Below are 72,089 nucleotides of genomic sequence, written 5' to 3'. Positions count from 1 at the left end.
CAAGTGAAACATAATTCTCAACTTTTAGGCTGTGAGTATTTATATTTTTAAATCCACAGTTATTACCCTTATCCAGTGGCCTATTAACATTGTCAATAACCAGTGTTTCTTTTAATTCTCATTGTCAGGGCCATTCATATGCATACAGTTTGAATACTAAGAATGCTAATATTCACTCATCTTTTACTCTTCAAAAGCATAAGTTGTGAATAGTTCAACTTAATATTTGAAAAAAATATTGTTTCACACTAAATAGCAGTGTGTAAAAATGGTCTATTGCTTCACTGAGCAGCTGGCATCCAAATTCTTCCTGCTGTTGCTTTAAGTCTGGCAGGTTCTGGAAAGCAAAACTCTATTTTCCAGATTCTTTAAAAGCTAGAACTTTAAGTGGTTTATTTTCTGCCAATGAGATCCTAAGATAAACTAAGAATTCAGCTAAGAATTCCAAGAATTCAACTGGGAACCAAGTCATGCAGAAAGAGAAAGGACAATCACCCAGCTTACTGGTATACATCTGGCAGGAGGGCATCTGTCTCAGCCAACTCTTCCATCACAGTTTCTGGAAACTTGGTTTGTGCTGAAGGTATTGTGTTCCTGCATCTAACCATGCTGTGCTGGATTCTTGATCAGTGAATCATGACTAAGATGGTTTTGTCCTGGTGTCAGCAGTCCCCTTTTCCTCCAGTCTCTTTACTGTACCCAAGAGAGAAAAGCCTAGGGCAGACCATTCCTTTCATAGTATTCTAAATCTCATTCCAGGAGGTAAGAGAGTACCTGAAACTCTTACCCCAACATATTTTTTTAATGTACTCTGCATAAAAATTAACTTTCTGCTTAACATATTGACTTTTGTTATCTTTAATTGAACTCTCAATTTATCCTAGTAGATTGGAATGAATTACCATGATAATGTAATCCTCAACAACATAGTTTTGGGTGTATTGTGACTAGCAATCACTGCTATCTTCATCATTTCATTGCCTGGCAGTGACATAAAACGGCTAAATTTATATGATTAAACGTTTTGAACCCACATAAAAGTGCAACGGCATATTTCATATACTTTAGAATCATACCTAAATTTTCTAGGCCCCAGAATCACTGATGATGATCATCTCTCTAAATTCAAATTATGAACTGAACATTTAATGCAGTGTAAGTGCTGCTTAGAATTTAGGCTCATTTTATCTAAATCACTAGATGCACCCCTTTTCAAACCTATTTTTTCCCTGAATAAGTGTCCTTAGAGGTGATGTAGCTGAGTAAAATGTTGCCATGTAATTATGGATGGGAGGGGATAAATTTATTCCTTTAGATACAGAAAAGTATTTAGATCCTCTGAAGTGGGAGGTAAGACTGAGTGATTGAAGGAAGGTCAGTGCAATGGAAATACATTGGACTGGGAAAGGGCCATTGGGCAGAGTAGAGACTGGACCCAAAATAAGGTCAGGGACTTTGAAATCTGCAATTTAATTTCAGACACTAACATTTAAACAACCAATAAACCAATATGATAGAGACTCAAGTGGTTCAGTTGTAAAGAATCCACCTGCCAATTCAGGAGATGCGGGTTCTATCCCTGGGTTGGAAAGATCTCCTGGAGAAGGAAATAGTACTCTAGTATTCTTGCCTGGAAAATTCCTTGGGCAGAGGAGGCTGGGGGACTATTGTTGTTGGGGTCACAAAGAGTCGGACACAACTGAGTAACTAGGCACACCTGCAAAACCAAATGATGAGGTGGTCACAAAATGAATCTGACAGATTCTAGAGATGAGAAAAAAACATAGTAATTGATGTCCTTGGGGTGAGCAGTGAGGTGCTCCAGAGTGAGAGGACCGGGGTATGTCAGCGGAGAGGGGAGGAGGGATGTTTTGGGCAGAGTCTGAGCAGATGAAAGCCCCATAACTGAGCAATGCCAATGCTGTAGCTGAGAAACAGAAAGCTTTGTAGCTATATGGTTTAGCACAGAGCGGCTCTAAATAAAACTACAAAATCAAAACCAGACCACGAGAAGCCCTGTAAGATATATAAGGTCAGGACAAATTTTTCACTAGAATTGCCTGTTGCTGCTGTGGAAACACAAAGAGTGTGCTGCAATAAGGTTGGAGAATTTAAGGCATAAGTATACCCCCAGAGACATTTATGCTAAATTTCAATAGTCTCTAGCTTTAAGGAGACCCAGCTTGTTGCGAAACGAAATGTGATGATAATTAAACTATCAGAAGGCCACAACACAGCATCTTGAACTATGGAAAGAATACAGGTTGCAGAAAGGAAACTCCCATTTGTACACTCACTGAAGGAGCTACCCTGTATTTCACCTCTTCTGTCAAATCCAAGAGACACACAAAACATATGCTTTCTATCTAGTTCCAAAGATATGCTAAGAAGACAAGCATCCCTTAGGGGCAAGAGGAAGAATGGATTTCAAACAACAGAGAAACATGGAATAAATATCATGCTTAAAAAAATGACTTTCTCCATCTGTCTTGTCATATGCAGCAAAAACTTTAGAGCAGCCTGCTGCTCTTTGTGGGAACATTTCTTTAAATTGCTCATGAAGGGTCTTTGAACATAGATTCTGTGAGTAGGTTATTCACATGTGAAAACTAATTACTAAAAGCTAGAAAATGAGGTTATATTTTTGTAGATATTAATTAAACTAACAGGGCTGTAGGGCTCTCTGTGTTATGCACAAATAATTTATTATTTCCAAAGATCTTGTGTCTGCTCATAGTTTAAGTAACAAATTCCATATGACGGGAAAGTCTTGCTATTATATAAAGAGTCTGACAAGTTGAGTGATGAACATACACAAACACACACACACACAGATGCATACATCTGTGTATACACACATGGGCTTCCCAGGTGACGTTAATTAGTAAAGAACCCTCCTGCCAATGCAGGAGACATAAAAGATGCGGGTTCAGTCCCTGGGTCGGGAGGATCCCCTGGAGGAGGGCATAGCAACCCACTCCAGTAATTTTTTTTTTTCCTGATGAACCCCATGGACAGAGGAGCCAGGCAGGCTACAGTCCATGGGGACAGAGGAGTCTGGAGGGCTATGGTTCACAGAGTAGCAAAGAGTCAGACACAATTGAAGCAGCTTGGTATGCAATCTCTAAAATAACAACGAGAGGTGGCTAGGTTGAAATGAAAGGAGACATATAATTTCTGGCATCAGAGGAACACAGAAGAGCATATTCTGTTCTCTCCAAATTCCAGAGGAAAAGAGGAAAGCACAACATAGCCTCTTTACTAATAATGACTTGAATTGATTTACCACACGATGGACATGGTTCAAACTATTTACAAAAACTGTATACGAATATAAACGCACATAACCTTTATAACTACCTTATGAGATATAATACTCTTCTTAGACCTATAGTATTCTGCATTATAGAAATAAAGAAATGATGTATGAGTGGTAAAATAAAATTTCCAAAGTCATACTACTAATAAATGGCTCAGTTCAGTTCAGTTCAGTTCAGTCGCTCAGTCGTGTCGGACTCTTTGTGACCCCATGAATTGCAGCATGCCAGGCCTCTCTGTCCATCACCAACTCCCGGAGTCTACCCAAACCCATGTCCATTGAGTCGGTGAAGCCATCCAACCATCTCATCCTCTGTCGTCCCCTTCTCCTCCTGCCCCCAATCCTACCCAGCATTAGGGTCTTTTCCAATGAGTCAACCCTTCGCATGAGGTGGCCAAAGTATTGGAGTTTCAGCTTCAACATCAGACCTTCCAATGAACACCTAGGATTGATCTCTTTTAGGATGGATTGATTGGATCTCCTTGCAGTCCAAGGGACTCTCAAGAGTCTTCTCCAACACCACAGTTCAAAAGCATCAATTCTTCGGAGCTCAGCTTTCTTCACCGTCCAACTCTCACATCCATACATGACCACTGGAAAAACCATAGCCTTGACTAGACGGACTTTTGTTGGCAAAGTAATGTCTCTGCTTTTAAATATGCTATCTAGGTTGACCATAACCTTCCTTCCAAGGAGTAAGCGTCTTTTAATTTCATGGTTGCAATCACCATCAGCAGTGATTCTGGAGCCTAAAAAAATAAAGTCTGACACTGTTTCTACTTTTTCCCCATCTATTTCCCATGAAGTGATGGGACCAGATGCCATGATCTCAGTTTTCTGAACATTGAGCCTTAAGCCAACTTTTTCACTCTCCTCTTTCACCTTCATCAAGAGGCTCTTTAGTTCTTCTTCACTTTCTAATAAATGGCTATCTGGATTCAAATATAGAGAATCTAGCAGAAAGTCTATGCCTTACCTTCTAGAATTTGATGTCAAATCGAAAACTTTGAACTACTGGAAGCAAACTATACAGGCAATGCTAAATGGCCCAATGGAGTAGACACGACTTTGTTAATCATTTAATGAATGATGCATTTCACATTTGAAGACATAAAAATTTGGACTTTGACTTTGAGTTGCATGCTCTGGGAAAATTGTTGAAACACAATGTATATTAATTTTGGCCTATGCCACATTATTATAATCTTTCCTTGGTAGTTTGAAATGTGTATGACTTTTTTTGTTTGTTTGTTTGACCCATGAACCACAAGCATGTCTCCATTTGCATGAGAATAAAATAGCATAAGAATCTAAGAAGGCTTAAAGACAAATTTATATTAGACCTAAATCAACTACATCTCCCCGTTATTCCAGCTGCATGATTAGCTATAAGAAGTAAGATTTGTGAGACAGCTATCTCTGCTAAGGGTGCTCTTACAAGGAATTGACACCAAGTAAGGCTGTAGGATCAGAAGATGCAGAAATCCCAAGGGTGCAATCAGAATAAAACAAAAAGCCATAAAGGAACTCATTGTGCTATGCTTAGTCACTCAGTCGTGTCCAGCTCTCTGTGGTCCGATGAACTGTAGCTCACCAGATTCCTCTGTCCATGGAACTTTCCAGGCAAGAATACTAGAGTTGGTTGTCATTTCCTAATCCAGGGGATCTTTCCAACCCAGGGACCAAGCCCACCTCTCTCTGCATTAGCAGGTGGATACTTTACTACTAGCACCGCTACAATGCAGGAGACCAGGGTTGGTTCAATTCCTGGGTCAGGAAGATACCCTTGAGAAGGGACTGGCAACCCATTCCAGTATTCTTGCTTGGTGAATTCCATGCACAGTGGAGTCTGGTGGGCTACAGTCCATGGGGTCGCAAAAAGTCAGGCACAACCAAGCGACTAACACTTTCACTTTCAAAGAAACTCAATTCTAAAAAAAAAATCAATGAAATTCAGTTTGCCAGAGTCTACAAATACAGAGGCTTCCCAGATGGCTCAGCAGATAAAGAATCAGCCTGCAACGCAGGAGACACAGGAGATGTGGGTTCAGTCCTTGAGTTTGGAAGATCCCCTGGAGTAGGAAATGACAAGCTACTCCAATATCCTTGCCTGGAATATTCCATATACAGAGGAGTCTGCTGGGTACAGTCCATGGAGTTGCAAAGAGTTCGACACAACTAAGCACAAACACACATACACAAAAACCCTACGCACAAAGATACAAGGAATGTTATCAAGAAATGTTGAAAGAGGATATTGACCACTGGATGTGAAACACTGGGCATCAGTGCCAGGCCACTAGAACTGCTTAAAGTGTTTTGATGACAACTTAATCACTTGGGTACTGTGAAGTCCCTAGAGAAGTCGGAGCATGACATTAGTGGAAATTAGTCAAGCAGCTCATATGGTTTGCCACGCTAAGTACCCAAGCTAAACACTGAGACTTTTGAAGAGTTGGAAGGAGTTATTCTGTGTCCTGATTATAAACTAATCATTTAGGTCCCTCAAATTTATTACAAATAAAAATTGTAATCTTCCCTATGTTCTCACCTTGCTCTGATCTTCTAAGAACTATATCTTTGTGAGATCCAAGGATATAACTCTCCTTTGAGATATCTCATAAGGTAATTCCATTACTAAGGCATATAGTAAATCAGTTTGAAAAGCCCTTGTACCTGCATCTACCTACATATACTACAAATGTACAGGTGTTACATTTTATCTACCTATATTTTCACCAAAGGCACTTATTAAACATTCAAATATTATATATTACTTAAGATTAGTTTTAGCCAAGGACCCCCTGTGATAAGAAGTTACCTGTCCTAATTATTCTTTTCATAGTACCATGAATTGCAAACATGGATTATATTTGCAGTATTATATGCCTCTGTTTTCAGAACTGATGTGACTTTTCTCATGCAAAACCCCATTTCCAGTTTAAAATTTGGCTAGGTCTAAAAATTTAAGCAGTTTGAGAAAATGTATATCAGGTTCTTTGGAATATTGCTCAGTCTTTCATCTCTCTCTCTGGGCTTGTATGTAAGATCGAAGGGGCTCATGTGATGGTGTAGAGTTGAGAGGAAAAAGAGCATCACAGAAGAGTGGTGAAGCTGCCTTCTGGGGCGACTGGCAACTGCTCAGGTGTGTTGTGTCTAGCTTCCCAGAGTTTACTTTTTTATATCTTGTTGATTTGCTTTCAGCTAATAAACATGATATCTTTTCTTCTCAGCTCAGTCAGGCCCTTCCCCTGTTAACCATGTTGCTTCAGCCTCATCCTTCTCCTGGAGCTGCAGGAGTGTCCACCTTGTACAAGCAGCTTCTCAAGAAACCAGAAACATTGAGCAAAAATCTAGTCTCAATCTTCCTCCTTCTAACACTTTGGTTACGGTATCCCAGTTACTGGGCTTCCCCAATGGCTCAGGGGTAAAGAATCCACTTGCAGTGCAGAAGCTGCAGGAGACATGGGCTCAATCCCTGGGTGGAGAAGATCCCATGGAGGAGGGCATGGCAACCCACCCCAGTATTCTTGCCTGGAGATCCCATGGAGAGGAGCCTGGCAGTCTACAGTCCATGGGGACACAGAGTTGGACATGACAGAAGTGACTTAGCACGCACACACTCATCGCAGGTTTCAGCTCCAATCACTGCACACATGTGTTAAGGCTCTCAACTTAAGTGAGTCACCCGGATTCTCGGACTATCCCTTTATAGGGGATCATCAATGCCTCAGCCAGAGGAGTCCCCATAAAAAATAAAATGCATCATGGCCCAGCTCTGATCAGGTCTATCAAAAGCCTTCTGGGCTCACTCAGAGTAAAAAGCAAAGCTCTTGGCTTGCCCTTGAGGCCCACCTTCTATCAGAGCTCACTTCCTGCATTCCTTCTCCACTCCCTCTAGAGCTTCCACCAGGCAGATTATCAGGAGTATCAAGTAGCTCCCACCTTGTCAGCCTCAGATGTGTGGTTGACTTTGAATGGTGTTCTTCAAACACATTCACGGTTACTTCAACATTTCTCTCAAGTTTCTCCAAATGTTATTTTATTGGTAAGATTTTCTCTTAAACATGTTTTTCAATATTTCAAGATACTATTTTCCCTTTGCTCTACAACACAGAAATTTCCTCCTTCACACTTCTCAGTTGATTTTCAGCATCACATTTCTCATTTTCTATAAGCTGATTAAAATGCACGATCAATCATCAATTTTACATATGACTTACACATTATATAGTTTGTTTCCTTGCATTCTTTTCACTAAAATGTAGGCACCAACGTGAGAAAATTTAATGATATCTTTCACAAATGTATATACTACTCAGAGATAGTTCTTGACACAAAGTAACATACAGATTGCTTTCAATACTATTATTAAGTAAATTAATCTGTGAATTGATAACTTATCTCCCCTCTGTACCAAGCACTGAATGCTCTATGTGAATTAGGGAGAACATTATTAAGGGAAAAATAAAGAGGAAAAGTGAACTAATCTTTATCTATACATCACCCACTTTACATATGTGTTGAAATATAAAAAATAATTTAAAAATATAATACATTCACTATATACTATATTTCCCCTCTATTCTTCCTATTCAATCATAATTTCAAAATAATTTGGATATGTAAACAGAGGTGCATATTTCCTGAGAAACCTGTATGCAGGTCAAGAAGCAACAGTTAGAACCAGACATGGAACAACAGACTGGTTTCAAATTGGGAAAGGTGTACGTCAAGGCTGTATATCGTCACCCTGCCTATTTAGCTTATATGCAGAGTACGTCAAGCAAAATGGTGGGCTGGATGAAGCCCAAGCTGAAATCAAGATTGCCAGGAGAATTATCAATAACCTCAGATATGCCGATGATACCACCCTTATGGCAGAAAGTGAAGAAGAGCTAAAGAGACTCTTGATGAAAGTGAAAGGGAAGAGTGAAAAAGTCGGCTTAAAACTCAACATTCAAAAAAATTAAGATCATGGCATCTGGTCCCATCACTTCATGGCAAATAGATAGGGAAAAAATGGAAACAGTGACAGAGTTTATTTTTGGGCTCCAAAATCACTGCAGATGGTGACTGCAGCCATGAAATTAAAAGATACTTGCTCCTTGGAAGAAAATCTATGACAAACCTAGACAGCATATTAAAAAGCAGAGACGTAACTTTGCTGACAAAATCTATTTAGTTAAAGCTATGGTTTTTCCAGTGGTCATGTATGGATGTGAGAGTTGGACTATAAAGAAAGCTGACAGCTGAAGAACCGATGCTTTTGAGCAGTGGAGTTGGAGAAGACTCTTGAGAGTCCCTTGGACTGCAAGGAGATCCAATCAATCAATCCTAAAAGAGATCAGTCCTGAATATTCATTGGAAGGACTGATGCTGAAAGCTGAAATTCTAATACTTTGACCACCTGATGTGAAGAACTGACTCTTTGGAAAAGACCCTGATGTTGGGAAAGATTGAAGACAGGAGGAGAAAGGGATGACAGAGGATGAGATGTTTGGATGGCATCACAGATGCGATGGACATAAATTTGAGTAAGGTCCAGGAGTTGGTGATGGACAGGGAAGCCTTGCGTGCTGCAGTCCATGTGGTTGCAAGGAGTTGGACACAACTGAACGACTGAACTGAACTGAAACAGAGATGCAAATGTTTGCACTTTTTAAATAGCGGCTTGTTTATAGCAAACCCAGGGTCCTATAATTTTATGACTTAAAAGAAGATGGTATGAAGTCAAACATGGTTAATCCTATTTTAGCATAAAAGTATACAATAAGTTTCTCCCAATGACTTATCATATTACTAGGTTTCGTTTACATGGCAAAGAAGCCTAGTTGAGTCTGGAAGTTCTATGCCCTCCTTGTCTTGAATTTGTCCTGGGAAACTCAGCACATATTTTTAGAAAACAGATAACAGAAAAACTAAATGCAATGGTACCCAACACAATGTGGGCTTCCCTAGCGGCTCAGCTGGTAAAGAATCCACCTGCAATTTTGAAGACCTGGGTTCCACCCCTGCGTTGAGAAAATCCCCTGGAGAAGGGAAAAGTTACCCAATCCAGTATTCTGGCCTGGAGAATTCCAGGCCAGTGGGGTATAGTCTGTGGGGTCGCAAAGAGCTGGGCACGACTGAGCAACTTTCACTTTTGCTTCATATCACACTTTGAACTAGTATACTATTATACTGACACCTGGAATGACAATAACTGGATGGGTTCAAAAATAGACTTAGCAGTTGAGCCAACTGACATTCAACATAGAATTCACGAGGAGGAGGATGAGTCGGAGATATGGCAATTGTGTTAGCATTCCACACACTCTGTAAGCTACAATGGCTCAGTTGGTAAAGAATCCGCCTGCAGTGCAGGAAACCTGGATTCAGTCCCTGGGTTGGGAAGATCCCCTGGAGAAGGGAAAGATGACCCACTTTAGTATACTGGCCTGAAGAATCCCATCAATAGTATATAGTCCATGGGGTCACAAAGAGTTGACACAACTGAGCTACTTTCACTAATCTGCACTAACAATACAATACAATAAAGTTATTTTATTCTAAAATCATTACACAGGCTTGTGTCATTCATGTATGTGGTACTTGATCACAATTCCAGAGGATGGAAAACTGGTAGCTAAAAAGATATTTGAACTAAATTAGAGTAATATACGGTTGTGTGCCAAATAGAAGGAAATTTTGTTATCCCAAGTATGGGGTATAGAAGAGAGTTCATCCAGGGCAGAAGTAGCCTAAATTGAAAGATCTGCTAGTTACTCCGGTTGTTTTCAAAGACTGTGTGGTTGTGGCTTTCCAAAAGGCCACATTCCAATATGAACACAAAATGCACTTCAAGCTGAATATAAATATAAATATATATATATGTATATATATATGTGTGTATGTATGTATATGTATATATATGTACATATGTATATGTATATATGTACGTATATGTGTATATATGTGTGTGTGTATATATATATATGCTGCTGCTGCTGCTAAGTCGCTTCAGTCGTGTCCGACTCTGTGTGACCCCACAGACGACGGCAGCCCACCAGGCTCCCCCATCCCTGGGATTCTCCAGGCAAGAACACTGGAGTGGGTTGTCATTTCCTTCTCCAATGCATGAAAGTGAAAAGTAAAAGTGAAGTCGCTCAGTCATGTCCCACTCTTCGCGACCCCATGGACTGCAGCCTACCGGGCTCCTCCGTCCATGGGATTTTCCAGGCAAGAGTACTGGAGCGGGGTGCCATGTGTATATATATATATATATATATATATATATATATATATATATATATATATACTTTAATTATCAGCCACCCTGGATTAGCAGCACTGTGCTGGGTTGTGCTTAGTCTTTCAGGCGTGTCCCACTCTTTGCGACCCCACAGACTGTAGTTCGCCAGGCTCCTCTGTCCATGGGATTCTCCAAGCAAGAATACTAGAGTGGGTTGCTATGCTCTCTTCCAGGGGATCTTCCCATCCTAGGGATCCAACTGGGGTCTCCTGCATTGCAGGCAGATTCTTTACCAGCTGAGCTACCAGGGAAGCCCAGTAGTGCTGTAGCTCCCCTTAACTAAAATAGATAATTAAGTATCGGCTACATTAAAATAATTATTGCCAAGGGATATTTGATATTAAACCAGGGAATCAGAAACTGGAATCTATTTGTATCTCCTTAATAGGTTCATAATTATCCTTGAAAAGTGATTTTATTATTCTCTTCCCTATCCTGGTGTTTTTATAAAATTGCCAAGTTCAGTTGTATCATGATCTTGATTTAAAAGAATACTGAGGAAATTAACAAATTAGTACTTTTCAAGAGCTTTAAAATTTGATTAAAGTTTCTATCTTCAACAAAAAATGAAAACTTTTACTGTGCACAGTTTGCTCATTTGCATCCAAAGGCCTTTGATTATAATAATTTTTCAAATATAAACAATTAGTAACAGGCCATTTGTTTACTAAATGTTATAGAAGACACCCAGCTGTCTTTATCTGCTTCATTTGACTATTCTAAAGTTACAATTTTCTCATGACATTTCTCTATTTATACATGTTTAACTACACATGAAGATCATTTGGGTCTGGATATTTTAATGTTGTTTTCCATATACTGTCAGAAAGAAGCATGTTTCAATCTAAGAAAATGATTAGCATTTCACGTAAGTTGACTCCACTTTTAATATACCCTCAAAATATATCTCATCAGTTACTCTATTTCAAATTATTTTGTTGTGGAAGGGACTTTTTTTTTCTTTAATCAACTTTAAAATTATGTTCTGCTGACTTGCAAATGGCAGGTCAATGCTAATTGAGAGAAGACTTAAAAACTCTGACATCTTTTATCCCTGCATAAAGACTGCCTGTTCTGCGTGTTCTAATCCTCTGCTTTCCAATATCGCCTTTACGAGGTTACGAAGATGAATGTTCATTGCTTTTAATCCTCACCGTGATTTATGAGGCTCTTGGTATCCTTTCCCCAGAGCAGCTACAACTGTGTGGTTGTTCCGCCTGCTGCTTAAATTACACAGACATCTGCAAAGTAAATTATGGATTGTTGTCCCATAGACCATAACCAAGCATTCTCTCTATCTCTCCTGCAAGACTGTTTTTGTTAGAACAAAGATTGTGTGCATTTTTACTTGCTGGGGTACTGAAGAAATTTTAAGTTAACCTGAATGATAGCACATTGACCTGAATTACGACCTGTCATAAAACATCAAAGCAGCATGACATATAAACAACAATACTTTAAGGCTAGAAAAAAACCCACCTCCTATTTATTTATACCTTTCTTGTTTATTTAGGAAATATCACCTTTAGGTTTTCACAAGAAATGTGACCTTTAAAATTAGCTTAAAATTTGTGCTAGAATAAAATGAATGCAAGTGACCTGAGTCTCCAACCACGCAAAAATTCAAGAGCATCCTGTGGTTGGTTCCTTAAAACCAAACATTGAGCAAACAAAGAGGAAATTATGTGAAGGAAAATCCATGGAAGATGGGTATATTTTTTTTCAGATTTTGTTTTTCTTACTGATATCACTGGTAGTAAACCTGTTTTAATATCCTGGAAGTATGCAGGAAATCATGAGTAATTGAAACAATTCTCTCTCCAGAATAAAAAGCCTAGCAGAGTCTAAGCTGAAATAGTCAACTTTCTTTGTATTCTCCTTTCTTTTCTCTGCTTGTGATTCTGTGTAGATGATGAACCATAATTCCCAATGACAAGTCCATTGTGCCGTCCTAACAGGCATGTTTCAAGTGTCTAATCTGACAATTACCCCAAATTAGAAATATTCCAGCATTTATTTTCTTTAGATGTGCTAATTGGAAACCAAACAATAACCCATCAGGGGAAAAATTACAGTAACAAAATTTTTTTTAATAATCTCTAGTAATGTCTTACACAGTGCATTTCTTTCTTAAACAGATGGCTAGGCAGTTCATTTTTGAACTCGATTGTCAACTCACTAAAACCAGATATGCTCAAATCCAGCCCCAGCTGAGCAGATCCGCTGCTCCTTCTGCGTTGACATCAGTTTCTGTTTCACCTCGTCACTGCTGAGGGGGTGTGCTCTTAATGTCAGGACCTGATATTCATACCAGTTCCCTAAAGACTTTATGTTTAAAGATAGATCCTTGATTTGTTTGCCTCTGTGTCTCTATTCATTTCTAACACTGTCCATTTGCTATCGCACTTCACCTCTTGGTCCTTCTGAAATGAAGTATTAAAGGAATCCTTAAGGATTAGATTTATTTAAAACTCTAAACTGCCCATTATACAGAGTGAAGTAAGCCAGAAAGAAAAACAACAATACAGTATACTAATGCATATATATGGAATTTGAAAGATGGTAACGATAACCCTATATGCAAGGCAGAATAAGAGACACAGATGCATGGAACAATTTTATGGACTCTGAGGGAGAAGGTGAGGGTGGGACGTTCTGGGAGAATGGCATTGAGACATGTGTATTGTCATATGTGAAACAGAGCACCACTCCATGTTCGATGCATGTGACAAGGGCTCAGGGCCGGGGCAATGGGATGATCCAGAAGGATGGGATGGGGAGGGAGGTGGGTGGGGGGTCCGGGAAGGGGAACACATGTAAACCCATGGCTGATTCATGTCAATGTATGGCAAAAACTATTACAATATTGTAAAGTAATTAGCCCCCAACTAAAATAAATAAATTTATTATTAAAAAAAAAAAAAACAAACAAACAAACAAAAAAAAACCTCTAAACTACTTAAATATACCTCCAAACTAACAAATGTCTTTTGAATAACGATTGCATACAAGTAACTGTCTTAGATATTCTAGGGAACAGACACAAATATAATGAAGTTGGTTCTTCCAAAAATTAGACATAAGGATATATGTATATATACATACACACACACACACACACATATATATACACACACATATATGTGACTACCATCCCCAAGTACATTACCAGCAATCACTTTCTTAAACACATAAACACACACACACACACACACACACACGATTAGGTCATTTCTCTACATTCAAAAATAAACTGTAAAAACAAATGGCTCCATGTTGCATGAAATGTAAAGCCCCCAGCGCAGACATGTTTTTATATTTCATCCAAGGTTCTTCTTTATCTGAGCCTACTCTTCTAGATTTACTCACCAGTTATCCTCAGATGTGATATGCATTCTATTCTCTAACATCCCAAATGTTATAAAATTCGCCACATATGAAATAATACATATCATCATGCCTTTTATAAATCTATACCCTCTTATTTCCATATCCGTAAGAACTTCTTTTTAAAACCAGCTCAAATGCCCTTCCCTTTCCACCAAAATGTGCAAAAAGAATCCCATTTGCAACTTATTCTCTGCAATAACAGCATTTTTCAAATTGAAACAAAGAAGGATTCTATAATCAAAGAGTTCTGTTTGATCATATGACAAATTCATGATTTACTTCTTTTTTATTTTGACATAATTTATAAAAAAAAAATCTAATTACTTGTTAGGCAATCATGGACATAAGTAAGGAGTGAGTAGAACAGAGAGTAAATTTTGTAAAATGTTAATGGAGAAACAGGCTGCTCATCTTTGTTCAGAAAAGCACTTACAAAAGGAGACACTGAGATTGCAAACAGAGTCCAGTGCATTAACATATTCAAAATTAAATTAATCGCAGACAAGTATTTTAATACTAAATTTGTTTGCCTTGACATCTATATCTTCAATATTCTTGGATATCACTTTTTTATTTTTTTGCCATACCACATGGCTTGTGGGATCTTAGTTCCCCAATCAGGGATTGAACCTGGGCCAGAGCAGTGAAAGCATCCGGTGCCAACCACTGGACAACCAGGCAATCCCCTCACTCTGTTTGATTATAGCATTCCACTGAGATTAATTTCAGGTCTACTTTCATATGTAAAATTTATGAAAATCCTTATAGTAAAAGGAAAACAATTTCAAGCCATTGTACTCAAATGTCTTTTGCATTAATTTGAACTCTCTCCTGGTTGAAAACAAGTGAACATTCTAATTCTTTAAAAGTTATTCATGCTCAAGTTATTATCTAAAAACTATTCTTATGTAAAATGATTATCGAGCTGATATGTTTGTTTTTATCTTTGGTTATAGCACAGAGAGAACCAAAGGACATTTAAGAAGAGTATGTTTCTCTTTTATTTGGATCTTTGGATATTTTAATGCTTCATTAAGCTTTAAAGTAAAAGACACAAAGTCTTGCATTAATAATTAGAATGGCATAGTATTAAATTTTTATTACTCATTCTTGGATGGCAAGTAATATTTAGCTTGATGAAATCATGGTTATGTAAGAAAGATAAGTTGCTGGTTACAGGAATAAAATTTGAAGGTCAAATAAAATTTGACCTCTTTTACCCTATCAATCCTTGAATAAGTTCTGGAATAACCCCCCCAGATATTATTTAAAATCAGATACTTAGGAAGTATTAAAATTTTCTATAAAATAGAAAATAAAAATTCTGCAAAGTAAAGAAAAAATATGTCCTGTAAAGTAGATATGAATATGATGGGAACAAATTGAAGGATAAATGAATGACAATAAGGATTAGGAATCAGTAGAATCTGAAATATAAAATGGTTAATAATTTTATTTCAAAGTTTTAATTCTGAAAATTTTTACCTAAAATTTGTATAGTTTTTATTCAAAATTGACAAATTGAAATCAGTTGATGTTACAAAGATAGATAGAGCAGAATTTTTTTGAGTGACTGTATTTCAAAAAAGGAAAGTTAAAAACAAAAAGAAAAGGCATAATTTTTCTATTTGTTAAATATGATCATGTAGAGCGAGCCTGAACAAACATCACAGCAAGATGCATAAAAGCCACATTAGCTTAATTACATGGTTGCCTTATCTCTTTAACCTTTTCTTTCTGAGCTATTATATCATGGTTAATCTTAATTGATCACTGATTGAGAATTGAGAGTAAGAAACTTGTTTTGACTGTGGCATAAAATAGGCACTACACTTACCAAGCAAGGAGCGTCAAGGCTGTGCTTTAATTATTGTCTTTAGAAGGTTAACTGTAAAAGTCTAAATCTCAGGGTTTATATTTCTCATCAGCAATGGAAAAACAGCCTACAATTGCCCTCCAAAGAGACAGTTGAACTAGATTCTGCCATATTAATATTAATATCGACAAAGAAATCTGTGACATTGTCTCTTTGTTTCCTGTGTCAGGGCTGTATCTGAGGTTTAGCTTTGAAATAAGATATATTCAATTTAACAAATGTAATAGCCACTAATTATGAGGGACTAGGCAAAGTGTCATAAAAAAGAATACAAAAGGAAGAAAATCAATTTACGTTCTTTAGGAAGTACATAGCCACTAGGTCTTCTCAAATCTGCATGTAAATTGAAACAGTGTGAGAAAAATGAAATGAAGTAGCTTAAAAATATAGAATTCTTGCTTAAAGAAATGGTTACTTAGGTTTCATGGTTCTACCATTCTCTGTCAACCACCTGAAATCATATAAACTGTTGAATATTCTATTTTCTAATGAAATATACTTTAAACAGTAAAGAAGTTTTAAAAATAAGGTGGATTTTAAAATATTTATTGAGGTATAAAGCACACATCTTGATGGTATTTAAATGTCACTTACCTTTAAGAAAGCGGACATCCTATAAAACTCGAAAGTGCTATCAAGTTCCAAATGGACTGTATTTCCAAACAGAATTGAATAGAGCTGGAAAGACAAACATGTACAGAATTGTCATGTCAAACATATTTCTTTCTAATACATATTTATTTTAGAATAGTTTACATTTACTTAAAGTTTCAAAGAGAGTTCAGAGTTCTTATATACCTTACATCTAATTTCTCCTATTGTTAGTATTTTACATATAATAACTTTATTGGTCACAACTTTTGGTACACTGTGATACATGAACTCAAACCAATATAGATACATTTTTCTGATTTCATTAGTTTTTCTCTTAATGTCCTTCTTCTGTTCCAGGTATGTTGAACTTAGTCTTTATGTCTCCTCAGCATCTTCTAAACAGTGATAGATCTCAGCTTCCCAGGCGGTGCAGTGGTAAATGCAATGCAGGAGATGCAAAAGACACAGGTTCGATCCCTGGGTCAAGAAGATTTCTTGGAGTAGGAAACGGCATCTTGCTCCAGTATTTTTGCCTGGAAAATTCTATGAACAGAGGAACCTGGCAGGTACAGTCAATGGGGTCACAGAAGTTAGACATGACTGAGCACACACGCTACCCACCACCAACATAGATCTCATTAGAAAGAAAAATCCTTGTAGGAATACTTTGTTTCTACTGTTATCTATTTTGAACTTTATCTGTATTTGTGACTTAATGGGCAATCAAATTGGAGAACTTGAATCGTTGATAGACATTAATATTTTTTATTTTAATATATAATGGTATTTTATCATATATATATTAATTGCATTTTTAAACTCATGTTTTTTGTTAGTCTCTTGGAAGTTCTGAGGTTTGCATATATAATGTTTAACATTTTGTTCTTTGAATGTGAGAAATAAAAAGTAGAAGCTATATTAAAATTTTGGAACCCATATTTAAGATCAGATTTTTGACAAACAGTGTAGATAAGACATGTAACATTCATCCTCAATCAATTTCCAGATGGATGGGAAATCTAGTTTATTTTATAGCATGCTACAAAGTGAGAGAGATTCTTCATGAATAAATAAGAATGTTAACTATGGCAATGGTGACTTATGCCATTGTGTAACTGTTTTACTAGCAATATTCATTGGTCACCTGGAGCAGAGGTCAGTCAAATTTTCTGTAATGAGCCGGATGTTAAGTATTTTAGAATTCACAAGCCATGGTCTCTGTCACAACTGTCACAGTATGAGACTCATTTGTATGATATATTCATCAAAATCTAAGCACATAAGACACAACCAAACTGACGGTCCTTCATGCAAAGAAAGACAGACTTTATAGTCTAGTATTGCTTATTAGGTTGGAAAGATCCCCTGGAGAAGAAAATGGCTATCCATTCTAATATTCTTGCCTGGAAAATCCCATGGACATAGGAGCCTTGTGGGCTACAGTCCAGGGGTTACAAAGAGTGGAACATGACTGAGCTACTAAGCACAGCCCAGCAGAGCACTGTTTATTAGTCACTATAACACAATAAATAATGTAGTATGCCACAGTCATCATGTACAGATGCGAGAGTTGAACCATAAAGAAGGCTGAGTGCCAAAGAATTGATGCCTTCAAGCTGTGGTGCTGGAGAGGGCTCTTGAAAGTCCCTTGGACTGCAAGGAGATCAAACCAGTCAATCCTAGAGGAAATCAACCATAAATATTCATTGGAAGGACTGATGCTGAGGCTGAAGCTCCAATACTTTGACCATGAAGAGCTGACTCATTGGAAAAGACCCTGATGCTGGGAAAGATTGAAGGCAAAAGGAGAAAAGGGTGATAGAGGATGAGATGGTTAGATAGTATCACCAATTCAGTGGACATGAATCTGAGCAAATTCTGGGAGATAGCAGAGGACAGAGGATCCTTGTGTGCTGAAGCCCATGGGTTCACAAATAGTTGGACATGACTTAGTGACAGAAAATAACAACAACAATATTGTGTGCCCTTAAGTGCATCAGGAAGGTACTACATTTCTCAAATGACTCCTGCTATCAACTGTCTTGAGCAAGAAAGCTCTCATAATGACAGAGCCATTGCTTTAGAGTTATGAATGCAAACTATTACCATTTGAAGATGAATATGTATTAGATAAGCACTGTAGTTTGTAGATCTTTTATGCACATTGCTTTGTGGTAATAAAACAACCACACTAGAGTAGAAGTATTATCCCCAGGTTACAGATTAAGAACTTGAAGCTCAGCATGAATGTATAAATTGACCAAGGTCACTCTAACAGTAAATTAAACTAGAGCACCAAATATTGATTTCAGATCTGTCCACCTCAAAAGCCCATGCTCTATTTTTACATACTACTCAACTACGTATGCTTTCTGCTACAGCTCTAATCTATTTAAGATTGGCTTGGGAAAATTACTCACTATTTGCAACTGCTGCAAATTTTGCTGAGCCCTCATCACCGGTCAGCTTGCTTTATATTTCATTCCTGCTGTCCTCCAAATTTAGATGTTCTCCACGCTCTTCTTAGTGAAGTGAAGCTGCCTTCTATTTATTGAACTGCAGGACCATCTTATAGAAGACTGTATTATACTAGTACTTATTACTTCTGATAGCACTGTAGTGTTTTATTTTTACCTCCTTTTGCTCTTTACCTCCTTTCTACTTTCCTAAGCTAGCCTAAGCAAACTTTGTGAGTCTGTCTTTCCCCACCAGAATTGTGCTTCACATATAACTGTTTCTCCTACTCTGCTGGTTTCTAAGTGAAGTGAAAGTTGCTCTGTTGTGTCTGACTCTTTGTGAAAGCTTGATTAGACAGTTCATGAAATTCTCCAGGCCAGAATACTGGAGTAGGTAGCCTTTCCCTTCTCCAGGGGATCTTCCCAATCTAGGGACTGAACCCAGGTCTCCTGCATTGCAGGCAGATTCTTTAGCAGCTGACCAACCAGGGAAGCCCAAGAATACTGGAGTGGGTAGCCTATCCCTTCTCCAGTGGATCTTTCTAACCCATGAATCAAACCAGGGTCCCTGCATTGCAGGTGGATTCTTCACTAAGTGAGCTATCAGGGAAACCCCTGGTTTCTAAACCTCAACTTAAAATCAGCCTGGTCCTAATCCTCCAATCCCTCAAATATTTTTCCATCGTTCTCCACTTATTTCACTGCAGAACTCTGAAAGAACAGTATATATCCTTGACAAAATTTGCCATCCACTTATACAATGGATGCCTGGGTACTCTAACCAACCCTTCTGTTCAGTTCAGTTCAGTTCAGTGGCTCAGTCATGTCTGACTCTTAGTGACCCCGTGAACTGCAGCACTCCAGGCTTCCCTGTCCATCACCAACACTCAGAGCTTACTCAAACTCATGTCCGTTCAGTCGGTGATGCCATCCAACCATCTCATCCTCTGTTATCTCCTTCTCCTCCTGCCTTCAATCTTTCCCAGCATCAGGGTCTTTGCCAATGAGTCACTTCTTCACATCAGGTGACCAAAGTATTGGAGTTTCAGATTCAGCATCAGTCCTTCCAATGAATATTCAGGACTGATTTCCTTTAAGATGGACTGGTTGGAGTTCCTTGCAGTATAAGAGAATCTCAAGAGTCTTCTCCAACACCACTGCTAAAAGCATCAATTCTTTGGTGCTCAGCTTCTTTATAGTCCAACTCTCACATTCATACATGACTACTGGAAAAAACATAGCTTTGACTAGATGGACCTTTGTCGGCAAAGTAATGTCTCTGGTTTTAAAAATGCTGTCTAGGTTCGTCATAAATTTTCTTCCAAGGAGCAAGCATTGTTTAATTTCATGGCTGCAGTCACAATCTGCAGTGATTTTGGAGCCCCCAAAAATAAAGTCTCTCACTGTTTCCACTGTTTCCCCATCTATTTGCCATGAAGTGATGGGACCACATTCCATGATCTTAGTTTTCTGAATGTTGAGCTTTAAATAATTTTTTTCACTCTCCTGAGGCTCTTCTTCCTTTTCTCCCATAAGGGTGGTGTTATTTGCATATCTGAGGTTATTTCCCTTTCTCCCAGCAATCTTGACTCCAGCCTGTGCTTCATCCTGCCCAGCATTTCTGATGATGCACTCTGCATATAAGCTAAATAAGCAGGGTGACAATATACAGCCTTGATGTACTCCTTTCTCAAGTTGGAACCCCTCTGTTGTTCCATGTCCAGTTCTAACTGTTGATACTTGACCTGCATACAGCTTTCTCAGGAGGCAGGTCAGGTGGTCTGGTATTTCAATCCTTGAAGAATTTTCCACAGTTTGTTGTGATTCATATAGTCAAAGGCTTTGACATAGCCAATAAAGCAGAAGTAGACGTTTTTTCTGGAACTCTCTTGCTTTTTTGATGATCCAACAGATGTTGGCAATTTGATCTCTGGTTCCTCTGCCTGTTCTAAATCCAGCTTGAACACCTGTAAGTTTATGGTTCATGTACTGTTGAAGCCTGGCTTGGAGAATTTTTAGCATTACTTTACTAGCATGTGAGATGAGTGCAGTTGTGCAGTAGTTTGAGCATTCTTTAGAATTGCCTTTCTTTGGGACTGGAATGTAACAAAGACTTTTCCCAGTCCTGTCACCACTGCTGAGTTTTCCAAATTTGCTGGCATATTTAGTGAAGCACTTTCACAGAATCATCTTTCAGGATTTGAAATAGCTCAACTGGAATTCCATCACCTCCACTAGCTTTGTTCATAGTGATGCTTCCTAAGGCCCACTTGACGTTGCATTCCAGGATGTCTGGCTCTAGTCCAGTGATCACATCATCGTGATTATCTGGGTCGTGAAGATTTTTTCTGTATAGTTCTTCTGTGTATTCTTGCCACCTCTTCTTAATACTGTCTGCTTCTGTTAGGTCCATACCATTTCTGTCCTTTATTGTGCCCATCTTTGCATGAAATATTCCCTTGGTATCTCTAAATTTCCTGAAGAGATCTCTAGTCTTTCCCATTCTATTGTTTTCCTCTGTTTCTTTGCATTGATCACTGAGGAAGACTTTCTTATATCTTTGTGCTATTCTTTGGAACTTTGCATTCAAATTGGTATATCTTTCCTTTTCTTCTTAGTCTTTTGCATCTTTTCTTTTCACAGCTATTTGTAAGACCTCTTTAGACAACCATTTTGCCTTTCTGCATTTCTTTTTCTTGGGGTTGGTCTTTATCACTGCCTCCTGTACAACGTCACAAACATCTGTCCATAGTTCTTCAGGCACTCTGTCTATCAGACCTAATCCTTTGTATCTATTTCTGACTTCCACTGTATAATCGTACGGGATTTGATTTAGGTCATACCAGAATGGTCTAGTGCTTTTCCCTATTTTCTTCAATTTAAGTCTGAATTTGGCAATAAGGAGTTCATGATTTTGGCCACAGTCAGCTCCCAGTCTTGTTTTTGCTGACTGTATAGAGCTTCTCCATCTTTGGCTGTCAAGAATGTAATCAATCTGATTTTGGCATTGACCATCTAGTGATGTCCAGGTGTAGAGTCATCTCGTGTGTTGTTGGAAGAGGGTGTTTGTTATGACCAGTTCGTTCTCTTGGCAAAACTCCGTTAACCTTTGCCCTGCTTTGTTCTGTACTCCAAGGCCAAATTTACATGTTACTCCAGGTATCTCTTGACTTCCTACTTTTGCACTCCAGTCCTCTATAAAGAAAAAGACAACTCTTTTGGGTGTTAGTTCTAGAAGGTTTTTTAGGTCTTCATAGAACCATTCAACTTCAGCTTCTTAAGCATTAATGGTCAGGGCATAGACTAGGATTGCTGTGATATTGAATGGTTTGCCTTGGAAACAAACAGAGATCATTTTGTCATTTTTGAGACTGCATCCAAGTACTGCATTTCAGACCCTTTTGTTGACTATGAGGGCTACTCCATTTCTTCTAAGGGATTCTTGCCTACAGTAGTAGATATAATGGTCATCTGATTTAAATTACAGTCCATTTTAGTTCCTGATTCCTAAAATATCGATGCTCACTCTTGCCATCTCCTGTTTGACCACTTCCTATTTGCCTTGTTTCATGGACCTAACATTCCAGGTTCCTTTGCAATACTGCTCTTTACAGCAATGGGCTTTACTTCCATCACCAGTCACATCCACAACTGGATGTTGTTTTTACTTTGGCTCCGTCTCTTCCTTCTTTCTGGAGTTATTTCTCCACTGATCTCCAGTAGCATATTGGGCACCTACTGACCTGGGGGGTTCATCTTTCACTGTGCTATCTTTTTGCCTTTTCATACTGTTCATGAGGTTCTCAAGGCAAAAATACTGAAATGGTTTGCCATTCCCTTCTCCAGTGGACTATGTTTTTTCAGAACTCTCCAATATGACCTGCCCATCTTCGTTGGCCCTACACAGCATGGCTCATAATTTCATTGAGTTAAGACAAGGCTGTGGTCCATGGGATCAGACTGGTTAGTATTCTGTGACTGTGGTTTTCATTCTGTCTGCCCTCTGATGGAGAAGGATAAGAAGCTTATGGAAACTTCTTGATGGGAGAGACTGACTGAGGGAGAAACTGGGTCTTGTTCTAATGAGTGGGGCCATGCTCTGTAAATCTTTAATCCAATTTTCTGTTGATGGACCTGGTTGTGTTCAACCTTACTTAGCTGAAATTGACCACTCAAGGGTTTCTGGACATTCTGGGGAAAATCCCTCTTGATTGGCCTTAGAGCTAGATACCAGCATCTCTCAGTGGCAATTCATGCTGTTAATCTCCCTCCTGACTTTGAAAACTTTTTCTTCATTTGTCTTTTTGCTTGTTCTTTCCCTGGATTCCTTCAGTAAGTGCCTCCTTTTAATTTCTGTTTTTCTTAAAGAAAGTGCCAGTGCTAAATTGATAGCATATTTTCTCTCTCTTCATATTCCTCCCCATAGTAATTTCACCTACTTTCATATATTGAAATATTATGTCAAACAGATTATATATCTATATCTGCTCCTTAAACTCTGGATTATTTCCTTTCCATTTTCTATAGACTGTCTGATATCTCTCCATGAACATACCATTTATTAACCATTGAAATGTAATAGACAGTAAAGAATATGCCTGCAATGCAGGAAACCTGGGTTCAATCCCTGAGCTGGAAAGATACCTTGGAGAAGGGAATGGCAACTTATTGCAGTATTCTTTCCTGGAGGAGTCCTTGGACAGAGAGGATCCTGGCAGGCTATATAGTTCAGGGGATCGCAAAGAGTTGGGCATGACTAAGCAACTAACACAAAAGGTAATATGGCTAAAACAAATTCACCCCATGCATATTCATACAAGAAATCAGTATTTCTTTATCATCTATTGCTCAAATCTCAGAGTTGTCTTGAACTATTCCTCTTACTTATTTCTCTCTTATAATTTAGTTCCCCAGATATCAAAACTGTCATATTCTATCTGAAATATGGCTTATATTCAATGTCTCTTTCCTATCACTGCTGCAGATCAGTATTTACACTTCATTTTATGAATCGCTTTATAATTTTACAACTCCTAACTTTACTCACCACCTCAGGCCTTCATCTGATTGAATCAGGACCACCTATAGTAGGGAGGGCAATCTGCTTTATTCAATCTACAGATTCAAATATTAATTTCACCGAGACACTCCCTCACAGACAGGCTCTGAACAATATTTGACCCACTACTGGGACACTCCTGGGCATAATCAAGTTTACTGCGACAAAATTAATCATCACAATCCCCTTTTGACCAGGGCAAGACATTAGAGACATTGGCCATCTTCACCCCGTGCCAGCAGGGAGGAAATTTCACTTTCTACTGCAAAAAGATTATTCTATTCCAGGATCTAAAAACAGAGGTTGGGAAGAAAGGGCTCTCTTCAGACCCATAGATTGCTGACTGCCAAGCCTGTTCCTTGAAGAAAGTTCTGGACAGCAGCACACTGGGTTACAACAAAGATAAAACAAAACCCTAAAAGATTGAAATTAAATTGTTAGGATTCAAGTTCTCCATCTACCATAATAACTGACTATTTTGATTAAGACTGTTGTCATTCCTGCTTCAAATTGTTAGCTATTAAGTTAGAGATGTCAGTTTTACGCAAAATTCAAACCACCAAGCAATAAGCAACTTCTTTCTGAGAAACACATCTTGCAGGAATGGGATCCTTTATGAAACTGCACTTTGAAAATAACTCATCTTTATTCCAGGAAATGGAATTGTGGGAAGAGGTAGCATTAAGAAAATAATTGTAAGAGCATATATATTTTTTTCATTTTGTCCTGATTCTGGTTTTTCATATATTTAACTTCCACATTAACCTAGATGAATTTTATATGGAGTCATTTGAAAGAAAAAAACAAAAAATATCTTTAAAGAACATTAAAATATACTGGCTTTAGATGTTTTTAGAAGGGCAGAGTTTAAAGATGTCTAACATTTTGCTAAAAGCATAGACGTGTTCTTTCTTTGAAGGAACTTGACCCAATAGAAACACCTGCCTCATTAAAATGCTCAGTTTGCTAAGTTTGAACTTTAAAGTGCAATTTCTTTTCGATTGAAAAAAAAATGGCCATATTTAATGCTTTAAATTGAACTTTTCCAAAAATGACAGAATGGATTTCTTAAACTAACAATCATGAAAGTAAAAATACACTTTAAAATTCAAAGTTGTATCACCAGTAAAAGATAACCTTGGGATAACTATACATTTTAAATAATATTTATACTTATGCAAATGAAGTAGTAAATTGCTTTTTTCAAATTTTAATTACTCTCTGTGTTAATTCATAGGTATATTAATTATTAAAGTGTCAAAGCAATTTTTATATGTTTTTACTTCTGAACAGCTGTTATAAATCTCAGTTAATTTTTTTGAAAATTATATTCTTTATTAGAGAACTTTAATATTTCTTCTGAAGTCTTTAGTACATGTATCAACACATTCATCTCATAAATGTTTTTGTGTTTGTGTGTGTTTTGGAAACTTTCGCAAAATAGTTAAATACTCCCTGCTCTATCATTTTTTGCTGCCCACTTCCTACCTCCAAAAGTACTGAACATAATGTGCTAAAGACTACTAGTACAATTAAATTTTATTTTCCTTTCTAATCACAAAATGCTCTGCAAAATCATTTTTGGAATGTCAGGTTTTTTAGTTGCTAAGAATTGGTTACAGTTACAGATGCAATGATGCCATCTTAGTGTTTATCTCTTCTTTAACTCTTTTCATTATGTTTCATCTTACCTTCTTATAATCAAATGACATATTAGAAATAGCCTAGAAAGTATGGTTGAGTCCATTCACTGCTCACCTGAAACTGGAACATTGTTAATACTGCTACTGCTACTGCTAAGTCGCTTCAGTCGTGTCCGACTCTGTGCGACCCCATAGACGGCAGCCCACCAGGCTCCGCCATCCCTGGGATTCTCCAGGCAAGAACACTGGAGTGGGTTGCCATTTCCTTCTCCAGTGCATGAAAGGGAAAAGTGGAAGTGAAGTCGCTCAGTCGTGTCCGACTCCTAGCGACCCCATGGACTGTAGCCTACCAGGCTCCTCCGTCCATGGGATTTTCCAAGCAAGAGTACTGGAGTGGGGTGCCATCGCCTTCTCCGACATTGTTAATAAGCTATACCCTAATACAAACTGTTTTTGGTGTTAAAAAAATCAAAATTAAATTAAAAAAGGACATTAATTTTTTTTAATTAAATAAAAATGAAGAGGGAAACATTAATTTTTTTAAAAAAGAAACATCCTAGAAAACTACAATGGAAGATAAATGAATTGCACTCTTTATTTTTCAATACTTTGAACTTGAATGCCTGTTGTAGCTATCATATTTATTAACCTGATCTACTGAATATTTGCCCTTTAATCCTCAGTGTATTCATCTGTAAAACATGGGATGTACCTGGTGGGAGGTGAATATCATTTTGTGTTTAGAATATTATATCCCAGATAGCACTAGTGGTAAAGAATCCACTTGCCTATGCACAGGATGTAAGAGATGTGGGTTCACTCCCTGGGTCAGGAAGATCCCCTGGAGAAGGGCATGGCAACCCACTCCAGTATTCTTGCCTGGAGAATCCCATGGACGGAGGAGCCTGGCGGACTACAGTCCATAGGGTCGCAAAGAGTTGGACATGACTGAAGCCATGCAACACACATGTGTGCACCAAAGAATTCGTGAAAGATTCAGAAATGAAGGCTAGGGTACTTGTGAATGTAAGAAGACACATAAAGATAAAAATAAGAAGATTGGCTGAAAGTCTGTATGAAAAGCAGCTAGACTCCAAATTCCCTGGGAGCTTCTGTGTGAACAGGAAACAGCTTCCCCCCATCGTGACTGACAGCATGAGACTTCACCACAGAGGTCTCTGGATTCAGGGCTACCAGGCAGGCCTGAGGATAAGGTTGCTCTCCCAAGAGTGGGGTTAGGAGACTCTCTGGAGTACTATGACATGTGCAAATGGGTGAGTAACTCAGGGACTATTAGGGATGAACCACATGGAGCTGTAAAATAAGATAGAGAAATTAAGAGGAGGCAGAAAAAGGAGAGAACACGTTAATTGTGATACGCTCAAACACATTTTGGCCAGACTTTTGACCCTCCAGTTGCGCCCAATCACATGTGTATATTCTCAAAACTTCTATGTTCATATTAAAAGAATTTTACCTGTGAGACCATGGCACATGTAGGAAGGCAGTTACAGTCTGATTAGTCATGTCTGACTCTTTGAACCACACAGACTCTAGTTCACCAGGCTCCTCTGTTTATGGGATTCTCCAGGCAAGAATACTGGAGTGGGTAGCCCTTTCCTTCTCCAGGGGATCTTCCTGACCCAGGGATCAAATCCAGGTCTCCCACATTACAGGCAGATTCTTTATCCTCTGAGCCACTGGGGAAGCCCCCTGATTCACTTTGGGATAATTCTGATGATCAAATGATAGATATCTCATATTTCATCATGCTATGCAATATTTTCAGAGTTCTTAATAAGAAAAAATCAACAATTTATGAAAAATCTGTTTTCAATCAATCTAGGATATACCAAATTAAAAAAAAAAAAGGTCTCCCAGAGCTTGGAAAGAACTTATTCAAGCTCTAATTCTGCTAATTTAAATTTCTCCTGAATTAAGGCTTGATTTAATTTCACCATGGGGAAGCACAGATCTAGCTTTGACTTTTAAATCTATGGTTTGCTAAGTTTTTCTTACACATAACTTTTTTGATGACTTCTGGTTTTACAGAGTCTCAGATGTGAATTGATATTAATATGGTATAACTAAAACGTGGAGCTGATCTCCAAAAGTGTTAGAATTGATGGAAATTGTAATAGTAATACTTAAAAGTTCTTGCACCATTGTTATATTGATTGCGACCTATTTGTAACGAATGAACAGTCAAAATTTTTAGAATATCAAATGATAAACATACCATAGTCATTGCATAGTACCACTATTTCATTCAATAATAAAAACAACTAAGGCAAATAACATTTGCCAGGTCTTGTGCATTGCAGGCTGATTCTTTACCATCTCAGCCACCAAGCAAGCCCTTGTCAAAATACACCTGTTTTAATGAAGAAAGCACTGTGGTTTTGAAGAGAAAAACTTCAAAGTCAAGAGACTGTTTTTGTAAATTTCTTATAGACTTGCTCCTTGACCTTGAATAAATCATTAAATCTATCATGAAATGTGCTTCTCCAAGTACAAGTGGTGTGGTTAGATTTTATCCACGCTTTTTACTTAAGTAATTAATTCATTAAATAAACCCCATGTGGAAAGTCCAACAAATAAAACAGATCAAAGCATATAACCCTCCCACTGAAATGAGGTTTGATTAAGAATTCAAGTATAATAGCCCCTGTAGTTATTCCAAGGGTGTCTTGAGCAGATTTGAAAACTTCTGTATTATTACGATATTTCAAGAATTTTGAGAAAGAATAAAAACTCAATAAAGTCTATGGGTTAAATATAAAGGAATTTTGGATGCTCATTTGTTAGGATATCATATATTTTCATGTATGTATATAAATTTCAAAAATATACACACATATGATATATGACATATATATTTTAGAATGATTACCTGATCAAGATAATTAGCACATCCATCACCTAACATAGTTAACTTCCCTTTCCTTTCTTTTTTTATTTTATGTGGTGAGAATGATTAAGATTTTAGCATCTCACCACCTCACAGATGTGTGGAGAGAGTAACATGGAATCTTATAATACCATATGTAAAACAGATAGCCAATAGGAATTTGCTGTATGACTCAGGGAACTTAAACAGGGGCTCTGTGGCAATCAGAAGGGTGGGATGAGGAGGAAGATGGGAGGGAGGAGATATGGATGTACCTATGGTTGATTCTTGTTGATGTATGGCAGAAAACCACAAAATTCTGTAAAGCAAGCATCCTTCAATTTAAAAATATATATATATATTTCTGCATCTCTCAAGGACAGGTTTCTCCCATAATCCAAAAATCAAGCATTCCTATGAAACCATTCATCAGCCAAAGTAGAGTAAAGTGAACAGGCAATTATCTTAGGACTCATCATCCTAACAGACCACAAAAGAAATCAGAATAAAACACAGAGGTTCACGGACACAGTTCAAAGTCATGGCAGCTTGATGTCGAGATGCTGAGTGTGGTTCCCAGAGAAGCAGCTTGGTGATGCCGTTCTTGCGGCTCTGAGTGCAACTATTTTTACTTTTCAACCTTTATCCCCAAAGCAGAAATCCTCTTCAGATTTATTTTGGTTAGCCAAAACAAGTACCAACATAGATAGTTCATAAAAGTGAAATGATCTAAACAGAACTTTTATAAAGTAGGGGATAGTCTATGGGGTTGGAAAGAGTCAGACATGACTGAGTGAGTGAACTGAACTGAAACTGTATATAATATTGTATTATACACTGGAGTCACTATGCTGTACATTAGATTATTTTTAATTAATTAATTAAATTAATTTATTTATTTTTGGGTGCACTGCATCTTCATTGCTGCACACAGGCTTTCTCTAATTGCGGTGAGTGGGGGCTACTCACTCTCGCAGTGTGTGGGCCTCTCATTGCAGTGGCTTCCCTGATTGTGGACCACAGGCTCTAAAACATATGCTCAGGAGTTGTGGCACATGGGCTTAGTTGCCCCATGGCATTTGGAATCTTTCTGGACCAGAGGTCAAACCTGTGTCCACTGCATTCGGCAGATTCTTAACCACTGGACCACCAGGGAAGCCCCATTAGATTCTTAAAAGATATTCTTATAAATGAAAATGTGTACCCTTTGACTGACGTCACCTATATTCTCATTTTCCCCAGCCTAGGAATCAGAAGACTCAATAAAGCACATTGACTTTTTTTAATACTGGTGGGCACTATCCAATCCATTGAGTGTCTAAATAGAGGAAAAGACAATGGAAGAAAGAATTCACCCCCTTCTCTGCCTGACTGAATGAGCTGAGACGTGGGTCATCTCCTGACCTCAGGCTGAGACTTATAGCATTACCTCCCCTGTTCTTAGGCTTTCAGACCGGGACTGGAAGACACCGATGACTTTCCTGACACTCGAGTTTACAAATGGCAGAATGTGGGATGTCTCAGTCTCCAAAATCATAAGCCAACGCCTAATAAATCTCTTTTTATGTATATAAAAATTCTATCAGTTCAGTTTCTTTGAACAACACTAAGACATCTGCCCATTAAGAAACAAAGGTCCATCTAGTCAAGGCTATGGTTTTTTCAGTGGTCATGTACGGATGTGAGAGTTGGACTATAAAGAAAGCTGAGCACCGAAGAATTGATGCTTTTGAACTGTGGTGTTGGAGAAAACTCTTGAGAGTCCCTTGGACTGCAAGGAGATCCAACTAGTCCATTCTAAAGGACATCAGTCCTGGGTGTTCATTGGAAGGACTGATGTTGAAGCTGAAACACCAATACTTTGGCCACCTGATGCGAAGAGCTGACTCATTTGAAAAGACCCTGATGTTGGGAAAGATTGAGGGCAGGAGGAGAAGGGGACAACAGAGGATGAGATGGCTGGATGGCATCATCGACTCAATGGACATGGGTTTGGGTGGGCTCTGGAAGTTGGTGATGGACAGAGAGGCCTGGCGTGCTGCGGTTAATAGGGTCGCAAAGAGTCGGAGATGACTGAGTGACTGAACTGAACTGAACTGAATGTATTTAGATGTTGTCACATGTCTTCAAGGTTGAAGAGGGTGCAAAATCACACCCATGTGAGAAACACTGGTTCAGATCAGTACTTCTCAAACTACTTTTGTTGAAAGACCAGGGTTTTTTTTTTTTCTTTTAATTCCAATCTCCTTGAGACTTATTATTTTATAAAAACATATATGCAACACTGATGCTCAGTTTATGTCTAGTATTTTCACATATCAAAATGTTTGAGGAGTATCCCTGGTACATGTACGTTAAAATGGAGCATCACGGATCTCTAGTCAGGAGCTGTACTAATCCATTATATAACAGTGTATGCAGCAGCGTTAATAATATTACAACACAGAAGTAGAGATCCATATGCAGGTCTAAGCAGAGCTTGCACATAAGATGTCAAAGAGTTCTTTAGAAGAGCTAGGAATGCTTGTGCATACTGATAACCTGTCTAATAGCAGAGCAGTGCCCGTTATATATTCACACATGTATTTCTTGAATGCACGGGTGAAAGAAAAGGTCACTTAGAAACTTTCCTCCTTAAATCTATGAAAGTACCTGACTTCACTGCAAGATACTTTACCAAAGTAGGACTTTATAAGAGCCGAGAGCATATCTGCACATTACCAAGAATGATGTTGAGCACACAGTGACTGCTCAATAAACATGTACCAAGTTAGTATCTTATTAATTTCCTTTTGTCTGTGTTGCCAGTTAATAAATGAATGAATGATTGAATAAAGGACTAATTACATACGAGATTTTCATGAAAATGGTGGTAAAAAAGCTTCCTGGCACAGGTGGCACAGCAGACAAACTCTGTTGCTTGTCCACAAGGTTTACACCATCAAGATGATGTATTGTGGGACTTCCCTAGTGGTCAGGTGGTTAAGACTCCACACTCCCAATGCAGAGGGCCCAAGTTTGATCTCTAGTCAGGGAACTAGGTCTCACATGCCACAATTCAATATCTTGCATGCCACAGCAAAGATTGAACATCCTGTGTGCTGCAATTAATACCTGGTACAACCAAATAAATACATATATTTTTTAAAGATGATGTATTGTATGAAAATACACATGAGAAGTTTGCATAAATATGTGATATTTATACATCAAGATACAGATAAATGGCCAAGTAAATGGAGAGATGCCAACATTCAACTGTAGGAAGAATTTTCCCATTTGGCCTTGAGGGTATACATTAAAGTATGGATGAGCGAGTGAGTGGGCTGTGTGTATGCAATCTGTATAGAAGTCCTACTTTCAAAGCTTCAAGTTGTACTGTTTAATCAAAGTAGCAAGGTTATAAAAAGTGTGTATCTTAAACAGAAACGAATCTTGGTTTCAAATGATTTTATGATGCCAGCTCAACAACTTGATCATATTGCTTGCCTTGTAAAATGTTAAGGCAGCTATAAGACTGTTTTTAATTTATTCTCTTGGCCTGGATCCACTGTAGTTCTTGTAGCATTCTGTCAGCACTATTTTCCTATTGAATGTCAATGAGATGTTCTACTGTGATTTCTTGTTTTTAATCCAATACTTCAAGTAAACAACAAAACATGTGCATTCTGATTGACAAATTATTTATTTTGCTACCAAAGAGCAATTTTATATTTTAATTATCATAATATCACACAATAAAGCCTCAGGTTGACTATGTCCCAAAATACATGTATATCTGTGTATATTATACATATATATATATGTGCTATGCATATATTATGTATATAATGTATATATTATGAATGAAGAGAGAGTAGGGGAGAATTTCTACATTACTTCATTAATTAAATATTATATTTAAGGGGATATTACACCAAATTGTTGAAATGATGATTTGTAATTAACTCCAAATATGCCATTTTAAAAGGGCTTTATTTTTTTTTTTTGGCAATTTAAACTTTTCCATAGCATTATTAAATTTTTAAAATAGAAGACAGAAAAGGAAAAATATATCACATTTTGAAAGCAAATGTCTTCACATTTAGTACTTGCATGTTATAAAGAACATCTGATCTATTTTTTTTCACATAAATTACTATACAGTTTTAAAAAAGAAAGTAGTTTGTAAAATTCCAAGCCTATCATACTTTAGAAGTGTTTATATGCATTAAAAGTGCAGTGAGTCACATAGAATTACTTTTAGTAACCTGCTATTCTGTGAAATTAAAATATGAGTCCACCTACATTCAAATTCAAAGAATATATTTATTGTACAATGCCAAGTTCACTCCTACAACCCTGGCATCTACTCACCACCTTTTTCAAAAAAACTAACTTAATAGAAGGACTCAATTTTTTTTTTTTTAAGTGAAAGTGATAGTCGCCCAGTTGTGTCCAACACTTTGTGCACCCATGGGCTGTAGCCTGCCAGACTCCTCTGTCCATGAAATTCTCCAGGCAAGAATACTGGAGTGGGTTACCATCCCCTCCTCCAGGGCATCTTCCTCACCCAGGGATCAAACCCAGGTCTCCTGTATTTTTAGGCAGGTTCTTTATCACCTGTACCATCAGAGAAGTGTTAATTCTGTGAAGCAAAATTATCATAGGTTGAGTGACATCAGTTATGTATGGATACAGGCACATACATTTATATATATGGCGATTATATTCAAAGCTTTAATGAATTATCCACATCTGTGCCTCATGATTTTCAGTCTCTAGATTTTTAAATACTTCTTGGTTGAGATGTAAAAATGAGCTCACTCTAACTGGCAGGATTACCTCGGTAAGGAAGCAAGGTTCAGTCTCCTGGTTTCCATGGGAAGTCATTTGTTTCCTGGCATTTAGGTTTGTATTTTTAGAAGTGACTAATACCTCCTGGGTAAAAGCCATTTCTGCCAGGAGGATTAATTGTAGCTCTCATGCCCACTAAGCCATCAAATGTCCCACCTCCTGCTGTGAGAAGACAATGGTGTCAGACACTTGAGTGACACTTCCCTTGTCAAAGCCCCATAAAGTCCCACCTGGATATGCAGCTGCTGCAGAGCTTTGGCAGTCTGCCAAACCCTTCATTTCAGGCTTCTGCCTCTTAACTTGCACATGAAGTGTAAGATAAAGTGCTCAAAGGTGGGCAAAATGATGTAAAGCCGCAATATCTAAAATAGATGTGATTTTAGGATTGGCAAGCTGGATGGTGTGAGATACAATGATTTTCCTGAAATTCCAAGATCTCCACTGTAGTGCATAATCATGTTAAGATTCCTCAAAGTCTGGGAATCTTTCAAAACCCACTTACCTTCAAAGGTAAAATGAGAGGTTGGAAACACAGACCTTAGAGAGAATCCTGGCTTCTAAAGTGACATTTCGGTGAAATTAGAATCTAAGCTTTGGGACTTTTCCAAAGACACATACCTGCCAAAATTAGGACTAGAATGAGTATTTTTTCTGACTCTTCCAGGACTTGAATCCAGCATCAACACCTTGTAACTCATGGATATATTTCTTTTTTTTTTTTTCTGTACATTGATTCATGGCCATTTCCTTTTATTTTCTTCATTAAGCTGCAAAGCCACTAACAATGTCGTTCATTGCCCTTGAGCGCTTAGTCTCAGTCGTGTCCAACTCTTTCAGACCCCATGGACTGTAGCCCACCAGGCTTCTCTGTCAATGGGATTTTCCAGGCAAGAATACTGGAGTGGGTTGCAATTGCCTCCTCCAGGGGATCTACCTGACCCAGGGATCAAAGGTGTGTCCTCTGTGTCTACTGTAATACAGGTGTATTTTTACCACTGAACCACCAAGGAAGCTCCTTATTGCTCTTGGGTTTACTTTATAGAACACTTTGCTAAGTTGTGAAAGAAGTGCACACATTAGAAGAAAGACCACATTGCTTTTAAGAGAGAGTAGTTTTCTGATCATACTTTTAATTTCTAATGTTTAATCAGTGTTAACAACTGCAAAAACATTTTTATCTTCAAGTTAGAATAAGAAAAAGATATTCATATCTCTCTTAATACAAGATCTGGTGATATACAACTTCTTATATGTGACTCTTCCCGGGCTTCTCAGGAGGCACTAGTGGTAAAGAACCTGCCTGTCAATACAGGAGATGTAAGAGACTTGGGTTTTATCCCTGGGTTGGGAAGATCCCCTGGAGGAGGGCACAGTCACCCACTCCAGTACTCTTGCCTGGAGAATCCCATGGACAGAGTAGCCTAGCGGGCTACATTTCATGGGGTCACAAAGAGTCAGACACGACTAAAGTGACTTAGAATGCACATACATGAACTCTACCTTGTTTACAAGAGAGTGTTAGTCACTCAGTCATCCCCTACTCTTTGCAACCTCATGGACTGTAGCCTGCCAGGCTCCTCTGTCCATGGGATTCCCCAGAGAAGAATACCGGAGTGGGTTGCCATTTCCTTCTCCAAGGGATCTTGCTGACCAGGGATTCAACCCAGGTCTCCTGAACTGCAGGATGACTCTTTACCTTCTGAGCCACCAGGAAAGTAAAATTATTTTCTATTTTAGTAGATAATTATACAGATTGCCACTGAAATCCCACCAGTAGCTTCCTGTACAATAACTGGCAGAAAGTAAGTGTGTAAAGAAGAGAAAGTAATTCAGATTGCCACATGGCTGCTCAATCAAGATTTCTATTAAGTTATTTTAAAGTATATTAGTGCAGTTGTAACTAATTTCAGTGATTTATATTGCCAGGAGAATCCCCAGAAGTGGTCCTGAAATTAATGCTTGGCTTTTATTTAAAATAACCACCTTAGTGGTTTTTTCTAAATGGAACTTCCTGAAAAGTAACAACACTTTGACTTAATTACTGAGACAGTTCATGTTTATCACCCTTGGCTGCAGTGGGAAATTTTAAAAAGAATTAACATAAATGTGGATCTTTTTTCTTTTTCTCCTCATGAGGTGTAAGAACAACGGAGCAATGTAAGACATGAAGAAAATTCTAAAAATAGTAACACTTGTCAACAGAATCTAGGACATTGAACTTAATTGCTTAAGTTAATGATGCCTGTGATACAGATTACAGCACTATCTGCAAAAGTGTGTGTGGCATTCACAGATGCTTGGCTTCAGTTTTATGTTTATCAGCATTGATGACTTTTGACAGTAGCATTTAAATGGGCAAATAGCAATCAAAATGATTTGTTCACAAGACATTTTCCTATGCGTGTCTCCTCAAATAGAAAAAAAAAATTACTATTAATTTATTTAATAAGGTCAAAGAAAACTCTGACTGTAAGTTCCTACAATTCTTCAATTAAGGGAAAGAACAATAAAATCAGAGCCAAGGAGATTATATTCACTCTCCATCTCTACATCTAGCATACTATGAGACTTAAGGCAAATGCATTACCTTTCAGCCATTGTTTCTTAAGTACCAAGCAGATTAAAAACACCTACACTGTATATAATACAGGGTTTATAGGAGGGTAATGCATATAAAACCTGTAAATTACCAGCCAGTATGTTAATGCCATTCACAGAAAAAGAAAACAGATTTATGCACCTTTGATTATAGTAAAAACTAGGTTATTGTTCCAGTAAGGTAGCATGTGTATTCTCGTCTCATGTATATACATTATTATAATTTTTTTTAAATTGTATTTAAAAAATGCTGCAATGTATTTTGTTTACTATTTATTACTGACTAAAAAGTCCATCAGAAAATCTGGCAAATTGAGATATTAAATTTATATGATTGAGACAGTGAGAGTTGAAAAATTTCTAGTCAATGTTCTCCAATTAATGATCAACATATTAATGTAGTTAATATGAAAACTATACACAAGCAGAAATGTTGTGGTTTTCTTCATTTCTGTCAACCTATAGTGTAGAAAGAAACTATTGAAAGAAGCACAGAAAATCTAGGCTCTGCAATTTTACTACAAACTAGCTTTCATCATGTTAAGCACACTTAATAGACTAGACCTTAGAAGTCTTATATCTAAAATGATGATGCTGAATTTCACAGTTTCCAAGCTTAGTTATAGTTCTAGTTCAAATCTTTGGTTCTAAAATACTTTCTCTATGAACCAATGTCAATACTTGTAAACATATTTGAAACCTCATGCCCGTTTTTTTTTTTTTTTTTTTAATTAAGCACAACTAATACCCTTAATTTTTATTTTTTACCAGCAGTTCCAGGCATCCCTCAGAGACTTTGGTGCTCCAGGACAAGTCAACAATCTAAACTTCCCTCTCAATTCTGGTACCAGTGTAAATTGGTAAAACCATTATGGCAAACAAATATGAAGGTTTCTCAAATAATTAAATATATACCATATGATTAAGCAATTCCACTTGAAATGAAATCACCATCTCAAAGAGACATCTGCACCTCCATGTTCACTGCAGTACTACTTGCAATAGCTGAAATATGCAAACAACTTAAGTGTCCATTAATGAAAGAATTGGTAATAATTTTTGAGTATATGTATATATATATATCCATATACATATAAAGAAAAATCCTTAAAATATTAACACATAAGGTATATAATAATAATTATTGGGTTGGCCAAAAGGTTTATTTGGGTTTTCTATAAGATGCTGTGCAAAAACCCAAGTGAACTTTTTGCCCAACCCATTGCATGCACATATGACATAGAAAAAAACATATAAATATAAAAAAAGGCTCTATATAATCTCATCTACAGTGAGATCTAAAAAAATGAAAAAAAACTCAAAGAAATAGAGAACAGTTGGGTGGTTGTCAGAGGTAGGGAGTGGAGGGTGGGAAGAAATAGATGAAGATGGTCAAAAGATACAAGCTTCCAGTTATAAACTAAGGAAGTCTTGGGGTTAGAGTGTAAGACATGGTGACTATAGTAAGCAGTGCTGAATTGTATATTTCAAAGTTACCAAAGAAATAGATTTTCAAAGTTCACACCACACACACACAAATTCTATATGAGGTGATGGATGTGTTAACTAGTTTTACTGTGGTGATCATTTTGCAGTATATGCTTATATCAAATAATTTCACTGTACTCCTTAAGCTCACACAATGCTACACGTCAATTATTTTTCAATACATTAGAAAAAAAATCAAGACTTCTCTCTTTCCCTTCACCCAAAAATTAAAGAATTGAAAAAAAAAGATACGCTCATGTATTGAAAAAAGACAATAATGAGGCAAAAATTGGTTCAATTTTCTCTTCTTTATTCTAGGTTATCTCCCAGTAATCACCATCACCTTCCATTGATGCAGAGCAGTGTGAAATTAGACAACGCTCACAAGTGGAAAATCCTGTTGTTTAATATCTGGTGAAAAATTAAACAGCCAAAAAATTGACAAGAGGATAACTGATGAGGATAGATCACTTTGTATATAATGAGATATGAATATCTGGTCACTGGAACTAATTCCATGGAAGAGTTCCAGACTCTCTCACTCAATTACAAGACCAGATCTTTTCCTATAAGCTCAAGAACTGTCACAATCTGTACAAAGATTTAAAAAAGTACCCATAATATTGTAATCTCAGATCATCCATTCTTGGGTGAGTTACTGCATTAAAAATCTTCTGCAGTATAGTTCAGTTCAGTTCAGTTCAGTCGCTCAGTCGTGTCCGACTCTTTGCGACCCCATGAATTGCAGCACGCCAGGCCTCTCTGTCCATCACCAACTCCTGGAGTCTACCCAAACCCATGTCCATCGAGTCGGTGATGCCATCCAACCATCTCATCCTCTGTCGTCCCCTTCTCCTCCCGCCCCCAATCCTACCCAGCATTAGGGTCTTTTCCAATGAGTCAACCCTTCGCATGAGGTGGCCAAAGTATTGGAGTTTCAGCTTCAACATCAGACCTTCCAATGAACACCTAGGATTGATCTCTTTTAGGATGGATTGATTGGATCTCCTTGCAGTCCAAGGGACTCTCAAGAGTCTCCTCCAACACCACAGTTCAAAAGCATCAATTCTTCGGAGCTCAGCTTTCTTCACCGTCCAACTCTCACATCCATATATGACCACTGGAAAAACCATAGTCTTGACTAGACGGACCTTTGCTGGCAAAGTAATGTCTCTGCTTTTAAATATGCTATCTAGGTTGGCCATAACCTTCCTTCCAAGGAGTAAGCGTCTTTTAATTTCATGGTTGCAATCACCATCAGCAGTGATTTTGGAGCCCAAAAGAATAAAGTCTGACACTGTTTCCACTGTTTCCCCATCTATTTCCCATGAAGTGATGGGACCAGATGCCATGATCTTAGTTTTCTGAACGTTGAGCTTTAAGCCAACTTTTTCACTCTCCTCTTTCACCTTCATCAAGAGGCTCTTTAGTTCTTCTTCACTTTCTGCCATAAGGGTGGTGTCATCTGCATATCTGAGGTTATTGATATTTCTCCCGGCAATCTTGATTCCAGCTTGTGTTTCTTCCAGCCCAGCGTTTCTCATGATGTACTCTGCATATAAGTTAAATAAGCAGGGTGACAATATACAGCCTTGACGTACTCCTTTTCCTATTTGGAACCAGTCTGTTGTTAACACATCATCAAATGTCAGAGAATCGTATGTGCCATGCTGAAGAAGTTACATGGCACCTTCCTTTTTGATTTATAGGAAGCTAAGATTTAACCATACTCTAGTGAGAAGTGGCAGTAATACTATAGCAGTCTACACACACACACACACACACACACATCATGAGTTTCCATTTACTTGTCTGCCATTGCAACAGGTGATTTTATGATGGGTTTTTACTTGGTGCTTCTGGCTAACTTTGAGGTGAATACATGTGCAAAGAGGGAAGACAGACTCCTAACCCTAAATTGATTAGGTCGCTGTGTGGAGACGCTTAGAGCAGTGCAGTTCAAAGAACTTAAAGAAGCCATCTCCCTGGCTGGCTTGATATCCATCAATGCAGGGGCCACTCTTCCTATAAAGAATGTTCTTGGGCTATCCTCATTATGTAGACAGAAAGCCACTGAAACAGCATTTAAATCAGCTAGAACTAGCTTTAGCTTCAGCAGTGGCAGGTCATATTTTTTCCACTTTGAGCCATGAAATTGTTTGAAATTGTGTGACAAGAATGAATATACTAACAGACATGTAGGGCAAGGTAAAGACAGATAAAACCTCTATGATATAGATCCCTAGATGATTCTAGATATGCTTGGGAAAAAAATAGCAAGATTATAACAAACTCTATATTAAGATTGAAAAAAGGTACAAGGAACCATAATTTGTAGTCTCAGACCATTATTTCAGACCAACAATCAGAAAGATAAGGATGACTTGTAGATAGAATATGTATAATCATTAATAATTATGTTTAGATCCATAGATGTATCCTTTTATATACTTACTGCTGTAAAAATAAATAATATGTAAAATATAATTATACTCATTCTATTTTTCTCAATTATTTGATATTTTGAACTTATATAAAATTGCTAAAGTACAGGGTAAATTTATCAGGACAACTGAGGAAAATGTTCATTGCCAAAATTATATGAAACATTTGTTTCATTAAATATGTATATGAGCTAAATAAATCAGTAAAACACCATCTAAATTTATTATCAGAAAACTGCAATGTACTATTTGTTTGAATATATGCAAGTTATTAATTCTATAGTAAATGAAATAAAGATGCATGTTTATAAGTATAATTATGAAAACAATAGCAGCAATGAGTAAAAAATGGGATATTTGTGAAAACTGTCATTTCAGATTATTTTATAGCATAAATTTCTGTGTATAAACAAAGTAATCATATATACTGTCTTCCATATATATTGTCAATTTAATTGAGATAATGTTAAGTGATGGTCGCGGTTTAGTCGCTAAGTCATGTCTGACCCTTTTGTGACTCCATGGACTGTAGCCCTCCAGGCTCCTCTATCCATGGTAAATCCCAGGAAAGAAGACTCGGCTGGGTTGCCATTTCCTTCTCCAGGGGATCTTCTTAAACTGGGGATTAAAACTGCATCTCCAGCATTGCAGGCAGACTCTTTACCCCTGAGACACCAGAGAAGCCCTTGATGTTAAGTGGTATCCCATATGTAAAATATTATGGGTCCTTGATTGCATACCTGGAGAAAAGATTGTCCTGGAAATTTTCAGCTAGCATTATGCTGAACTCTACCATAAATCACAGAACACATACATTAAGCAATGTTCTGTTATAGCCTGACATCTGAATTTAGTAAAGTGTGTCACTACTACATAGTCAAGTAAGAAGAAAGTTCAATGTGCCATTCTAGGAAAGATAGGAGGTGTACGGTCCAAATGTACACACATAATTAATGATGTACTGAAAGTCTTTTGAATATTTGTCATAGTAGATTTTCTAGCGCTCCACTCATAATCTTAACGTTTACATTTTTCACAATATTACAAAAGGCAAGCCTATTTGTCTTACTCTGATCTCAAACAAACACAAAACAAACATTGCTAATTTATTCAGTATTTCATCTGATATTAGATTGACATAATAAGTTTATAGATAGTAGATAGATATCTATTATCCATTCTATAGAGATATCTATTCTATCAACCAACCTATCTATACTTCTATCTATAAATATATATTCATTTTCAGGAATGAGATTGTCAATTGCTTCAGATGGTCCTGCATTAGGAGAAAACTTTTGCATTTTGAATCATGCTGACTCATTTTAAATGATGCATGTCCCATTGGGAATACGCATAAACAGCGTAAACAGAAAGTTTAGGGCTTTCCTGGGGGCTCAGTGGTAAAGAATCCACCTGCCAATGCAGGAGACATGTGTTCGATCCCACGGTCAAGAAGATCCCTTAGAGAAGGGAATGACGACTCATTCCAGGATTCTTGCCTAGAAAATCCCATTGGCAGAGGAGCCTGGAGGGATATAGTCCTTGGGGTTGAAAAAGAATAGGACATGATTTAGCGACAAAACAACAAAAGAAAGGTGACCTTAGAACTCCTGTAATTAAAAAGTTGAAACAGTCAGTCATGTAAAAAAACTGAATCAGCACAGTTAGTATGAAAGTTATTTTTAAAGGTTATCTGTGACTAGTGTGTTGTGTTCTAGATCTCCTTCTACAGAACTAGAGATTTGTCACATTGCTTCCTGTCCGCTTCGGAATTTAGGCCAGGGTGTAGCTATTATGAGAAGCTACAGGTGATTCAGAACGTGGGATAACAAAGGCCTGAAAGAGCTGGCAGCGTATTGTCTCCTTGAGGAAGACCAGATTTGTTTTTAAAAGAAAACGTCATCAGATTAATATACTACTCTTATATTGTCTAAACTATAGCATCCTTTCCTGATTAGATAAGCTTCTTAAACAGATCTTCCCTCTTCTATTGATGTCTCATTCTTAATTCGAGATAAAAATAAAATGTGTTGCAACATATTCCAAGGGCTGTTAATATAGCCTATCTGGGACAAAAGTATAAAAACATATTTTTATAAATAATATACTGGAAGTTCCCTGGTGGCCCAGTGGTTAGGATTCTGGGCTTTCACTGCTGTGGCCTGGATTCAATCCCTGGTTACTGAACTGAGCCGTGTGGCATGGCCAAGAATAAAAACAAGCGAATGAATAAAATAACGTGTCAATTAATACAACATATTTTGCCCAATATACATTTTAGTTTATTTTTATTGATTTATTTGGCTGCGCTGGGTCTTCCTTGCTGCACAGGGACTTTCTCTAGTTGCAGCAAGCGGGGGCCACTTGCTAGTTGCGGTGCACGGGCTTCTCACAGCAGTGGTTTCACATGGCAGAGCACAGGCTCTAGGCGCATGTACTCTGGTAGTTGCAGCACGTGGGCTCAGTACTTGTGACTTGCTGGCTTTAGGTGACAGGCTCAGTAGTTGTGGCACACAGGCTTAGTTGCTCCTTGGAATGTCGAATGTTCCCAGACTAGGGATTGAACCCATGTCCCCTGTATTGGCACATGTATTCTTATCCACTGCTCCACCAGGGGAGTCATGTTCAATATGTTTTTATGGCAGATTAATTAACATCAGTTGTAGTTTACTCAGTGTTGGAATAGGTAACTGGTCTGAATACATTACGGGGATTTTTAAAAACAAAGATTCAATAAATTAAACATATTTAGCAGAGAATTGCAATATTAAATAGTGTAGTGATTTGGAAATAAGTCTCTTGAGCACCATTTCTTCTCCTGAAAACCTTCCCCTCACAGCTCTATTAATGTTGTTGTGTTAAGTCACTCAGTCTGTGTTCAGTCCCTCAATCACACCTGACTCTGTGGCCCCATGGACTGTGCGCACCAGGCTCCACCTCAATTATTAACCTTGGGTAATCATAATGGGTTGTTTTCACAGGATTGAAATAATTTTGATTATTCTGTCAATCAATTTACATAATTAACTTGATCTTAAATTTGAACTTTCTTTAAGCCTGTTTAATAAATGCCATGGTACTTCCTGAATCTATAATTTAAAAAGAAATCAACATGAGGAGCCCATTTATTATTTTCCTTTTAACCTGCCATTTACTATGAAGTGAAGTGAAGTGAAGTCGCTCAGCCGTGTCCGACTCTTTGTACCCCACGGACTGTAGCCTACCAGGCTCCTCCATCCATGGAATTCTCCAGGCAAGAGTACTGTAGTCGGTAGCCATATCCTTCTCCAGGGGATCCTCCCAACCCAGGGATCGATCCTGGGTCTCCTGCATCGCAGGCAGACGCTTTACCCTCTGAGCCACCAGGGAAGCCATTTACTATACGCCTTTAATAACTTTGAAAACTTCAAGCACATACAAAATATGATTGACAAAAAATGCACTGACATGGAAGGAAATGACAACATAGGTGAGGCAGTTTATTCATGTATGTATGTACATATGTGTATATATATATACATATATATATATATACATACACACACATATGCATACACACTCACTTTTGTTCCCACTTTAAAAGCAATAAATGGAAGTGGGGAGTGTGGGGTATAGCATCTGAGCATAGCTGCTCTGATGCTCCTGCCACGCTCCTACATCTTGTTTAGCTTGTGCTTAGACACTTAGTCATGTCTGACTCTCTGTAGCCCCATGAACTGTATCCCACCAGGCTTCTCTGTCCATGGGATTTCCCCAGGCAAGAATACTGGAGTGGGTTGCCATTTCCTCCTCGAGGAGATCTTCTTGACCCAGGAATCCAACCTGAGACTCTTGCATCTTCTGCATTGGCAGGGGGGTTCTTTATCACTAGCACCACCTAGGAAGCCATTGTTTAGCTTGTATAGCATAAACCTCCACAGTGTATTTCTGTGTCTAGATAGCCTATGAAAGCAGTATATCCAGTGCTTCCTAATTTTAAAGTCTCTAAAAATTTAGAAAGGTTAATTTTGGTCTTTTTTTTCCTTAAAAGCCCACCATATAATGTGAGAGGTAGATGCGCTAGGTGGTTCTAACTGGTGTCTCTCCCTATCCCTGAGTCTTTTCTCTAGGCTGAATGCAGCTTCTTGGAAAAGATATGCTTCTATATCATATCTGAGCAGCAGTGGTTAGGGCAACCACTCAGAGGCAGGAGATAGTTAACAAATATTCCAGATTCCTCACCCCTCAGTGAGAAAATGCTGAGGCAAATCCCACTGTTTATCTTCGAGAACTGCCAGAGGGACTGAACCACACTTTCTCATAGTGGTAATTTGTACACTCTTTGCTTTTTACCATTCCCACTCCTGGTCTCACTTTCCCATCTTCTCATAGTGCTTTTTGGAATTGCCTTTCTTCAAAATTATTTGGCCTCAAATCCATTTCTCAAGATTTGCTTTTGTGAAGTCCAAACCTGGACACATACAGACACGCAGACAACCTGCATACACACACACACACTCACACACACACACACACGTTTATTTATTTTGGAGATGGGGGGATGAAGGACTCAAAGACGTACTTCTCAATCATTGGCTTTCCTAAATTTACTATTTGCTGTGTATTGAGTCTCAAACCCCATCTCAAACACACTACAGCCAAGACATGATGTTCTTTTATCAGCTGTTTTTTTTTTATTCTTTGAGACAGCTGATTTGTTTTAGAGTTAATTAACAAATCAGTGTTATATGGTCATCTATGCTGTATATAACCTGTCTGTCAGTGAAGAAGGCAATATTAAGATAGTGTCATAGTAGCAATTGGTCTAGAGGTGGTTATTCAGTCCTAAAAAAATGTAACTTTCTAATATATAGAACTATTCTTATGGTGTTATGGTTAATTTCCAACCAGAAATCCATTGTGAGATAATAGGTCATTGAACTGATACCAGATACTAATTAACAATCTCCAGATTTTTCAAAACAGTAAACACAGTTTAACTTAAAGGGAACATTCCCCAAAATTTCCCAATTGGTACTATCAAATGTAGATTTCTTACACAGAAAAACTCTGGGCAGTTTTCACTGTATTTGTTTCCCCTCCCTGTCTCTATCTATTCTTGTCCAAATTGCACTTAAGCCCAACGGCATTACTGAAATTGCCTCCAAAGCAATTCGTCGGCAGCTGTATCTCACCAAACACAATAGTCACTTCTTAGTTTTCCTTTTCTGCAACTTTCTCAGTAACACGTTACAAAATCATCACTTCTTGAAATCCTCCTATCCCTCAGAAACCATGACTCCGTCTCTCCTGACTCTGGTCATTTTTCAGTGGAGATGTATTTTTCCTCTGCTGGTTTCTCCTCCTCAGATCAACTCTGTAGAGTCAAATGTTCTTGGGCTGCATTCTTTTCCTGTCATCTGTTCTTCATTCTGTCCCTCAGTGATTCTACCTAGTGACAGAGTTTTAAACAGTCATTTGTATCTTGAGCTTTGATCTCATTTAGGAACTGGCATTCACGAGAGTCAATTTAGCAAATATAATGGTCTAGATAGCATCACTGACTCAATGGACATGAATTTGAGCAAAGTCCCGGAGATAGCAAAGGACAGGGAAGCCTGGGGTGCTGTAGTCCATGGGGTCACAAAGAGTTGAACTCAGCTTAGCAACTGAACAACAGGGAGCTTAAATTTACATATAGGATCCAAATCCTATTTTTCCACAAACTCTTCTCCATTTCTAAGGCTTCCCCTTCTCATTGAATGTCACTTAATCTCCCTAAGTGCTCAGCATATACCCCAAGTATCTCTATTAATTCCTCTCTTTCATGCATTCCATGTTGAAATCTACAGAGCAGATTCCAGATTCTAATTCCAAAGTATCTTGAGAATTGACTACCCTAGGTCTTTACTGTTACAGTCCAGATGTCCGTTATTTGTGTCTACATATTGCAAATTTAATGGTTTCTTGATATTATTTCTTCCCCAGAGAGATCACTCTCCAACCAGTATGCAGCAAATCATTTAAGTGCTTAAATCTGATTTTAAAATTGGCCTGTTTAAATTATTTATTGACTTTCCTTTGCAATCAAAATATCATAAAAATTCTTTGCCATCAGGTATGAAAGTCTGCATTTGGGCTCTGCCTCCTCCCTACTTCAATCCTTCTGCCCACTTTACCTTCACTATATTTTGTCCATGGAGAGCTTTTCTTCCGTGCCAATCAGCCAGGGGAACTGCATATATTCAATTGTATATATTGTATACATTCAACATATATTTGATAAAGGAAAGGGAGAACTTGAATAATCCATGTCTTACACACATTTTTTTGTAATGATGTGGGACTCTTTGCTTGATACCTTTTTTTTAAAGACTTTTTTGAGGTGGACCATTTTTAAAGTCTCTATTGAATTTGTTACAACATTGCTTCTGTTTTATATTTTGTATTTTTGGCCATGAGGCATGTGGGATCTTAGCTCTACAACCACCTCTACAGTCTGTACCCTGTGTATTGGATGGTGAAGTCTTAACCACTGGACTACCAGAGAAGTCCCAGTTGCTTGATATCTTGAAACCATAGTTTGTTATTTTACATACTAGCCATAATCTCCTCTATTTTGAATAGTTATTGTGAGAATTATGCTGATATATAAGCACCAATAATATGGGAGTCACTTATTAGTGGTGGTAATATTTGATATTATTAGAAAACCAGTAACATTGACCTAGTGACTCAAATGTTGGAAATCATCAACATGTCAAGTAATAAAGGCAAAGGCATGGCAACTCTGTTTATCTCTGGGAAACATGTAGCTAAAGTTTGGATGTATTAGATATTCTAAATTGTTTACGGATTATTGCACTGAAAAATATAAACCTATTATTTTAATAAAATGATGGTTGTGCAACACCCTAGCATGTAGTTTTTTGCAAGTTTGTTGAAATATTTTGTAGGCTTGGCTTCCTCATCTGAATATTACTGATAACAACAGGATAATCTTCCTGGATTGTTGTCAAGATTAACTTAAAAAACCCAGAAACTATTTTAGCATAGTTCCCATACATAGCAAACATCTCATTTAGTTGAGATGCTAATTGTTCCGACAACCAGTGGAACAAGTATTATTTAGTTTTCATCACTATTGCATGATATAAACATAAATCTGCTAAACATTACTGCTACACTCTCAGAGGATCTAGCTTAGGTTCAACCAAGTCTACAGATTTCCAAGACTACTGTAGCTCATATCAAGCATCAGTAGATTCAGAAGGTATAAAACTTGTCTGTACTAGTAACTCCTATGAATTGAATTATGTCCCCAACTCCCAATTTAATCTATCTAAGATCTGATCCCCAATGTGACTGTATTTGAAGATAGGGTCTTTGAGTTGGTAATTAAGGTTAAATAAGGTCATTTTTAAGTGTAGGGTCCTAACTCAACAGAACTAATGTCCTTATCTGGTGGGCTATACAGTCCATAGAGTCACAAAGAATTGGACATCACTGAAGCTACTAAGTACTCACAGAGATCTTATAAGGAAACTAAGAAATATCAGAAATCCCTCTCTCTGCATCTATGGAGAGAAAAGGCATGAGGGGGCATAAGAAGAGAGCCATCTACAAGCCTGTAAGAGAAGTCTCAGCAGAGAACAACATTGCTGGATGTCTTGATCTTGGACTTCTAGTCTTCAGAATGTGAGACAATAAATGTCTGTTGTTTAAGCCATCCAGACACTGGTATTTCATTATGACAGCCTGAGCAGACTAAGACAGTCAGGCAATTAGAAAATGGGCCAGTGACACCTCACCAAAGAAGATACATAAACGACAAATAAGTGTACAAAAATATGCTCTGTATCGTATGTCACAAGGGAAATGAAAATTATTAATAAAACAACAAGACACCACTACATACCTATTATATTGGTCAAAATATGCAACATTAACAATATCAAATGGTGAGAAAGATGTGGAACAATAGGAATTCCCATTCATTGCTGGTGAAAATGCAAAAGGGCACAGCCACTTTGGAAAATTGTTTGGTGGTTGCTTATAAAACTATACATACTCCTGTCACACTATATAGCAATCATGCTCTTGTACTTGAGGGAGTTGAAGGCTTTTGCACACCCAAAAGTGTTAATAAGATGATTACAGCTATTTTATTCATAATTGCCATAACTTGGAAGCAACTGAGCTGCCCCTTAGTAGGTAAATGGACAAATAGCCTATGTTACATCCAGTCAATAGAATATTATTAAACACTAAAAAGAGTGAGCTATTAAGCCTCAGAAAGACATGGAGGAAACTTACATGTATGTTACATACTATATATTTACTTGTATACTAAGTGAAAGAAGCCAGTAATAAAAACCTACATTATGTAGGATTCCAACTATATGACATTCTGGAGAAGGCAAAACTATAGACATAGTAAAAACATCAGTGGTTGCCAGGTGTTTGGGGTGAAGAAAGGATGAATAGACCAAGAATAGAAGATTCTTAGGGTGGTGAAACTGCTCTCTATGCAATTATAATGGCAGAAATATGACATAATGTATATTTGTCAAAACCACAGAAATTATAACACCAAAAGTACACTATAGTATAAACTATGGACTTCATGTAATTATGATGTGTCAGTGAAGATTCATCAGTTTTAACAAATGCACCACAATCTAGTGGGGGATACAAGTAATGGGGGAGGCTATGCATGTCTGATATACGGCATAAATAGGAGACTCTCTGTACCTTCCTCTCAGTTTTGCTATGAACCAAAAACTGTTCCAAGATTTAAGTCAATTTACTTATCACAAGGAGATCTAACCATTCCATCCTAAATGAAATCAGTCCTCAATGTTCATTGGAAGGACTGATGTTGAAGCTGAAACTACAATACTTTGGTCACTTGATGCGAAGAACTGACTCATTGGAAAAGACCCTGATGCTGGGAAAGATTCAAGGCAAGAGGAGAAGGGGATGACAGAGGATGAGATGGTTGGATGGCATCACCAACTCAATGGCATGAGTTTGAGTAAACTCCAGGAGTTGATGATGGACAGGGAGGCCTGGCATGTTGCAGTCCATGGGGTCGCAAAGAGTCAGACACGACTGAGCAACTGAACTGACAACACAAAAAAAGAGTATCTTGGGAATATTCGTTTGATGAATTAATTGTTAGCACAGAGATGACTAAGAATGAAGTTTATTTTAATGTCTAAAATGACCACTAGATAGATGAATTAATTAATACATAAATAAAACTACTACATAGTGGACATCTTAGTAAATGGAACACAGAATTCAACCAGCATATTCTTGTCTCAGAAAAGAATGCTCGCTATGTAAGAAGTTATTTAACTATGTAATAATGTCTGCTAACAGAATAAGGTACTATTGCTACTGCCTTCATTTAATTGCACGTAAATATTATTACCTTTTTCATTTTACCTGTTTGTGCTGTGATATGAGTCATTTACCATGGAGAAGAAATAAAAACAGAAATCAAACTAGAGCTTTTAAAGTCTACTTGAAATAAGTTAATTGACATGATCTAACTATTACTCTCTCAAGAACACTTAATCTTATTGATAGGGCACTATAATTAAAATTAAAAAAAAATATTGCTCACCGAAGAGTATTTTTATTCATACTTACTTTAAAAAAAATCTCATGTGGGTGGTATGTTACTTAATCTGGCACTAAATATTGTTAGATTAAGCAGACCACATAAAAAATTCCTAGCATAAATCACAGAAAGATCTTTTGTGATCCACCTCCTAGAGTAATGAAAATAAAAACAAGAATAAGCAAATGGAATCTAATTAAGCTTAAAAGCTTTAACACATCAAAGAAAATCACAAATAAAAAAACAACCCACAGAATAAGAAAAAAAATATTTGCAAACAAATCAGACATTAAGGGATTGAACTACAAAATATACAAATAACTCATGAACTCAATATGAAACAGACAACCCAATCAAGAAATGGGTGCAAGGTCTACATAGATGTTTCTCCAAAGAAGACATACAGATGGCCAACAGGCACATGAAAAGATGCTCAACATCACTAGTTACTAGAGAAATGCAAATCAAAACTGCAGTGAGGAATCACTTCACACCAATCAGAATGGACACTATCAAAAAATCTACAAACAATAAATGCTGGAGAGAGTTTGGAGGAAAAGAAATCTTCCTACACTGCTGGTACGAATGTAAATTGGTACAGCCACTATGGAGAATAGTATGGAGCTATCTTATAAAACCAAAAATAGAGCTACCATATGACCCTGCAATCCTGCTCCTGGACATATATCTTGACAAAAAAATAATTCAAAATGATACATGCATGTTCATTGCAGCACTATTAATAGTAGCCAGGACATGGAAGCAACTGAAATGGCCATTGAGAGAAGAATGGATAAAGATGACATGGTTCATATATACAATGGAATATTACTCAGCCATGAAATGAATGACATAATGCCATTTGTGACAACATAGATGGAGCTAGAGATTCATGCTGAGTGAAGTAAGTCAGACAAATATCATATGATATTGCTTAAATGTAGACACTAAAAAAAAAAGAAAAAGAAATGGCAGAAATGAAATTATTTACCAAAAAAATGGAGTCACAGATGTAGAAAACAAATTTATGGTTACCAAAGGGGAAAGTGGGAGGGAGAAGAAAATTGGGAGATTGGAATTAATAGATATACAATACTCTCTCTATATATACTATATATAATAATAATAATATATAAAATATTGATAATCAGTAAGAATCTACTATATAATATATATTGCATAGTATATACTGTATAGTACTGGGAACTCTTCTCAATACCCTGCAATGACCTACATGGAAAAATATTCTAAAAAAAAGAGTTGATTCAAGTTTATATACAATTGAGTCACTTTTTTGTACAGGAGAAAGTAGTACAATATTGAAAATCAACTAATCAACTAATACAATTAATTGTATTAATCCAATACAAATTACAAGAAAAATTACCACTGCCAGTGGGAAGATCCCCTAAAGGAGGTCACAGCAACCTACTCCTATATTCTTGCCAGAATATCTCATGGACAGAGCAGCCTGGTGGGCCACGGTCCATGGGGTTGCAAAGAGTCAGACATGACTAAAGCAACTTAGCATTCACCACTGCCAGTATGCTGAACTCAGAGTACTATTTTCTTCCTAAATACTCAGTTCAATCTTAAATGTATTTTCTTTTCTCTTTTCATAGAGTGAGAGGAGAAGGGAGAGGAAGAAGACAAAGGAAAGGGCAAGAGGGATGGCTAGGGCTAATTTTGTGCCTTTAAATTGATATAATAGAAATATTTCACATATTCTTTTATAAATTGCAAAATATGAAAAGCAAATAAGGCCACAAATTCTCTCACTGGAAAACAATCGAAGATGATTAAACCCAAGAGATTTAGATGGACTCTTTCCTTTATATCAGGCTTCCCTGGAGATTCAGAAGGTGAAGAATCTGCCTGCAATAATGCAGGAGACCTGGGTTTGATCTCTGGGTCAGGAAGAACAAACAAAATGGCAACGCACTCCAATGTTCTTGCCTAGAGAATCCTATGGATAGAGGAGCCTAGTGGGCTACAGTCAATGGGGTGTCAAAGAGTTGAACAGGACCGAGCAACTAATATTAACAGTCACAGTAAACCAAACACATAGTAAAAGTGGCCAATGGAAAATAAAATGCCAGTTCTTTAAAAAGATCCTCAAAGTGACTGATGTGTGGGATGAATATCCAACCTTTTTATTCTTCCAGAAGGACAAAGCATTGCAAAATATAGAAACTCCAAAGACACAATGTTTTCTTCATTGAAGTCTATTTTTAGAGCCATGGATTTTAAACATAAAATAATTAAGCCAGAGAAGCTGTTTTTTTCCCCAAAAACTTCAAAATTTGATTTGCAATATGGTCACCTTCAACAGATGATTTTTATAGACACTTAGTAGATGTGTATTTAAACTCACACCTTTACTTCCTTAAGGATTTAGTTATTTACTTAAGCATTTCCTTAAGTATCTATTTATTTAAGCATTCATTCCATTTATTAACTTTATATTTATACTTTACATATGAAAATTTTTCAGAAGTTTAATAAAGGAGCTACTTTAAAATATAAACCAAAAGTACAGACCAAGAAAGGCATGCATTACAATTGAAGATCAAGAAAATGTTAAAAAAAGAAAAAGAAAAGAGAAGACACACATATTCAGGATGTACAATTGTTAGAGGTCAGATCGTATTTTTTCAAAACTTTTGGCAGGTCAAAGCACAATAGAGAAACACAATCAGTCACATTCTTTTCATTATCTTCTTGGTAAATAGCTTTTTAAGGGAAGAAATATTTTTTTCACACTAAGTTCAAAAATAAGTTTTCACATGTGATGTAAAACAAGACATAGCAAGGGAAACAATGGATGAAATTGGCAAGGACATCATGTGCATGGCGGGGTCAGTCGCTCAGTCGTGTCTGACTCTTTGTGACCCCACGGACAGCAATCTGCCAGGCTCCTCGGTCCATGGAATTTTCCAGGCAAGAATACTGCAGTGGGTTGTGATTTCCTACTCCTGGGGGGTCTTCCTGACCCCCACAACTTGCCTTTGATGAGGCAAAAAGCACAGCCCATTAGCATTTACTCAAAGCGGTGCTATGAGAGGGTTGAAAGGTAGGCTGACTTATAAAACCCTTGCACTCTTCCAATAGCTCCCTCTAGCGTTTAAAACTCTCCTGCCTCTTGTTTTAATATCTCTTCCTGATTGCAATAACCGACTGAATTCTTTTTTTTTTTTTGGAATAAATTTTTTTCTCACTTGTTTAACTTCTCCAGTGCAATTTTTCTTTGACAATATACATGCAACACATATGCAACATAATTAACTCTTTAAATATATATATGTTTTCACATATCCTAAGAGGAAAGTACTAAGTTTAAAAACAGAAATCAATGATTTATATACATATTTCATCACTACAAATATTTATAGGCAAATTGAAACAAATATGGAAACTACAACAATGTAATTTCCATTGTAGGTCATGAGAGCAATGGATGAAGGACTCCTACTCTGCTCTGAGGGACCATGACTGTATTTCCTAGGAGGTCTTGCCTGAATGGAAAACTGAAAAATGGATGTAATTTTTACAGACGGCCAAGCTAAAAAAAAAAAAAAAAAGATATTTTCAAGCTTCTCTCTCAAGAAAATGTGCTTTGGAGGTGATCCTATAAAGTAATATAAAGAGGGTGTGTGAAAACAGAATCAAAAGCGTGAATAGAACAAAATCTATAAAAGCCAATTTTAGTGAGGCAATCTCAAACATATAGAGAACTCAAGTCAAGATCATTTTCTTTGAACCTAATCTGAACAGCCATAGTTAAGTGCACCATTATTGACAGTAATAAATCAATTTTTTTTGAGAATTAGAAATAAAATCAATAAACTGCCATAGTAAAAGTTTATGTTACATAGATTGACTATACATGAAGTAGGTAATTATTCTCAATCTTTTCTTTTAGGAAACAACAGGGCTGATAGTAACTTTAAGTGTGTAACTTTTTATTAGTCAGCTTGGAAAGTAAATATTTTTACTTTAATTACTTTGGTCCTAAAAAAAATGATGCCTCAAGTTTACAGTGGTAACATGGAGTTTTTTTTTCCCTCTCATTCCTGAGACCTAACTAAAACTACAATAAAGGAAACCATTGAATAAAATATATATATATATATATATATATATATATATATATAATGATAAGGAGCATGAGGATCCAGGGAGAAAATGTGCTCAGTCATGTCTGACTCTTTCAACCTTTTGGATTGTAGCCCCCCAGTCTCCTGTGTCTGACTCTTTGAAACCTTATGGACTGTAGCCCAAAAGGCATTTCTATCCATAGGATTCTCCAGGCAAGAATACTGGAGTGGGCTACTACTTCCTCCTCCCAGGGATCAAACCCATGCATCCTGTATTTCCTGCATTGCAGGCAGATTTTTTACCACTGAGCCAAGGAATCCCATGGAGCCAGGGGTGGGGCAGAGATTCCAAGTTTATGGAAGAGATGGAACAATTAGCCAAGGTCAAGATTATTACATATGCAAAGGACTAAAACAGAGGAAGCTTAGGTAGAACAGATAAGCTTCTAGACACAGAAAGACAACTGCATATGGAAGCTATAAAGGTCAAATGTATAGAATCAAAGAGTAGGATGATGGCTTCCAGAGGCTGGGGGGGTGGGATGGGGGTAAATGGGAAGGTGTTGGTCAAAGATTATAAACTTTCAGTGATAAGATTAAATTCTAGAGATCAAATATCAAACACAGTAGTTACAGTTAGTAATATTGTACTGTATACCTGAGATTTTTCAAGAGAGTAGATCTTTAAATGTTATCACCAAACACCAAAAAAATGTGAATATATGATGTGAAGGGATGGAGGTGTTATTTGACTTGATGTGTTATCATTTCCATTGTATATGTATATTAAATCCTTATGTTTTACACCTTTAAAAAATCACCTTGTAAAATTGAAATATATACAACTCTATTTTTTAAATCATACCTCAATAATAAGCAAACAACAAGAAAGTTCTTGAATGAGACTTACTAGTTTCAAGGAAATGGTGCTCATAGAAAGGAATTAATTGAAAGGGAATAATGGAATCCGTCTTGCTTCTCATCTGATATCCAAGAGCCTAACATTAACTTCAAAGGAACAGAAAGATTGGTAGGTATCCTGGGTTCTCACAGAATACAATAAAAGAAGTATTTGTAAAAAGGAAAAGTAGGTACTGTGTGTTAATCCATTTTCATCAGGCATTTGGAAAGACTCTCAAGGATATGAAGAGTTCCTGATCCAACCACGAAAAGAAGTCTGCAGGAAAAAATCCTTTGCTAGGACTTAGTCTCTGTGTGGCTTAATTCTTAAATATGAAGAGACAGCATAGGATAAACAGGGATTTGAGAAAATCTGCAATATGAAATACAAACACAAAAATAGGCAAAGACAAAAAAAATCTAGTGGTCAAGAAGATGGTAATATAGGATTCTGTAGAGAAACTTAAAATCTCATATTTTAAATTACGTAGAGAAACAATAAAGTAAGAACATGTAATTAAGATGTCAGAGGTTTGAAAAGAAGAAAGGGATGGTAAAGCATAGGGATGTTTATTTCCTTAATTTACAAAATGGCAGGGAGTTCCCTAGTGATTGATACAGTGGTTAGGACTCCCTACATTCTATTGCAAGGGGCATGGGTTCAATCCCTGGTCGGGGAACTAAGATCCCACATGCCATGTGGCATGCACAACACCCCTTCCGCCCCCCCCAAAAAAACTGGCTACTGGAAACTTGTTTTTAATAATGAAAGGAGGGAGGAAGAGGTGTAACTTAGATAAACCTTTCTCTGTATCATGGGAAATGAATGGACATACAAAGTGATAGAAACATTTTTTAAGGAAATGACATTTACTAACTGAAAAAGGACAAACCTAGACAGCATATTAAAAAGCAGGGACATCACTTTGCAAACAAAGATCCATACAGTCAAAGCTACGATATTTCCAGTAGTTATATACAGATATGAGAGTTGGACCATAAAGAAGGCTGAGTGCTGAAGAATTGATGCTTTCAAGTTGTGGTGCTGGAGAAGACTCTTGAGAGTTTCTTGGATAGCAAGATCAAACTAGTCAGTTCTAAAGGATATGAAATCTGAATATGCATTGGAAAGACTGATGCTGAAGCTGAAGTTCCAATACTTTGGTCACCTGAGTTCAACAGCCTCGACTCATTGGAAAAGACCTTGATGCTGGGAAAGATTGAGGGCAGAAAGAGAAGGAGGCAACAGAGGATGAAATGGTTGGATGGCATCATCAACTCAATGGACATGAATTTGAGCAAACTCCAGGAGATAGTGAAGGACAGGGAAGCCTGGTGTGCTAGAGTCCATGCAGTCGCAGAAGTGGACACGACTTAGCCACTGAACAACAACTGAAAGAGAGGCCATTCCTTGCTTGCTTGCTTGTTTTCTGGCTGCTTAAGTGATTGCTTTTAGCACGCTCTTTCTTCCCCTTTGCTTTTTACTACCCGCTTTCATACTCTTGAAAGTCCTAAAGTCCCGAGTACTGGGAAACAGGCTATAGATTGGTTGTTCAAATAAAAATAAATAGGTTATTCTTCTAGCTCTGATAGTGAAACAGGCAGATAAGTAACTTTATCCCATAAAATAATTTAAAGGTCATAGGCACCACTGACTAGGTTGTATAAAAATCCCAGTAAAATGGCAATGGAATAAGAAAAGAGAATACAATGGCAGAATAAAAATTCTTGATTTCATTGTATTCGATTTCATGTACATATATCAGAAAACCACCAAATGACACACATTTCCATTCAAAATTATATAAACTATTTTGGGATAGTTCTTTGAATCCTTCCTTCTATCTGATTCCAAAAAAAGAAGAAACAGTCAAATACCCAGAAAGGGGAGCCTTTTGGTGATGTTAGGTTTTACCTGTGCTTAATTGTTTGTAATGTTCAACATGGATAAATTTCCACGTTTTTCTCTCAGTGCTTCTGCACATTTCAACAGCAGGGACTGTTGAATTGAGACAGCTGTGCTTACTGTTACAAAAGAAACATTTAAGATAAGATAGGCTTGCCACTGATAACTAATTACTCTTTGTGGCAATGGTGTTTCTCAAGTAGTTCTGAACTTATGTAGCATCTCTAGGTTATGAATCAAAGTAGCTTTCATATTTCCATACACTGTATCATGTATGATGCAATCTATAAAGTTCTTTTAAATCCCAATCAAATATTTGTTTTGTTTCTGTTTGTTTTCTAAAGCAATGCCATTTAGTCGTACATTAAATAGATCGTTTGGGGTTTAACTCAGAAAGCTGATCTCAGAAGTACTATCCAGCACTCATGTATAGAATATTTACTATTCTCCAGGATCATTACCAGTGAAAAACTGTACTTTTCTGATAATTTATGGGGAGGAATATATCCTTAAACTGATGAAATCATCTTTAAGTTTACCTCAGTCTTCTCTATTTATATAGACTTAAATGGAACATGTCTCTAATCTGCTCACAATGTGACTAGTGAAATGTTGAAAACAAAAATAGTAACAGAAAAATTAATGTTGCAGTTAAAAATTATCCACCTGTGTGTGTGTGTGTGTGTGTGCACACTCTCAGTCACTTAGTCATGTTCGACTCTTTGCAACCCCATGGACTGTAGCCAGCTAGGCTCCTCTGCCCATGGGATTTTTCAGGCAAGAATACTGGAGTGATTGCCACTTTCTCTTTCAGGGCATCTTCCTAACTCAGGGGTCGAACCCACATCTCTTGCATGTCCTGCATTGGCTCTCAGATTCTTTACCACTGTGCCACCAATCTGAGAGGCAAATAAAATAAAATCAATTCCTCTGAGAATCATTCTCAAATAAACTGACAAAAGGATGTGATGTGTTACAAAGGTCAAGTTTTGACTTATCTCCCTTATAAGGATGTTTTACTTTTTGTTGGAATGGCTTAAGAAGCTGTTGATTTCTATAAATTTTAGAACAGTCTGGGTTTTCTAAGGGATAGGAAATTGCTTTTTTCAGTCTTATAGTGAAGTGAATTGTATGCTTCCTAGAGCAGAATGCTCTTTTGTGCATAACCACCAGCTTCTACCTAGTACACCGAAGGTGAGACTACTTAAATTCTACTGAAGCAAGAAACACAAAAGATGGTAACATTATATTTTTTGTTTATCACATCTGAAATCATTCTTTTGCATTTAAAAATGAAGAAAATACCAAATTGATGAAATTTTGTTTACTTTCTGTATTTAGGCATTTTTATTTGAAAAACAAAGGTTTTGAACACTGATATTTGTCAATATTTTTGTAACTTTTTAAACTTCAAAGTGTTTTTGGTAAAAGCTGTCATATTTGAAGACATTTACTATTCAAATATCGTGAAAAATTTTATATTTGGGTTAAGTTGCATAACAGTTACAGTTATGTTAAAAAACGACCACTCAGTTTAGAAAACTTGTTCTCCTTATACACATATATGCACAATCTCTATTATTCAAAAATCTCATTTCCCCTTCATCAAGTACGTGGGGAATACTTTAAGCTAATAAGCAATTGCAATTTAATATAATTAAATTAAATTGTATATATACATATATTTAAAATTAATTCCAACTAAAGGCAAAGCTAGGGCTTTAAAAAAGACAATTGATCTGTGATCATTTTTTTTAACCTCAGGGAGTTGGAAGTATTTCTTCATACTATTTCTTATCCTGGTGAAGATATTACATTACAGATGAAGGTTCCAAGAATATGAAGGCTATCTAATACAGATAGGCAAAAATTCACTTTCAACTTTGAGTTAAGTGAGTTATATAGAAAGACAAGAGTGGCTGTTTTTGCCAAAGGGAACTGAAGTCAAGAGGGAACTAAGTAGAATCTGGAATGCAGGATCTCTACATTGAATAAAGAGTGCAAATTCCAAGTTAGCTGTCTAACAATTACTGCATAAGAATCACATCTCTGTGAGTTCTTCTAAGATAAGAGCTGGTCCTTATTCATCTTTTAATCCTGATATATACTGTGAGGAGCATAAATATTAAAGAACAATAACTTTTTCTATTTATTAAATAGAAATGCCTTCAGATGAATGAAGACACGAACAGTAAAGAATCCTACTATAATGGAGGAGACCCAGGTTCGATCCCTATGTTAGGAAGATCCCCTGGAGAAGGGAGTGGCGACCCACTCCAATGTTCTTGCCTGGAGAATTACATGGACAGAGGAGCGTGGAGAGATATTGGCCATGGGGTCGCAAAGAGTCAAGCATGACTGAGCAACTTTCTTTCAGGAAAATGCAGGGTTCTACAATTCAAAAGACAGAACATGTAGTGTAAAAATGACATTCTTATCATTGTAACTTAAATGTACATTAGAGATGATAATGCAAAAACTAAAGATCTGGGAATTAAAATAAAAACAAGCTCTATTTATTGAGCTGAATATGACAAAATAGACAACAAAATGAAACTGACATAGTCCTTCTAATAACCAATAAAATATACAGACACTCACAAAAGAAGAACCGTGTATCAGCAAAGAAGTTGAAAGGTTGACAACTTTCTGGAATTAGAAGCAAAAGAGATTGATTTTTCTTTTTTATATGAAAGTGGTAAGTGGAGAAAAAGTCAGAATGTAGAAATCAAAGAGAGAAAGACTTCTACTTCCTCAGTGGAAGATTAGCCAGTCATGCAGCCTTTCTTGTGTGATGAATGAAAAATCAAAGAACATCAAAAAATGCCAATATGCACAAACCAAAACTTGACCCCAAAGGAAAGATATAATATAGGACACAGAAGATAAATATTTTTTTATCCATCATGTTAAAAGATATGGAGGAGAAATCTCATACATGGAATAGTTGTCTCTTAAAGGTTAAGTTTTGAAAATAATAAAAAGACTAAAGCAAAACATCCACCTAAATAGCAATGCCAAAGAACAGAGGCATTTCGAGGCCACGTTTGTGAAACCGAGATTCTGGAGAAGGAAATGTGTCCTTTCATATTCTTGGATATAAAACTGAACTATTCAAAAATTGAATAAGCAAGATTCTATAACCATACGCAATGCTTTTCTTTATTTACAGAATATCTCTGACAAAATGCATATGCACACACATTTTGTAAAGTTACAGAGACTACCAATAGAAGAATAGAACTGATATAAATATTAAACCTGTGTTGACTAGATCAAGAGATGGGTAGAAAAAATTAAATCTAATTTTTTTCATATACAAGGGTTAACATTATGTTGCATATTTATAAAAAAAGAAATGTAGGTATACATATATATATATTCAAAAGTTATTAATGTAATCACCATTAGATGTTTAAAAATTGTTTAAAATGAGAATGAACTCTTTATATATTTATTCTTTTTTATTAGCTCATTTACTTCAATGATGAATTGCAAGGCTTACCAATGTATAAGCAATACATTTCAAGAATTGGGTCCAAAATGTAAATGATAAACTTTCATTTGTTACTTACATCATGCAATTTTTTTTACTTTGGAAGAAAAAATAAAGAAAGAAAAGTCACATACAAAAAGGCCTTATTGTGTGCAAAACCCTTTTTCAGGGATCTGAGTATATCACTCCAAGTATTATGTTACCATGAGGTATTATATCAGAACTGACAACAGCCATGGCAAGACCAAGAAGTTAGTAGGAGGGGGGTGATCCACAGAGGTTAATGTGATCTATAGTCTTATACATGTCTGTACACTTCTTCAATATCTTTGGTGATGTGAGATGAACATTCTTTGTTAAGGTAGATATATTCTAAATTACAGTTCATTTTCCATCAAGGCACAAATACGACAACCACCTATGAAGCAACAAATATGAATTTTCTGTTGCTCAGTTACCCAGTCATGTCCAACTCTTTGAGACCGCAAGGACTGCAACATGTCAGACTTCCCTGTCCTTCACCATCTCCTGGAGCTTGCTCAAACTCATGTCCATTGAGTCGGTTATGCCATCCAACCATCTCTCCTCTGTCGTTCCCTTCTCCTCCTGCCTTAAATCTTGCCCAGCATCTGGCTCTTTTCTAATGAGTCAGCTCTTTACAACAGGTGGCCAAAGTACTGAAGCTTCAGCATCAGTCTTTCCAATATATATTCAGGATTGATTTCTTTTGGGATTGACTTGTTTGATCTCCTTGCAGTACAAAGAGTCTTCCCCCACATCAGAGTTCAAAAGCATCAGTTCTTCAGCTCTTGGCCTTCCTTATGGTCTAACTCTCACATCCATACACAACCACTGGAAAAATCATAGCTTTGACTATATGGACCTTTGTTGGCAAAGTAATGTCTCTGATTTTTAATATGCTGTCTAGGGTTGTCATAGAAATAAATATGAATTGAACTTAAAAAATACAAAATACACCAAAAAAGAAAAAAAAAAAGAAAGGTGAGATCTAAGATCTGGGTCATTATGAATAACTGTTTTGAAAAGTATTTTAAAACAAGACATTTACCCCCTATGGGATTCCCTGGTGGCTCAGACGGTAAAGTGTCTGCCTGCAATGTGGGAGACCTGGGTTTGATCCCTGGGTCAGGAAGATCCCCTGGAGAAGGAAATGACAACCCACTCCCGTACTTTTGCCTAGAAAATTCCACGGATAGAGGAGCCTGGTGAGCTACAGTCCATGGGGTCGCAAAGAGTTGGACACGACTGAGCGACTTCACTTTCACTGTAACCCCTATATGGTTTCACTTTTCCTATTTATAAATGGAGTGAGTTGGACTGATCTTTGAAGTGTTCTCCAACTTCCAGTCAATGAGGAAAAGAGATGACTGACAGTATTTGAAGGGGAAAACATTCGACTTCCCTGGCTGTGGTTAAGACTCTGCACTTCCAATACAGGGATTGAGGGTTTGACCTCCGGTTGGGAAACTAAGATTCCACATGCTACGTGGCATGGCCCACAACAATAAAATAATACAAGATAAAATTAGATTGTTATAAAGAAAAAAAAAGCCATCTTTTAACTAACGATTCTGTAACAAAAATGTGGCTGCGATTGTCATTAAAAATTGAAGTTTCCCAGCATATGTTTTCCTCCTTTTTTGGTAATCTTTTGACAAGCAACATGCGCCAGTTTCCAGAATCTAGACTTTACCTAGTACATTGAGAGGTTCTTATATCTCAAACTAATTAGGAAAAATTACCCAACAGTATAGACCTGAGGCTAGGAAAAAACAAAACAAAAACCACTGCTGAATAACCTGTTGCTGGGAATCTCAGTCTGTATTGGTTTGCCATTGTTGTGTTTTAATAGCACACTTGATAAAACAATGTATACAGACTATTGGACCACATGTTCTACTTTTTAAGGTTATTTTGTAAGTAAGAGAAGTTTCTGCATATGCTCTCTATAACTTTGTCCATTTTCCACCCCCTTAGTTTTTGGGCACACAAATCAACTGTGTTAAAGATAAATAAGGGATGACTAAGTAACCACATGAGGAGACTATAAAAGAGTTAATTCATATCATTAATAATGGTGCCTATGACCTAACTGCATTTTTAAATATAACTTCTGGTATTTTTTATATACTTGGTTTAATATTGAAGAATGATTATTTTCTTTTTTTTTTTTAAGAATGATTATTTTCAAGATGAATATAACAGCTATGTGTCAAAATATCTTCTCAAGGATGCCTCAGTTAGGATCATCATCGCAGGATTTTGAGTTGGCCATGCCATGTCAGATTCACTTTTAACTATTTTCCAGAAAATACACTAAAGAGCCACCAATTTGAAAATCCTAAAACTAGAAATACCCTCTCAGGTTTTCAAATCAGCGTTGTTTGTTCTAGCAAAGGCTGATTGTCATGGTCATATGTTCCTTATCAGGGGTCATTTTCCAAAGTCAGAGTATAAGGCAACCCATTATATTTAATCAGTAACTCCTAGTTTCTCCTATCTTTTCAGAACCACATATAGCTTAGGGCAATTTTTAAATGCATGCCCAAAAAATTATCAAAGTTGAGAAAATGATTTGATGAAGTAGTACTTTATGGAGAGATGATATTTTCTGCTACAATTCATTCTCATAAGTTGTAATAATCAAAGACAAACTGAACTGGTATAAGACAAATTTTTTGTTTTTCTTTTTTTTCTTTTCTAGCTTCCTCCACTCCAGTCCTTTTATCCCCTTTTCCTTCAAGTGCAGAGATGGAATCTGACAAAGTTTGTTTTGGCAGATACTAATGAAGCACATTCTATTTGCCAAAATGTGAATTAGGTGACAATTAGGAATTGATATGCAGATGACACCATCCTTATGGCAGAAAGTGAAGAGGAACTAAAAAGACTCTTGATGAAAGTGAAAGAGGAGAGTGAAAAGGTTGGCTTAAATCTCAACATTCAGAAAACTAAGATCATGTCATCCGGTTCCATCACTTCATGGGAAATGGATGGGTAAACAGTGGAAACAGTGTCAGACTTTATTTGGGGGGGCTCCAGAATCACTACAGATAGTGATTGCAGCCATGAAATTAGAAGACGCTTACTCCTTGGAAGGAAAGTTAACGACCAACCTAGACAGCATATTAAAAAGCAGACACATTACTTTGTCAACAAAGGTCCATCTAGTCAAGGCTATGGTTTTTCCAGTGGTCATGTATGGATGTGAGAGTGGGACTATAAAGAAAACTGAGTGCTGAAGAATTAATGCTTTTGAACTGTGGTGTTGGAGAAGACGCTTGAGAGTCCCTTGGACTGCAGGGAGATCCAACCAGTCCATCCTAAAGGAGATCAGTCCTGGGTGTTCATTGGAAGGACTGATGTTGAAGCTGAAACTCCAATCCTTGGCCACCTGATGGGAAGGGCTGACTCATTGGAAAAGACTCTGATTCTGGGAAAGATTGAGGGCAGGAGGAGAAGGGGATGACAGAGGATGAGATGGCTGGATGTCATCACCGACTCGATGGACATGAGTTTGTGTAAACTCCAGGAGTTGGTGATGGACAGGGAGGCCTGGCATGCTGTGATTCATAGGGTCGCAAAGAGTCAGACACGACTGAGCGACTGAACTGAGTTGGTGTTTGTGTATTTAAATAGATGCAGGCATAGTACCAGCATACTTTATGTATATTTAAGTTTCTTGACAGTCTTACTGTCATCAACTCCCTATGAACCTGTGTGGACCTTACAACAACCATATTCTAAATTCCTCAACTCAAATAAACCATCTCTGTTTAACTTCTTTGGTGTTTACAGTGTAAACGATTTTGCAAGACACTATTTCTAGCTAGTTTTGTATGCAAATATTAAAATAATAATTGAATGGCAAGAATTTGACTTACCATCAAGTATTGGGGGTAAAAATGGATTGTACTAATGATTATAATGGCTCTTGGAACTTTATGTTAATCCTTGCAGAACTTGAGACACCCAAGCACTGAAGAAATGAGCATTTGCCATCACAGTGATAGCATAATATTAAAAAAAATAATAATAAAGAAGCTTTTCACTTCAATTTTTCTTTTATGAACTATTTACCTTTTTTGATAACTTATTAAATTTGTTTGAGATACAGGCTATCCATTGCATGTCTGGTTATATGCTTATGTGCTTGCAAGAGTAACGTGTTTTTTTTTTTTTTTTTTAATAAAGATGTGAGCCTTGCAGACAAGTATGTTTATAGAGTAACCATGAGGACAGAATGAGACAGTGATTCTGTCTGGCCTTGACACTTCCTTGTCCTTAGAATTCAGCTAAGTCAGAAAGAAATTCAGAAAGTCAGTTGTATCTGACTCTTTGCGACCCCATGGACTATATAGTTCATGGAATTCTCCAGGCCAGAATACTTGAGTGGGTAGCCGTTCCCTTCTCCGGGGGATCTTCCCAACCCAGGGATCAAATCCAGGTCTCCCACATTGCAGGTGGATTCTTTAACAGCAGAGCCACAAGGGAAGCCCAAGAAAGACTTCAGCTCAAGTTGCTTCAAATACTTTGCAACCAATGAAGACAATCCCTCTCCACTCTGACATTTAATTTTGTGGTGTTATATAGTCAAAGTATTTTTAAGCAATGTAGGCAATGGAAAGCCATATAAAACCTCTTAAGATGAGTATTTTTAAAGAGGTTAAAGAGGAAGATTAAATGCTAAAAACACACTGGGTCCTAGTAACATAAAATAAAGAGGAAATACTTGGATCTCGAATAATTTATATCTGATTCATATCTCAGAGGAACTAATTCAAGGACACGCCATATATAATCCTATCATGTCCTACAACTCTAACTTGCTGAACAAAATCTAGTTGCTGAAGCATACTGGTACATATGATAAAATGACACCCCCCCCCTTAACATTTAATACTAAAATAACGACAGGTGGGAAAATACTTTTCTTCCTTGAAAATTTATTTGACAGAAACATACGAGTATTAAGCAATTAAACCAAAGGGACTGTCTCTCCTCATTATTTAAATATAAGAAAACCTCATACTTACTTCATTCCTTTCACAAAAGCATTTGGTGGAATGTAATTTTGCAAGCACTGTTCCTTCATTTTCTAATTCCTTTTTTTTCCCCAGATGGTAACAAGGTTTTCAAATTCTTACTCTAAACTCATTTTAAAACTGTGTAAAAAGCCATGCTTGTTATATCAGATTCGTAGACCCCTCAAGTTAACATCAATTCCATTTATAAATTAGAGGAAAAGATATACTCTTTTTCAGTTGAATAATGAAGGCCTAAAAGTCAGAATATCCTCATGTGATTTCTAGGTAAATTCCTTACCTCACTTTTTCTGGAAGAATAAAGCAGATTTAATAACTAGTACTATATTTTTATTGGGTGCTCTATTAAAAAAACATTTACACAAATCCAGAAACAGATCAAACTGTTATCCTCATTCATCTCTTAGAGAAACAGCAGGTGAAACAACTGTTTTACATCCTAAGAACTGTCATCAGGCATCAATCTCTTTTATTTCACCCTCAAGTGATTCCATAGAGTTTTGAGAACTGAAATGCTTTGTATTCTTTCTTAAATTGAGAACTGAAAATTGAGAATACAAAATTGTGATGTTAATTTTGCCTCAATGCAAAATGCCCCTCTCCAAGATTCATGAAATGTCTTTTTTTGCTGATGTGAGAAATTCTTTAAATTTGCAGTTCTGGTAAAACTTGTGCTAACAAGAGGTGGATAGCCATTTCTATAGGGGCCACTAAAAACTGTTTTTTTGCTCCTCTAATACAAAACCTGGAGTTGTTATCAGAACATTATTTGGGAAATGTTTGCAATATTCCCTCATCAATGCATTTATATACTTAAGTACATCTATGTATATGCCATGTATCTTTATATTATATATATTTTATATGTTTCTAATTTTTAAAAATACAGATTCCAAGTATTCTCCCATAAAGTATTCCAGACTTTATGGGATTTTTAATGTAACTCTTGAAAGTTGTAAATTCAGTTTTTCAGGGGATTTCTTCCAAATGAACAAAATAACAACATTAAAGTTTATTGAACAGCATTTAGAGGTAAATCACTGCTTGAATCCAAAAATGGTGAAATAAACATTTAAAACAGAAAGAAAAAAAAGGAATGACAATCTGACTAATTTTTTGGACCAGAAGGTATCAATGTAATAGGAAGGAACAAATTACACCCTGTATTGGATCTGTTTCTCTTACTTTAACCTTTGTATTCTCTTACTATTGTTACATATTAATAATTAAAAAGAATGTTGCCTATAGCTTGAACTAGCCCATTCTCAAGGCTCTGACCTTTAAAGATATAACACTTTTCCACTTATATAGAGTTAAAAATTTGCAGAACTGACAATGGGAGATTTATAAGAACACTGTAACGAGATGTATGCCACAGCTACTAAAACAAAGGCACCGAGAAGTTTGTAACAATTAAATATCCCCCCTTCCCTTTTACCAAGCCTGAATTTAGAAGCCTGAATTCTAAATCTGCTACAATGGTCACTGTTCTTCTGACTTTCTGAATAAAGTCACTATTCCTTGCATCAACACCTGTCTCTCATTATTGGTGTGTTCTGCAGTGAGCATTATGAACTTGGACCCATTAACTTCAACTTTGACTTTCTGAAAAGAAGCAATCACTTTTCAAACTTAAACTTTTAGGGCCATTCAGGTCCACTTTACTGGTAAACTTCTATGACTATATTTGCAAAGACTACTTAGCACTGTATATCCTATACACTATGATCTTTATTTTTTCTTCATATGTCCATGTTTATTCCTTCAGATGTTTGATGAACAAAATGTTAGATAAATTCCTTGAATCTGGGGATTATGCCTCATCTCCCATAATTCTACAAAATGAAGTTGCCATACTGGGCTGCAGAAGATCAATACATGCTATAAGGTATACAGAATGCCCCTCTAAGCACACTGAAATCAAATTTCCCTTCAGAAGAAAATAACTACCCAATGAAGGATCACTCTGAATTCTATTGAGCTCCAACTGACTCCTCTTGAAAGGCTTTTTACATTTTATTTTCCATTTTTTAATTTATGTTTTGACTGTACTGTGTGGCTTGTGGGATCTTAGTTCCCCAACTAAGGATTGAACCTGAGACCTTGGTAGTGAAAGCTTTGAGTCCTAAACGCTGGACTGTCAGAGAATTCCCTAAAGGACTTGAATGGGACCCTCTTTTGTAATGTTTGATAGTCTTATAAGCTCTACCTTTACTTTTTCTTCTGGTTACCTCGTACTCCAAAATTAGAAGTAGGAAGAAGCCTGGAGACTGACTACACCCCCAACCATACTCCTTACAGAGGGATAACAAAGTGAAGAAGAGAGGGCTCATGAAAAGTTTCATAATTCATCTTTTCTAATTAATCTCACAGACAGCCTTGTAGGAAGGAATTTGGTTTTCCGGAAAATAACATTATATCAAAAAACAGAAATGTTCATAAAAAACTCAAGCCATTTCATTTTTTCCAAAGCAGAGTTTTTCATAATATTAATTCCTATTTCAACCTTAGATAACACTTTTCTATACTTGGTTTCATGATTATACTGGCTAGACCAGGTAGCTCACTTCTGATTTTTTAATTTTGTTTTGTTTTCTTTTAACAACACATTTTCTCTAATTATGATTATTAATGTTGTTTCTTTCTGTATGAGCTATTAGAAAATATAACACTTATATGGTGGGTTAAATATATTTAGAGGGTTTTGTTTGCTTTTTAAAATATTTAATGGGAGAGATTTGCTATATGTTTATTTTTGAATGAACCACATGGAAACTTAACAGTATTTAAAACATTGCTTCTTCACTATGATCCATCTTTTTTTTTTTTTTTTGCCATTTTACAAAGTGAATTGCATTTAACATAGGGATTTATTATGTCCCTGATTAGTTCTATGATGTAAAAGTTATTCAAACACTCAGTCCTCATCTGCAAAACATGATAATTGTAGAACATGCAAAGTGTGAAGGAGATGGCCTGAACTAGAACAAACACATTAGCAACCACTGATTTTTCTTAAATTATAGAACTAATACCATGGAAATGGTCACAGTTAAAAGAAAGTCAGGACATTTTCTTTTTTTATTCTGAGTAACTATTTGATCACAGAATAATATCTTGTTTAAGGTGTTATGAAGTGTGGACAGACTAGAAGGCAAGAAGTTACAAGGGTTTAATTTAAAGCCATCTCAGTCGAGTAAATTAACATATTTTAATATCTTCCTACATCATAGTAATAAGCCTAAAGTAGTTCTAGAATGTGTAGGCTGAGGTGGGAAAGCAGCCCAGAAGGGAACTTGATAAACTGTAAACAATTTCAAAGATTATAGGCAGTTAATGGAATGATGAGAACAAGATTGTATCTTCCATTTAAGAGGACATCAGCAGGTAATTTAAGTAAATTAGTTAGCACCCATGTCCGGGTAACAGATAACATATTGAAATAGTTACATTATTCTAGGCTTTTTTTGTCTTTCAGAATCACCTATACAATACTCATAAAAGTAAGTAACTATATTTATAATAATCTGTGATAAGACCTAAAATTTCTTTGACTGCAAAGAAAATCTGATGGCCTCATAACTTAAAAGGAACAACTAATCCAAATTACAGCTGGAAAACTGATTCACTTTGTAGTCCAAAATTAGGGTCTGTAATCACTTTAGTATATGCTCAAATACTAAGTATCATGACTCTAAACACATTTAAATGTATTAGCATTTATAACAACCCAGTTAGTGGATAGAAGCATGGATTGTTTGGCTGATATTGGGAAAGCTTAAAAGTACATCACATTTTCTCATCAGGTTTATATTTCATTATCTTTACATATGTCTCTTTACATAGATGCTTAAGGTCAGTTTTTGTTTAATCTTCTTCTAAGTAAAGGAAAATTATGCAAAAAATAAGCAAAATGAATGTGTCAATAGTCATAGCCATAGTGTCAAAGTTGTCCCTTAAGTCTATTGTTCATGCATTTTTATCTTAAAATCACTTGTGTTCCAGAAGAAATATGAAAATTGCACCTTTCAAATCTGTATTTCCTTTTTCTAAAATCCTAGTAGGAACTGTTAATGTTTTTCTTTAATGACATTGGGTGGGTGGAAAGTTCTCAGCATATTAGTATAAGTTAGTAATTGAGCTAGTTGTATGCTTTTACATTATACAATTTAGATTGTGTGTAAGTGCTCATAAAACAAATCTCACTCTTTTATAGAATATGGTTTCAGACTATAAATATGCCCAAAGGCTCAGCAAAGGGTACCTGACTATAAATTTAGAAGAAAGAAATAAATAAGCCAGCTTTCACTGCTTTTCCTGAAAATTAAATTCTCTCTCTCTCTCTTTTTTTAATATCCCTGGTATTCATGTGCATTCAGAAGCAGGCTAGAACATATTAGCTGATTCTTGTTGTTCCTCTTGTTCTTTATTCTGTAGAAAAAAATGCTTGAATGCACCTTTCTCCAGAAAGAAAATTATTTAATTCAATTTGATCATTTCTGTCTTGAGTTGTTCCTTCTGATGTTTTGCTGTATTTTAGGTTCAGAGCTCAGCTCAATTAGTGAAATTACAGTGTTGTTTTCCTTCGCTGAGTGCCTTTTAAATAAAAAGATTTAACCAGGAAACGACTTTGTGAGTAATCACGTTTATCTCAGCATGCATTCTGTTTGTCTCTGGTTTGGTCAAATAAAGACATGACATATGTATAGAGATTCTATCAATCCTACAAGTCCCACTACTTATCATTATTAACACCCCCAAAACTAATCTCCATAAAAAGTGTTCTAACTCTATATACTACTTATATTTATGACATCATCTAATTAAAAGCAGGAGTCTTCTGGATAATCCTTATCTTATGCTGGTATGCATGGCTTTCTGGGTGACACTGTCTGTAGCTCAATGGTGAATGAAAAAACTGATGAAAATAAATCTCTTTATGAGTGCCAGACATTATGAGGTCAACAATTAAGTTTTCTTGGGAAGGAGTTTTTTTCATTCAGATTTAAGGTGCTTTCTTGTTTTTTGTTTTTAAAACATTGTTTCTTTCATTAAAGTATGGCGAAATACAGTAGCTGCATCATCAATATATATTTCACTGAATTGTCTACATACATTTTGTTGATGTTTTTGGTATGATGCATTATTTCTATATGTAACAAATCCATTTCTTATGCATTTTGCTGTTCCAAGAAAACTCACAATCTGGGAGGGATTGTCTAAGATTAAATTAAAAATTTTATGACTACATTTTTAATCTTTATGAAAAAATGAGTATTGCATGACGTATTCATATTAGAAAATAGAGGAAGGGGAAGCGTTTCAGCAAGTGTCTCTCTTGAACTCCTCTACATCTTGAAAACCTTTCTGAGAGCATTGGAACTCAGAGTAAATTTCATAAAAGCAAGACTGACTGATGTCTACTAAACAATGATTAGGGATGAGAAAGTATCCTAGATTTTTAAAGAAGAGAACAGAATATATTTTACATATAAGTTAAGCCTGAATTTTATTCTGGACAACATTCAGTTCAGTTCAGTCACTCAGTCATGTCCGACTCTTTGCAACCCTATGGACTGCAGCACGCCAGGCTTCCCTGTTCATCACCAACTCCCAGAGCTTGCTCAAACTCATGTCCATTGAGTCAGAGATGCCATTCAACCATCTCATCCTGTGTCATATGAATTCTGTGCATTATTGTATGCATAACATTTATAAACCTGTAATAACTAGAGGAAACTATTCTCTTGCCTAAATAAATTTTATTTCCTTTTAAAATTTACAATTAGTAGTTATACAGGTAATATGTATGCATGGGTTGAAGATTTTAAAAAAACACGTGTGTACTCTTTTTCTTAATGTTTCTGGTTATACCTGACCCCTTCCACAGTTAGCTCAATTTCGCATATATGTATGGTTTTCTAAATTTCTTAACCAAAGCTCTATGTTCTCACATCAATATAAATGACACCACATTTTATCTATTCTCATATAATCTTCTTCTCATTAATTGTAGATCCCATTATTGAAATGCATCCACAGTGGTACATAGAGCAATGATTTATTTATGAACCTGATGAAATAAATGAATCTATTCTTACACTAATGGTCTTTCAGGTAGTTTCTACTTCTTTTCCCCACTAAAAACAGTGCTTTGACCTCTCTTGCAAATGCCCCCTGATGAACATATGAGTGCTTTACACATCTATGTACTCAGGGCTTAAAATGCTGAATAGCATTTTCACTTTCACCAGATTAGCCCAAATTGTTCCTCCAGGATTTGTATGAGAATTTTCTTTGTCCCACATCTTTAGTAACATTTGCCGTAAGGAAATTTCTAAAATGCATTCTAATTGTTAGTAGGAAATGATACTTTCAAACCACACTGTCGTATTAATCTGCCATTCCTCAATTATCAGCACTATTTTCGGTAAATTACTAGTATGTAAAGCATATTAGAAAAAAGAAATATTGAGTATATTTGTGCATCCTGAGTTGACAAAAGCCTCTATAATTCCCTTTTGCTCTCTTGAAACAGGACAAAATGCTGCCTGAGTTTTTCAAACTGGAAGCAAGAAAGTTGGATTTTGTACTCTTGAATTCAGTTATCGGCTATGGGTCTGCATGATGGAAGGTGATGTACACTCCTAGGTGTTTCTAATTCTCTCTTCAAGCAATGAAGCTCCATTAGTTGGGGGGTCATTTCCCATACAAGTGTAGAAAGTGGGCCACTAAAGGAAAACATACATGTTAAAGTAGGTAGAATGGTACACAGAGAAAGAGAGACAGAGTTTCTAGGACATCTGAGCCAAGAACCAACAGCATCATATATGAAGACTCAGGGTAAGTTGGTAAGTTTAAAAAGGATTCAAGCCAAAGTTCTATACTGAGAATGTTTCCTCTTATGCTCTCTTTGTGGACTCAGTGTATTCAACATTGTGATCAATTATATCAGTGAAGACAATGAAAGTATATATATCAAACATGAAGATAAACTTCAAACTGGAAAAAGCTGCAAAGGTTTAACCTTGGTCAGACTGAGTTCCAAATGCTCTCAGTAGCCATGATTGTCAAAAACCAAGAAAACAAAAGTTTAAACGCTGATTGGTATTTTAAAATTCACA

General features: G+C 36.8%; 1 non-coding gene across 1 annotated transcript; it reads right to left on the bottom strand.

The window, feature by feature from the left end:
* Nucleotides 1-43,187: 43,187 nt before the first annotated feature.
* On the bottom strand, nucleotides 43,188-43,259 carry TRNAR-GCG (transfer RNA arginine (anticodon GCG)). The gene has a single exon. It is a non-coding gene; the product is annotated as a tRNA-Arg (tRNA).
* Between the last annotated feature and the right edge of the window lie 28,830 nt (nucleotides 43,260-72,089).

Source organism: Giraffa tippelskirchi, chromosome 8 (genome assembly GCF_054371585.1).
Source record: "Giraffa tippelskirchi isolate mGirTip1 chromosome 8, T2T-mGirTip1v1.2.pri, whole genome shotgun sequence".
Lineage (NCBI taxonomy): Eukaryota > Metazoa > Chordata > Mammalia > Artiodactyla > Giraffidae > Giraffa > Giraffa tippelskirchi.
This window is presented reverse-complemented; position numbering and strand designations above follow the sequence as displayed.